At 33.4% G+C, this 72089-nt stretch overlaps 1 protein-coding gene across 1 annotated transcript; it reads right to left on the bottom strand.

The window, feature by feature from the left end:
* Positions 1-50545: 50545 nt before the first annotated feature.
* LOC105794271 (polyadenylate-binding protein RBP47B') lies at positions 50546-59537 on the bottom strand. Its single transcript, XM_012623371.2, has 8 exons — positions 59077-59537; positions 57989-58475; positions 56581-56654; positions 56379-56509; positions 52113-52209; positions 51628-51786; positions 51047-51147; positions 50546-50960 (listed from the first exon to the last, which is right to left on the bottom strand). Exons 1-8 carry the CDS (start codon positions 59209-59211, stop codon positions 50873-50875), a joined length of 1272 nt encoding a protein of 423 aa, XP_012478825.1. The 5' UTR covers positions 59212-59537; the 3' UTR covers positions 50546-50872.
* Positions 59538-72089: the final 12552 nt, after the last annotated feature.

Here is a 72089-nt window from a genome sequence, read left to right as displayed (position 1 = left end):
TCGAAGTTTAGTTTCCAGGGATCTTCTTCTTGATCACTTTCTTCAGCAGTTGCAACATACATCAGATCTTCATTTGGGAAATTGAAATTCAAAGGCTTGTAATCTTCTAGAGCTCTGCTGGCTAGAAAATATGCTATTGCACTCCCTTTTTCTACCTTTTGGTTTACATAGACTATATCAAATTCAGAAACCAGAATTTGCCATCGGGTCATCCTTCCATTCAAAACAGTTGACTCCTTCATGTGCTTTAGAGGTTCTATTTTTTAGATGAGCCAAATTGTGTGGTACAACATCTATTGTTTCAGTCTTCGGGTTGTCCAGATTAAAGCACAACACAACTTCTCAATTGGGAAGTATCTTGTCTCACATTCAATGAACTTCTTACTGAGGTAGTATATTGCTCTTTCTTTTCTCCCTAACTTATCATGTTGGCCAAGCACGCATCCCATGGAATTCCCAAATACTGCTAAGTACAGTATTAGCGGCTTATCTGGGTTAGGTGGCATCAATACTGGAGCATTAGACAAGTAATGTTTGACATTGTCAAATTTTTTCTGGCATTCTTCATCCCATACATCTAGATTATGTTTCTTAAGGAGACAGAATATGGGGTCACATTTCTTGGTTAATTGTGAAATGAACTAGGCGATGTAATTTAATCTCTCTAAGAAACCATGGACCTCCTTTTGAGTACACGGCGGAGGCAACTCCTGTATAGCCTTAACTTTGTTAATTCAATTAGTTTGACCATTGCTACGGTTTCAACTAAATAAATTATTTATTATAAAAAAATTATAAAATTCAGTTTAATCGTTGGTTTAACCTATTTCTTGTTTTGGTTTAAAGTGGATCACATTTCAACTTTTTTCAATCTTTTTATCCAGATCAATTCTTGATTCATTCGATCTAGTTCCAACAACTATCCTCTCTCTTTTTCTCTCTCTCGTTATCAAGTCAACTAAAAATCATTATTTGCAGTTTGAGTTTATTTATGATCTAATTAAAAGAAAAGAGTTGGGGCACTGAATTTTGTCTTCAAGAAAATGAGAGAAGCCTTCCATCAAAGCAATGGGCTTATTAGTTATTTTTTTTAATTATGCTTTAAGTTTATGACTAAATTTAAAATTTAGTTTCTCTACTTTTATTTTAAGAAATTAGTCCTTATATTTTTAAATTTTAAAATTCAAGTTCAATTGTTAATGTCACCTTAAAATTCTTACCGTAAATTTTTGGTATGATATTTTGAAATTAAAACATTCTCATTTAGTAGTCATGTAATAAAAATAACGTTTTTATTAACCTAAATTTAACAACAACAAAATTAACGATACTAATAATTGAACTTGCATTCTTAAATTTGAAAAGACTGAAAAATTCTTTAAAATAAAAGTAAGAAAGTTCTATTTCAAATTTAAGAAGAATACAATGATAGAGAGCATATTTTAACCTATTTTTTAGTATGTTAGATAATTGGGAATGAGATAAATAAGTCAAGGATTGAATCTTAATTATAACATTACACAATTATCTTAACTTAAACCCGTTTAGGCCCAATTTTGTATATTAGCCTGAACTCATTACTAATGTAATGTCTAAACTTTTAAAAATTAAGCATATGATGCAATGGTAAACACTCGTAATAGAAGAGAATTGAGGCTTGAATTTTAGAGATAATAATGTTAAAAGTGATAATTATAATGGATTATAAAATACATATGAATAATATCTTAATTATATCATTTTAAAAAAAATGTTGATATATATAAATAATTTAATAAAAAAATCTTAAATTAGAATCTAGGGTGTTCATATTTGGTAAGAATGATTTGGTCCGAATGCAAAAACAATAAATTGATTTGGTTCCCGGTTCAGAACTAAGCAATGATGTGACTGCCAAAATGAGGGAGAAAAAAAGGGGTAAAATCCGTGGTTTGCGGGTGATGAAGAGGTATGAGGGAACAATGTGGTAGAAATTGACAGTGCCTTTGTGAATTTTGTAATCATGATAAGACATGAGACTGGAAAAGACTTGGTTCAAACATGTTCATGAATCATTTAGCCATGAAACTGAATTTCATCAAAGGCAAGGCAATGATGCAACTTTTATTCAAACACTTGACCAAATGCTGACACAAATAAAGAATTATTCATAATGCCATAACTGAGGTCATGATATAATGATATGCTATTATTTTCTATGCTATGCCACTATGCATGGGGCTAAAAGCTTGAAGACGACAGAAAACAGCACCTGGACTGAGCTGTAATCCTCCCATGTCCAATACATTCAAACCTATTTGTTGAATAATGATTTACATAAGCCCCATTTCATTCATGTTTTCACATGCATATCACCTCTCTTTCTCATCTTCACAGGTAACTAAAATTTCTTCCTAGAGAGCTAGGTGCCAGGTACATAAAACTAGAGGTTGGAAACGGGTCCGTTTAGAATGACTGCTTTTATATAAGAATTATTCCGGGTTTGGGCTGGGAGAACTTTAGATTCAGGCTTTTGACTTTTAAAGTCAGCTCCAATGGACCATATTTAATATTGAAGTAACTAAGGTAGCCACATGTTCAGACTTGCTTTGCTAGCATAAGATATTATTCTATAAAAATTTGATTGGATCCTAAACCTATAAATTATTAGGACTGTGTTTTGAAGAAATATTTTTTAGGAATAACTTACTTTTTTCTGTTATGCAAAACATTTGCTTCAAGTCAACAATCTGTATTACAATTTGAATTGTTTTAAATTAAAATGAAATCCAGAGATACACAATAAAGAAAGAAAGATAGATAGATAGAAGATATTTTTATAACATAATTGGTCTCTTAGAATTGGATTATCCAACTCTATTATGAGACATTTATTGTAATGTCCTGAAAATTTTCGATATCGAAGAATTCGTAAAGTGTCAAAAAGTCTAAAACTTATGAAGTATCGAGAATTTATACCAAGAGATTTTCTTAGAATGGATATTGAGTTATTTTAAAATTAGAACTAAAGCATCTAAGCTAAATTCCCAATAGTTATATTTGAAAGCAGGCTCATTCTCACACAAACCTTAAAATTCTATCAAAAGAAATTCTGTTTTCAATTCTCTCTCAATCTTGATTAAATTTTATCAATTCAAGTTAAGTAAGTGTGATTTATAATTACTTTGTTCATCATTCAAGAGTTTTAATCATGAAAATCAAGATTTCATCACTTCTATTTTTCTTTTCTTAATTTTAACGTCAATCTTGATTTTTGGGGGGAGAGATGAGATTTTTGTTTTGTTTTCTTGTTGAATTCTGGTGAAATATTAGGTGTTTTTAGATGGTAGATTAACAAGGAATCATTAGATTTCATATTTAGTAAGATTAGATTGAGTTCTTGAGAGGCTTTTAGTAGAGTTCCAGAAAAGAGAAGTTAGTCTCGCTTCATCAAATACTTCATATTTAGTTTATTTAGGATTAATGTTAGTTTTATCGTTAATCTGACTTGATTTAATGTTTTAATTATGTTTGTGAAGCAAAAGAAGTGATCGAAAGTTCAAAGTCCAACGGGTAAGCGAAGGCGTTAGAGTAGTTGATACTCAATATATGCTCTGTTATGGTTTTAACAACGGTCACATTCCCTTTTATGTTTTGGTTAAGACTGTTAAAAACTGTTAGTTAAACGTTGCGTTTTATACTTGTCTGAGTTAATGATACGGTGAGTTTCACTTAGTGGAAACGGGTGCGTTTGGTTCGTTAGAATAATTAAGGTTACTGGGTTATTATATTGCCTGTAACTAATTGAAGGATGATACGAAAATTGATAACCGTTTATCTCAGACTCTCTCTCTCTCGTTCTTCTTCTCTAGATTTCTTCTCTGTTTTCTGTTTCTTCCTCTCTTTTAGATCCAATCCACAACAAAGGTATCAGAGCTTTTCGATCCTCATGACCGGTGACGCATATCCACTAGAATGCAGAAGGAAATTGGACAGATTCAAGGCGAGCTTTCTCACATGCACTTGGAGTTCTCTCAGTGGGATGCACGAATTAGCACTAGGCTGAAAGACCTTCAAGCAGAGATCAAGTCGGAGGTACGTTCAGAACTTCGTTCTGAGCTTCATTCCTTGTTTGAGCAGTATTTTGGATAGGGACCTCCAGTGACCGTAGGGAATGCAGTGAACAGCAAGGGCAAAGGGGTTTTGGGGTCACCACCTGGGTTCCCAACTCATGAGCACGTAATGGTGTCCCCAATGGCAGATCTCAACCATTCGAGCATGTCTTTACGAGGAGTTATGATGGAGACTGAGCGTTCCTCTTTTCAGGTGGACTGTCCGCATTTTGATGGTGAGCATTTTCGGGGATGGTGGTCCAAGCTAGAACAGTATTTTGAGGCAGAAGGAATTGATGACCATGCAAAGGTTCGGATAGTCATGCTACACCTCGAAAGTAAGGCACTTACTGGCACCATTTTTTGTGGGAAGGCATGAGGGGTTACATCAACTGTCTTGGAAGGTTTATTCGAGGGGCCATAGAGAACGTTTTGGGTCGGACTCTTTCCATGACCCTATGGCAGAGTTAGTGTCTCTCAAACAACTTGGTTCTGTCAACAATTTCCATGATGACTTTTTGAGTTTGTTGAATCAACTCAACCTACCTGAAACTTATGCGTTGAGCATATTTCTTAGCAACCTCAAACCTGAAATAGGCCAATATCTTAGGTTGTTTAAACCCCAAACATTGGTCGAGGGTACTGTAATAGGCCAATTTTGGCCTGGGCCCAAATCACAATCACAAAACTAAACCAAAAACCAAAATAAAAATAATAAAAACACCAAAATAGTCCAGGCCCAATTACAATAAACCCAAAACTAATTTTCCCTAGCCCACAACGTTTTCAAAAAAAAAGAAAAATAAGGAAACCCTAACCCTAACCCTTCTCAGCCGTCGCCCTCCATGTCAACACCCCGTACCTCCATCGCCCAGCTGGCGTATGGCTTCCGTACCTCCAAGGACAAACCACACAGAGGCAGCAAGTAGGGAAATAGAAAAAATATTAACACTTGTATTCGGCTAAAAAAAGCCACAAAAGAAAGGTGTATTTTTTTATGGAGAAATCAAATACAAAAAAGAAAAAATATATTAAAAAAAAGGTAGTGATTTCATATTCAAAAAAATATATATAAAATAAATAAGAAGAGCAAAGTTTTTTTTTACCTGTTGTTTCGTCGGAGTGTCGTCGCTGGGACCACCGTCGGTTCGCAAGGCCGTCGAATCCTCAGGGATTCGGCCAAGGGTCGCGACGGCGAATGGTGGAAGTCGAAAGGCTTTCTTCCTTTTAGAGTTTTTTTATTTAATTTTATCTTGAAGATCTTGGGCTCTAAATCGGTTTTTATGCGAAAAAGGGGGTCAAAAATGGGTTCGGGGCGATTCCCAGCCATCGTGGACGGTGGCGCCGTCGCCGATGATCGGTGGCCGGCGCGGCGGCCGATGGCCGGATCCTTGACCGGAGACTAGGGGGAAGAGAAAGGTTGAGAGCTTTTTTGTTGGTCTTTTTTTTAGAAGGTAAAAATGAAAATTTTTGTCAAAAATTTGAGTTTTATAGGCCTCCCAAAACGACATCGTTTTGGGACTAGCCTCAAATGCCCAAAACGACGACGTTTCACCCTTGACCCGCGCGTTGATCCGACCCGCTCCGGAGGATCCGTGTGATTTCAACAAAGGGTATATTTGCGCGATCAATCCTTCCACTTTTACAGCGCATTTCAATTTAGTCCTATTTTCAATTTTTTATTTTTTGAAGTTGACCGCGTAATTTTGTTTTCATTTCATTTCGGTCCATATCTGAACGACGCCGTTTTGGTGGAAAAGGAAGAATTTCCTATTTAGTCCCTCCTTATTATTCGCGTGTTCAAATTGGTCCTTCCCTTTTTTCTTATTTCTGATTTGCCCCCGAATTTTGTTTTAAAGTTCAATTTAATCCTTTTTGTTATTTTTACTATGTTATTATTAAATTAATTAATTAATTAATTAATTAATTATTATCATTATCCTTATTATTATTAATATTATTCTTAAATTGTTTTATACAATATTTATTTATTTATTTCTATAATATTAAGCCCTTTTTATTTTAATTCTTTATTTATTCATTTATTCATTTACTTGTTTATTTATTCATTATTCCTTTTATTTTATTCATTTTCTTGCTCATTTAGTTATCTATTTATATATTTTTCATTTATTTTTATTTTAATCCTTCTATTCATTTGTTTATTGTTCTTTCATTTTTTAAACTTTTATTTTCTTTCATCGACTATTTATTTTGTTTATGCTTTCATTATATTTACTATTTTATTATCTATTATTATTACTTTATTATCATCTATTCATCTATTTATTTATTACCCTTTTTATACTTTTAAAAATTAGATTATTTATGTTTTTTACTTGTACACATATTGTTCTTCTTCTTCTTCTTCTTATTATTATTATTATTATTATTATTATTATTATTATTATTATTATTATTATTATTATTTATGTTAGTATTAAGATAGTTACTAGTATAATTATTATTAAATTATTTTTTCTATCATAATTGTTATCCATTATCATCATTGACTAGCATAATATTTTCGTTTTATTGACTTGTTATGTCATCCTTTTTATCCATTATTTTATATTGTGTTAATACTTGTGCTAAGTGTTACATTCGAACATATTTATCTATTTTACACATACCTAATAAACTAAAATATTAATTTAAGTGTTACGTTAACTTTTGCGCGACGCATAAAAGAAAATTTTAAAATTAAGGCAATGTTCCGTATTTGGGATTTTGACAAGTCATACCCTAACTTATGGGGTTTCTATTTTCTCATTAAACCTAGATGTCCGAATATTCTTTTAAAATTAAAACACATGAGGTTTCAAATAAAAAATAAAGGCAAACTCATTCTCAAGAATTCGAAGTGTCGTGTCCTAACTTATGGGATATGGCATTTTGTCCCTTTGAGATGAGAAAGTCTTTAACATACTTTTCGATTTATTTGAGAAATTCTTTTAGTTTAATAACATAATAAAAAAAAGGGATCGTATTTTAAATTCTTTTCGAGTTTTCAAATTTCGACATTAAGACACTAATTAATCAACTAGGTACCAATTTTTGGGCGTTACGAGGGTGCTAATCCTTCCTCGTACATAATTGACTCCCGAACCCATCTTTTTGAATTTCGTGGACCAAAATTGTTGTTTTAATAAATTAAATCGTTTATAAAAATAACTATTTTTCGAGGTGACACGATCACACCTTATTAAAAAAAATTAGTGGCGACTCCCATACCCATTTTCATTTTCAAAATAAAAAGTCGACCCCTTTTATCAAAAAAATGGTTTCGATAGGTACCATTTGGTGAGGCAAGTGGAGAATATCGTGGCTAGACCGATTAAAAAAGAAGGCATTCATAATAGTGGAGCTAGGTTACTGAAGCCCCTATTTCCCATACCTAGAGGTCAACGAGGGGGTGGGAGTGTTGGTTCAGCGAGTGAGTCAGTGAATAGGAAATCGAGTTCCTGAATTCCTTCCAAGTCATTGTCTCAGACGGAGTTAGAAGATAGGAGAAGAAAAGGCCTTTTTTTGTGCGGTCTAAAGTATTCACTAGGCCATAAATGCTCGAAATCCCAAATGTATCAGTTGGTTGTTGAACCCTCATGGGACCATGAAACTGAGGCAAGAAGCCCTTATCATGATGAATACCAAGATTATGCTGAGCGGTTGGATTTGACAGAAGTAATACCAAGAAGTTCGACACCTATGTTGTCATTACAGGCGTTGTAAGGATTACAGGGTCATTCCACTATGAGGTTTGTAACAGTTATTGACCAATCTCAAGTGGTGGTCCTATTTGACTCAGGTAGCACGCATAATTTTATTGACTTCAAGGTGGCGAGACGACTGAAATTGACCATAGAACCAGGTCCAAGCTTCCAGGTGTTGGTGGCTAATGGGGTCAAACTGTGCACTCAAGGATTATGTGGAGCTGTAATATGGGAGGCACAAGGGTATAAATGCACTATAGATTTTTTAGTGTTATTAGTCAAAGGGTTCGACTTGGTACTTGGCATTCAATGGTTGCTATCTTTGGGGCCAATTGTGTTTGATTTCTCCAATTTAACCATGCAATTCAAATATGGAAACCAGACTTGCATGTTGAGAGGTACAATGCCTGGATCAGTGCATATTGTTCCTAGTGGAGAATTTTCTAAGTGCATCAGTTTGGTGGGCAATGGACCATGCCCGATGCTACTGGCTTCCTGTGATCAAACAGTTCTCACAATGCAATCAACTGAGTTACCACCAGACTTGCAAATACTTCTGACTGACTTTGATGATATATTTCTGGTACCTACACACTTACCCCCTCATCGATTAGACAACCATAGAATACCTTTGGTGGATGAATCTAAGGTGGTTAAAGTGAGACCTTATAGATACCCTGCGATTCAGAAGACTGAGATTGAGAAGCTAGTCCAGGAGATGTTGCAAGCTGGAAATATCCGTGACAGTAACAGTCCTTTTGCTTCCCCAGTGGTCATTGTCAAGAAGAAGGATGGAAGTTAGAGACTTTGCATAGATTATAGGCAACTCAACTAGTTAACAGTCAAGGACAGGTTTCCTATTCCCATTATTGAAGAGCTATTGGATGAATTAGGGCAAGCTCAGTATTTTTCTAAGCTGGATTTACGTTCTGGATATCAATAGATTCGTATGTGTAAGCAAGATGTTTTTAAAACGGCTTTCAAAACCCATGAGGGACATTATGAATTCTTGGTCATGCCATTTGGCCTGACGGATGCCCTTTCAAGCTTCTAGTCTTTGGTGAACTCGATTTTTCGATCCATGTTGAGAAGGTCAATTCTTGTGTTCTTTGATGATATCCTTGTGTACTCTTGAGGGTGGTCTGATTGTAACGCCGTAAAATTTAAGTCTCTAATTTTTGCATGATTTGTCACAAATTGCTTGTTTGCTTTAATGGCTAAGTTATTTGGGTGTGTATAAGAGTGTTTGAGAAGCCTGGGTTCAAGTCTTGGCTTTTGCAGAATTTTTAATTTTTGCTCTTAAGTGAATCTGGACATAGGCAGGTAGGTCTTATAATTATTAGTGTTGGTTTTATAACACAAAAAGAGCCTTTGGTCTGGTGGCAAGGTGGCGTGTTGTGTAACTGTGAGGTCTTAGGTTCAAGTCCTGGGTTGCGTAATAGGTATTTATTTTGCTACTTGAGCTGGGTAGGTGGTGGAGTTGGATTAGAATACTGCTTATGGGAGTTTGAACTGGTCATGGAAGGAGTTCGGGATGATTAGATGGAGAAAATCAAGGAGGGATAAAGGGAGGGATTTTAGGAGAAAATCAAGGTGTTTGTGGGAGAGGAGGAGTTGTGCGCCGTATGGAGTATGCTTGAGCCGAATTTGGTGTATGACACTGAGGTAATCGGCTTGGTTGAAGTTGTTTTTCCTCCGCTAGTATGGTTTCGGTCAGTTTCGTGTATTTGTTTCTCTGCTTCTAGGTGCCATTTTTTGTTAGTTTTGGGGTACCTCTCGGGTTGTTTTTACCTAATTTCTTTTTGGCCGAACACACTCTCCTCCCTCATCTTTTCTTTTTTTCTTTCTTTTCATTTTTCTTCTCTTGTTGCCGATTTTTCTCCTTCCCTTTTCCCTCTTCTTTACTTTGTTTGCCGAATCTTTTTCTCTTCTCCTTTTTTCTCCATTAACTGAATAACCTTCTTTTACTGTCTGTGATTTCAACCTTCTTTTATTCTTTTTAACCAAGACATATCTCTTTTTTGTTTAAGTGTGGTGTAGCCGAACATTATCATTCGTAGTATCGTTCTCTACATTGATCTTTCTCCGCTGCTTCTTGCGGTTCTTGTGCTGCAGGGTTTTGATTATCGGTAAGTGGTTACACTCCTCTCTTGTGTAAGTCTGTTCTCTTCTTTTCCTTATCTTAAAACCAAATACCCTCCTTTGTAATATTTGATTACCAACTACTGATGCTTTCTCTCGATGTGCTGCTTATTGCGGTATTAAGGTTTTCCTCGAAGAGTGGTGCAGTGTAAGCATTGTGAAGTCATCAAAATCACTCTCTCATTCCTCAATCAAGGTAGGTAGGCTAGTCTTCTTTTATGTGAAGGTCAAATGTTCTATGGTTTTGCATATGATCATGTGTGGATTTCAACCACATGATTAAACAATACTGTTTAATGAGATTGTTGTATTGTAGATATCTGTCAACAAGTTTGAAGTCACTCTTCATCGGTTGTAAAAGTGGGCTAAGCAATTTTTGTTAGTCGAGGCAAGTATTAGTTTAGTTTTGATCATGGATGTAAGAGAAGGAGATTAGTCCTATTGTTTAGCGATTAATGGAAAACGTGTTTGAATGTAGATTTTGGGTGTTCGTGGATATAGGTGCGCCTTCGCAATCAGGTGTGTAATCACCCCCATTGTAACTATAGATCGGTGAAAAGTCGTAAAACGCGACGTTTGAGACCACACAGGCGTGCGAACACTCAAGTGATAAGCCCAACTTGCGATTCGTGGTAAAATTACCGAAATACCCCTGAAGGGTAAAATTATCAAAATACCCAAAGGGTAAAATTACGAAAATACCCTCAAAGGGTAAAATTATCAAAATATCCTCGAAGGGTAAAATTACTAAAATACCTCTGAAGGGTAAAATTACCAAAATACCCCTGAAGGGTAAAATTACTGAAATGCCCTCAAAAGGTAAAATTACCGAAATGCTCTCGAAGGGTAAAACTACCCAAATACCTCCGAAAGGTAAAATTATCGAAATACCCCCAAAGGGTAAAATTAACGAAATACCCTCGAAGAGTAAAATGACTATTATACCCTCGGAAGGTAAAATTATCGAAATCCCCTCGAAGGGTAAAATTAGCGAAATACCTCCGAAGGGTAAAATTATCAAAATACCCCCAAAGGGTAAAATGATTGTTATACCCCTAAGAGTTGAAATGAGTGTATAACTGATTTGCTCTACGTTATATATATGACTGTTACTGAGTATGACATACTGCATACACGTATGATTTATGACATGACATACTGCACGGGGTTGGGATTCTGATATAGGGGAAGTATACTGTACTAGTGGCTTTGCCACATATCTTTTCTTGGTAGCCTTCTTTGCGTTCTTTATTCTTGGCGACTTTCTTTGCGTCATTATTATTGGCAACTCTGCTATGATATTGATGTGTTGGCTGGGTGGGTCGATTTTATCCCCATATAATGTGTTTGTGGTACAGAGTGGTGTGTTGACTGGATTAGGATGGGTTGCATAACTGCATTGTATTGATTACTGTATTGGGCTAGGGCCTACTCACTGTTACTGTACTAGTTTTGGCCCACACCATACTATTACTTAATAGGGCTTAGGCCCAAACTGTTACTGCATATTGTATGTGGACTGTTTAGTAGGGGATTACACACTGAGTTTCGAAAACTCACTCTTTCCTTTTAACTGTGCAGGTATCCTCAGCCATAGGCGATTCGGGGCTGTGAGGGACTCGGAGGTGGCCACACAACTACTGCTAATGTTTACATTTGCCTTTTTTTAAATTTTATTAATTTCTTGGGTTTTGTTTTTGTAATAAGGCCTTTAATTTGGTTTTTTAACTTTAATTGGGCTTTGCTTACATATTTTATACTGCTAGTTATGTGAAAACAAAATTTTAAAATAATTATGGTTTTCAAAAACACGGACTTTGAATGTTAGAGTTTTTAAATGCTTTCGCGTTTTAAAACAACTTAATATAATAATAGCAGTTAATAAGGAAAGCATTTGGTTAAGTGTTCCGTTAAACATTACTAAAGAGGTTTTTAAAATTAAGAAACAAATTTTATCAACAAGTCTAAGTATTGAGAGACACTTCAATGTGACACACCAGATACGACCATAATGTCTAGGTCGGGTTTGGGGTGTTACACTGATCATCTGAACCATTTGCATGAGGTTCTATAGGTGTTAAGGGCAAACCAACTGTATGTTAAGAAATCCAAGTGTGCTTTTAGAGCCACACATGTGGAGTACTTGGCACATGTGATCTCTCAAAGTACTGTTTGTTTGGATCGAGCTAAGGTCGATAGTGCTTTGGATTGGCCTCCTCATCATTCAGTCAAAGAGCTACGAGGGTTCCTTGGGTTATCAGGGTATTACAGGCGTTTATACGTAGATATGAGATGTTAGCTAAACCTCTCACTATATTATTACAGAAGGAAGTCTCATGGCATTGGGCAGAACAAAAACAAACAGCTTTTGAGTAGCTTACAACATCTATCTGCCAAGCTCTAGTGTTGACCTTACCAAACTTCCAATAGTTGTTTTGTGCGAAAACAGACGCAAGTGGTCAAGGGGTTGGAGCAGTTCTTCAACAGAATCAGAAACCAGTGGCCTTTTTCAGCAAGACATTGGGAGTTAAATACCAAGCCTTGTCTATCTACGATAAAGAAATGATGGCAGTGCTATTAGCAGTCAAGAAGTGGCACTCCTACCTTGTGGGCAGACATTTTACCATCAAAACAGACCATCAAAGTTTGAAGTTCTTGTCTGAACAACAAGCCATCACCCCCTACCAGCAGAAATGGGTGGCGAAAATGCTTGGTTATGACTATTCGATTGTTTACCGCAAAGGGACTCAAAATGCTGTTACGGATGCATTGTCTAGGAAACCTATTGAACCTATGGACCAATTGCTTCAATGTGAGGGCAGTATGGATTTGGATTGGTCTAAATTTTGGGAGGAGATTATAGCCTTATATGGGACAGATGAGAAGCTCTCTCGGTTGAGTGATCAGGTGAGTATTCAGCCACATTTACATCCAAAACATTCATGGCATGGTAACTTTTTGTACAGGAGGGGCAAAGTGGTAATTGGTAATGATATTCCACTTTTAAAACATATCTTCAGGCTTTTTCATGATACTCCTATGGGCGGCCATTCAGGGGTTCATGCCAGTCATCATCAAATATCTGCCTTGTTGTATTAGAAGGGGTTCTCTAACGACATCAAACATTGGGTACGAGAATGTGTCACTTGTCAGCGTTGCAAATCTGATAATGCGGCCTCACCTAGACTTTTGCAACCATTACCGATTCCTGAACGAGCCTGGACAGATATTAGTATGAATTTTATCGAATGACTGCCACTATCGCAAGGGAAATCAACTATTTTTGTAGTGGTTGACTGTTTGACCAAGTATGGCCACTTTTTGGCATTGACTCACCCTTTCACTGCCCTTACTGTGGCTCAGGAGTACCTAACCCACATATACAAACTCCATAAAATTCCTAAGTCTATTGTTTCTGATCGGGACAAAATTTTCTTGAGCCAATTTTGGCAAGAATTGTTTAAGCAAATGGGTACTAAGTTGAAGAAGTCAACAGCTTACCACCCTCAAACCGATGGCCAGACTGAGATTTTGAACAAGTGTTTGGAGGGTTACCTGAGGTGTATGGTTGGTAAGAAGCCATCAGCATGGGCATCTTGGCTACCATTGGCTGAATGGTGATATAATACCACCTATCATTCAGTGATTAGAACAACTCCATATGAGGCCTTGTACGGACAAACACCTCCCTTGCATTTACCTTATGTAGCAGGAGCATCTTCGGTCGCTTCTGTGGACCGCACCTTGCAACAGAGAGAAGCTATGCGCAAGGCTCTGAAGTTTCACTTGACTAGAGCTCAGGACCGAGTAAAGCAAATGGCTGACAAACGGAGGTCTGAAAGGGAATTCCAAGTTGGTGACTTGGTATATTTAAAATTGCAACCATATCTCCAACATTCCTTGCGTAAGTTCAGAAATCAAAAGCTGTCACCTCGATATTTTGGATCGTTCCCTGTGGAAGCTCGGGTAGGGAAGGTGGCATACAGACTGTTCTTTGCCCCATCAGCTCGAATTCACCCTACCTTTCTTGTTTCCCAGTTGAAGAAACACATTGGCTCAGTAGTGAGTGCTTCCACGTTTCAACCAATTGGGTCTGATAGAGCTCTTCTCAAGTCAACGGTTCGAGTATTGGATAGGCGTTTTGTCAAACAAGGTAACCAAGTTGCAGTAGAGGTATTGGTTGAATGGGTAGATACCTTTCCAGAGGATGCTTCTTGGGAAAAATTATTGGATCTTCAGCGCCGATATCCAACATTTAATCCTTGAGGACAAGGATTCTTTTCCAGGGCGGGCAAATGTTATGGTTTTAACAATGGTCACATTCCCTTTTATATTTTAGTTAAGACTATTAAAAACTATTAGTTAAACGCTACGTTTTATACTTGTATGAGTTAATGATACGATGAGTTTTACTTAGTGGAAATGGGTGCGTTTTGGTTCGTTAGAAGAATTGAGGTTACTGGGCTATTATATTGCCTGTAACTAACTAAAGGATGTTATGAAAATTGATAATTGTTTATCTCAGACTCTCTCTTTTTGTTCTTCTTCTCTAGATTTCTTCTTTGTTTTTTGTTTCTTCCTCTCTTTCAGATCCAATCCATAACATACTCTATGATTTTTGAAATAATCTATACTTTTCTCTAAATGGAATTTTTAAAAATATAAAATTGTTTAATAGTGATAGAGTTGGTCAAATGTGACTTTGATATATGTGTGATTGGAGTATATGTTAGCTAAATGCTTTAAAATGCTCGATATAATTGGTAAATATGTTAAATGAGGGAATATGGTTATTGTTTTAAGGATTAATGATATGTTAAATTGCTTACAATTTTGAAGTTTATTTGTTAAGGTTAAAACATCCCTATTAAGGGGAAATGGAAATTTTTTTTAGGTATAGTTAGTATGCCATAATATATAAAGCTCTTTAACTATATGTGTATATGTGGGTTTGTTTAATGCACCCGAGAGATTCGTATATGGTGTTATGTGCACTCTTAGAGTATAGGATGGCTAAGTTTTGTTAAACACATATTGGAGATTCATTATTGTGTATTTGTATTCATTACGCTTTACGCATCACTTTTTAAGGAATAGGATGGGTATTCGTGTATTCGAATTACATTTTCATATACAATTAATTGAGCAAAGTTTAAAATGAATTTGTTAAGTGAATCGAATTAGAAATTCATTAATGCAATTTGTATGAACATTTGTACTCTATGATGCAAATGAATTTGTATGTGCTTGGATATATGGTATAATGAGGAACATGTATTCTAATTGAATGCATAATGTTATGATTTAGTACATTATATTCTTTATTATGTTAATTGATATTCAATTGTTGTATATTAATGTGTGTTAACATGCTTTTAGTTTAGCAAAATGCAGATGGTATTATTGGAAAATCATTGAGCACCATTGAGATTTGAGGAAAGCTTAGCGTTTGGATTGTTGTTCCATACAAAGGTTTCAAGAGGTTCAAAAGTGATTCTCAAAGCTGAGAAGCATTATTTTTTCAGAATTCTCAACAAATCATTCACTTTGTAAATATCATTTTAGCTTTTTAGTGGTTTTCGACATGTACCTAGATCTTTAGATTGCATTTATGGATGTTTGTTTCGAAACCTTATTTTGTGTTTGTTATGATACATATTGGTACATGATATTGACACTATTAGTTACTTTTGAAGCATTTACTTTGTGTTTACGTCGAGGATTTATCAATATGCATGAAGTAGGAAGTACTTTCATTTTAGTGGGATGATTAAATTTAAATTTAGATTGTGAATGATCTATGATTTGCATGATTTGAGCGTTTATTTAAATGATAAATGTGTTGGGATAAGTTTGGTCATATGTTAGCATGTTTTTATGCAATTAAGGAATGATTTCATGGTTTAAAGTCTTATTTTTCTACAATTCAAGGCTTAAGTCTCGAGGAAGGACGAACATGTCTCAAGACATGGCACGCAAGTCTTGAGACATGGCAAGTAAGGTTAAGGTCTCAAGAAATGAATCTTGTGTCTCAAGACATACGAAGTTAGTAGCCAATTTAGTTAAAAATGAAGCAAGTCTCGAGACATGATCTCTGTGTCCTGAGACATAAGTCCAAAATTTGTTAATTAGGCTTCCAAGTTACAGTTTAAACCCAATTTGAGCTCAATTTTTGTTGGATATAACCTATGGATGTTGGAAACAAATATTTTGTTAATTGGGATTCCAAGTTATAATTTAAACCCAGTTTGAGCTCTGGTGACTAATGTGACATTCTTTATCGAGCTAGGCTTCTGGACTGGTAAGGAGTGTTTCATTTAGTGTTATCAAAGCCAAGTTAAGTTGCTTTTTGCTTCAATTCAATGTAATTAGATAGTGAGTCTATTGGAAAAAATATAGTTCGAAAATAATTTTCTTGCACAATAGAAAATAAATTTTTAAAAATCGAGCCAGTTTGTGATATTTATAGCCATAAACCCTTTACCGAAATCACACATGTGTTTTTGACTAGATGAATCTTTGTTGACCTTCTCCACTATTCTTGTACCATGAATGGCTTCGATTGTGGGCTCGAACGAATTCGAATCAAATATAGAACAAAAAATAATTTAGTTTACTTTCAGTGGGAAAACAAAATTATCTCATTAGTAGAAACGATATAGTTTTTATTCCGAAAAATAGAATTTATACTTTAGAAAATAAAATTTCACTATTTTCGGGCAGAATAACAATATCTCAAAGCTGTGCATTTATCTCTACCGATGTCATCTATTTATAGGGAGAAGAAGTGAAACCCTTGTTGAATTAGTAAAAGTCTATTTCAATTGAAAAACAAAATCCTAGTCTAACTAGGAGAGAGAAGGGTGGCAACCCTAGTTAAATATACTAAGGTTTGCCATTCCATGTATTAGCATGAAGGGCTTTTGAGTCTCTTCCATATTGGGTCCAATTATAAGTACATCCTGGACTTTTAACCCAATATTTTATATTTCAATACAACTCAATACATGTTTTTATATTTTCCAAAATAAACAATATAAATAAATTTAGATAAATTAATTTATCAATTAAATAATTTTCTCACTGATTCTAATTCATTAAAATTATTGTAACTTTCTTGTAAAAAATCTATGAGAAAATATATTTAATATTTTCTACACTCAACGATTCACTATGACCAATTAATTTAATTCCATTATCGAAATTCAATTAATTAGTTAGTTAATTAATAATTTGAAAATCCATAAATTAATTTTTTAGGCCATTTTCATTTAGTGAGAAAACCACATTCATTTTCAAATGTTTCTCATTTCTCCAACTTTACCATTTCTATTCATTTTTGTTCATTTGATTCAACATGCAATTCATTTCTGGTTTCAATGAGCTAGCAAAGGGACCGATTGGACATATGTGATTAGAGCTCAAATGATTTATAATTATGTTCTAAGTTTTCACCTATTAATTATAAACTCATTTAGTTACAAAGTCACTTCATTATAGTATTGTGATTGAGCTCTTCCTAATAACATATCATTACGAAAAAAACTCAATTAATGCTCATCCAATGACCTTGTAATAAGTGTGTTACTCTCCTAGGATATCCTTAATCTTTTTGGGATAAATTCGCTCTCATAATATGATCATATTTTATCTCATGGTAACCATTACATCTTCCTTCATGAAAAGTTAATTACTATCAAATAGTAATCACGTCATTCATCACAAAGAAAATCGACCTATGGCCACATTTACTTTTCGTCTATCATGTAATGCCAATGAGAGGATATCATTTACCCATGTCTTAGGTTATGAATTCCATTATTGTGAATGACGCTACATACTATTGAAGTCGTACACTCATTTGTGATAGTACATCGAACATGACCTAAGAAGAATAGATCCTAGATCTGTTTATGGATTTATTCATTTGTGAGGTTCATAGTGTGGCATACCTTAAGCCTAAGTGGATGATGGACTATGTTTGTGTGACTCATAAGTTGAAATAGATAAGGAATCAAAAGTTGGTGCGTTAGATATATAACTTTTTCAGTATGTAGCATCATTCCACAATAGTGGAATTCATAACCCCAAAAAAATGGTAAATGATATCCTCTAATCACATTACATGATAAATGAAAAGTAAAAGTGACCATGGGTCATTTGTCTTTGTGAAAAATGACTTGATTACTATTTGATAGTAATAGACTTTGCATGAAGGAAGATGTAATGATTACCATGAGATAAAATAGGGTCACATTGGGAGAATGAGTTTATTCCAAAGAGATTAAGGATATCTTATAAGGTTAACACACTTATGACAAGGACATTAGATGATCACTTATTAAGCAATTTTTGTAATGGTATGTAATTAGGCCAAGCTTAGTCACGATACTATAGTAGAATGACTTCGTGACTAAATAAGTTTATAATTAATAGGCAAAAAACTCAAACTTAATTATAAATTATTTGAGTCATAATTATATATGTTAATCGGTCCCTCCGCTAGCTCATTGAAACTAGAAATGAATTACATATAAAACCAAATGGATAGAAATGAATGGAAATAATGAAGTAAGAGAAATGGGTCGCATTCACAAATGAATGTGTTTTCTCACTAAGTATAGAATTGACTTGAAAATTAATTTAAGGTTTTTTGACTTATTATTTAATTATAAATAATTGAATTTTAAAATTTAATTTAATTAGTTAATCATTATGAATATGTTGAATAAGGAAATTAAATATATTTCCTTGTATATTTTTATAGTAAAGTTGTCATGACTTTAACATAATTAAAATTAGATTAAGAAAATTATTTAATTAGGAAATTTATTTAGTTAATTAAATAAATTGAATAAAAAATATTTATTTTAGAAATAGAAAACAAATATTGGGTTGGATTAAATTATAAAGTACTGGGTCAAAAGTGTAGAAAGTATATATAATTGAACTCAATATATGAGAGGCTTAAATTCCCCTCATTAACAAGAGAGGGGCAACAACCCTAGTATTTTTAACTAGGGTGTGTCGCCCAACCCTACTCTAATTAGAGTAGTAGTGTGCTTTCTATTTAAATAATATTATTTTACAAAAGCTTATTCAATCAAGATTCTTCTATCTCTCCCCATAAATAGATGACACTGGTTGACCTAAAATACACACTTCTTGATTATTCAATTATCTTTATTCTACCAGAAAATAGTGGGAATTTATTAACGAAGTATAAATTCTATTTTCTAGGAATTGAGATCTTTACCGATTTTTATTAAGATAATTACTTTCCTACTGAAAGTAATAATATCGTTTCTTATTATGTGTTTAGTTTGTGTTGTTCGAGCCCACAATTGACACAATTCAGGGTATGAGGATAAAGATAAGCTTGTTCGGTTGAAAGATATGATCGACTTCGGTTAAAAGATAGGATCGACTTGATTCTGTCTCGCACAAAGTACAAGTACTTGTCGATAAAGGTTTATTGCTATAACTATTACAAATTGACTCGATTTTGAAAAAAAATTTAAACTTCTGTAGTAACTATAAAATTGTTTTCTTGATCGGATTTCTCCAACACCTTATTAGGATTATCAGTCTTCTTTTACTTTTGGAAACCACTAATGGTCAACCCTGCCTTCTCTACTAGTGTTGTATAGAGCATGACACTCATAAATTTCTTCTCATTAGTCCATTGGACATAGGAATATGCTTCTTTAAGAGATGGAAAAGGAGTTTTTCCAAGGACTTGGACTCTAATATTATCAAACTCATGGTTCAACCTAGCTAAAAAATCATAGACTCGCTCTTTGTCAATAAATTTTTGAAATTTGATTGCATCTCCTACATTAGTTTCTTGAAAATCTTGATACAACTCATTAAGTCAACATAATATTGGGAAATTGACATCTCACCTTGCTTTGTGTTATGGAATTTTTTTTGTATCTCAAATATTTGAGCATCATTTCCCACTTGTGAGTAGATGAGAGCAGTTTCACTCCATATTTCTGTCGTACTATCGAGCAATAAATATGTTTTAGAGATTTGATGTTGCATCAAGTTGATAAGACATAACATGTCAATTAGGTTTTCTACGTCTCATAAATTGAATATGGGATCATAAATAGGATGCTTATTCTTTTCACCTGTAATATAACTTTGTAATCCTCTAGCTTTGATGAATAATAGACATGACCCAAAGCAAGAAAGGTAGTTATTACCATCAAACTTTACAAGACTAATTTGTAGTGAATGACTGTCAAAATTGGTAACTTCTTTTATCATCTTCCATCTTATATAGAAAAGAGAAAAAGAGAACAAAATGTTCCCTAAAAGAAAATCTTGTTACTAGAAAAATTTTTTTTACCTAAATATAACCCAAGGATTCTAACAACCACTAATGATGTTAAACATAAAGAGAGTATTCTAAAAATAGTGACCCATGAGCAACAATAGCATCAAGAAGGAAAAATTTTGACAAGATGGATGTCCACAAAATTTTTGAGTTGCAAGTTGAATTCAAAATTTGGAGTCAAATTTATTGATAAATTTGAAAGAAAAGTTACAATCTCTAGAAATTTCTTGAATACAAAGAAAAATATCTTTTGATTCTTCTCTCTGGTTTGACTTCGAACCAAGGGTTGTCTGACTTGGTCTTAAATTGATGTAGATTGGTTCAAGTGTGGTGTTGACTTACTCTTGAAATGGGTTTGGACCTTCTTTCTTTAGTTGAAATGGATTGAAAGGCGACTTTCTTCAGAAATGGCTTTTGACCTCTTCTACATGGTTGAAGTATATCAGAAGGCGATCTTTCTTCAAAATTGGTAAGGCATTCTTCAGAATTTCTTCAAGTTCTTCGACTTCTTCAGAAAATTCTACAGAGATTTTATGGGTTTCATGAACTTGTGTATATGTAGAATGGCTTGAGGTGACCCCTTTTTATAATGTCAATTACTTGAATAAAAAAGAGTTCTTATAGAATTTAACTGCTTCATTTAATTGTTCTACAAGGATTTAAACTTTTTTATTTATTATTTTTTCTTATTAATTTAATTAATTAAATATAAAACAAACATTTGATATTATCACTTAATTATTTTATTTTAATTAGTAATAATATAAAATTTTAATATTTATCCCTTAATTAATTTAAATTAATTAGATAAAAATAACTATGACATAGATATGATGTCATTATTTTCACCATGGTAATTTTTATTTTGACCCATAATAATTTTTGCTTGACCCCCGGAGCTTTGTAATTAGTCTAAAAAACTATTTGTCTACAATGGGCTACACGTGCCGACAAATGAAAAAGAAACAGGAGGCTGACGAAGGCACATGAGGGTTTTTGGATACTAGATTCTAGGGTTTCACTGATAGTGAGGTTCCGATCTTTTTAGTATAGGTGATGAGAAAGAAAAATGAGCCTAAGTGGTAAGTAGCAAATATGAGGTTTTAGGGTCTTGAAATTTTGGAACAAATTCTTTCTTAAATCTAAAATTTTAACTCTAATGCATTGTAGAAATCAGAGAAAAAGAGAAGAAAATAGAGGAATTTGGAAGAATTACTTATTCACTCATACTTTAAAATGAATATTACATAGCTATTTATACACAAAAGAATAAACTTATTTAAAGAAAGATAATTTGTGATTTAATGTTATAATCCTTAAATTTAAGTCAATCTAATCCCTAAATATTAGTAATGAGATTAGTTGAAGATTTGTAGGTTTTAACAGATTTGAGAGCAAGTTATCAACAAGTAGTAAAATGCCTAACTTGTAAATGAGTGCATGATGAAGTTTACATATGTTATACAAGTGACTTAATTATTTTACAACATGGAAAGAATGAACAATGTGTTTATTACATGTTATGTATAATATTGTTTTGCTTATATTAAGCATCTCTAAGCATAAGTGTATGCATAGCATGTTGGGTTGTTACGTAGGTTGGAGATCAAATACAAGAAGACAATAGCCAAATTTTACATTGATTACAGGTCACTTTGAAGTAAACTTGTGCTTCAAAATATTTTGGTTATGTACATATTATGGTTATAGTTTGGTATGCTCATAAGATGTTATAAGTACTTAGTGAACTAGTAAGTACAAATTGTAAAGTTATGTATCACATATGGTATTATACTAATAGTTTGGTATGCATAAATGGTTGGAAATTTATATCAGGTATGGTTTAAATATGTGATAGTTTTGTATGGCATTTTATGTAAGAAATTGGTTTGGGGAATATTTTTGAATAATTGTGATTGAAAAGAAGGAAATTTTAAGTGGTTTGGAAATTATTAGAAGTAGTTTTTTAGCTTCCCTACAACCAGGTATCGATACCTACAAAGTCAATATTTAACCAAAGTTTCTAGAGGTATCTTGTAACAATACCTTACAGTGTGGTATTGATATCTCTATTCAGGTATTGATGCAAGGCATGGTGGTATTGAAACCAACCTCCCTACTTCTCTAGGTTTGACGTTTAGAGTTGGAATTTGATGTTAGATCTACAGGTACATTTTTATAATAATTTATGAAGGGTGGATTGAACTTAATAAGAATTTTTTAAAAGACTAATGTTATAGTTGATGCCTTCAGGCATTGAACATGACACCACCTACTTGGAACTGTTGTTGATTCGAATAAGAGATGTTACAAAAATTTATCAAACCGTAATAGGGAGAGCGTTTATACTTAAGTGCGAGAAATACTAGGGTTCTTGGATACAAGAGACAATGAACGAAGTTAATGCCAAGAAAGTAAGAAAGGTAGGGATTACCATAGGATGTAACATGGTCCAAGGCCCTAAGGGGGCACAAAAAGGACTCCATAGGCTACTTACAAACTCCTAAGATTCATTTTACTCCTTAGGAGTGAAATTCCAGAGTTTGTTGGTGATAAGCCCATAAAGACTTTGTGAGTCATTATGTGAGGCACCAAAACGGGATATGGAATAACCCTAAAGAGGGCTACGAACTCCTCAAACTCATTGGGCTCCTCTTGGATAAGGAAACTTAGAGACATCCTCATAAGGTTACCTAATAAAGCAAACCTTTGGAGGATAAGAGAAGATCACAAAACCTAAGCCCGAGGTTAGGCATTAGAATTTCTTGGGGTTGGAGATGCCAAATCATGGGATTAAGGTGTGACTTATAGGATTTTGGACTCCTTGAACTCTTATTAGGGTGTGAGATTCGTGCAATTATGGTTCCAAGGTTACATAATGCGAAGCCTTAAGGCTTGAAGAACTTGAACTTGGGGCTTGAGCATGACTATAAGGACTTATGGACTCTTTAAATTCCTCCTTGAACTTGCGAGATAGGAAATGTGGTTAGTGAGGGTTAGAAGATTTTCTTTTGGCACACATTGTAATGTTCAAGTTAAATATATGGCATATTTTGAGAAAAAAGTTAAAGAGAAAGAGAGAGGGGGAGACATAAACCTCTTTTAGATACCTTGTGATTGTCTAATTTATAGATTTCTACAAATGATAAAGGAGTTACTATTTATAGCAATTTCTGAGATAACTTGAGTGCCAAGTGTAATGCTCATACTGTAGCTTGAGAGGTGATGTCAATGGACGCATAAAACATTTTTTGAGCCTAGGGCTAGAGGATACCCAGCTCTGGCTGGGGTCATCTGATTGGCTTCGGGCTGATTCTTGGGCCTCTTTCATGGTCATTGGTGTTATTCCATAACAACAACATTTTGAGTTTTTTATTCTCAGCATACCAATTTTCAAATCCGTCTTCTAATTCTGCAAGTTGCTTCGTCTTGCCATGAATATTAGAGAGTTTCTCCTTCGGCAATATGCATCTCCATTAGTTGCGACCAACATCGTAATTTGATTCATTAAGAATGATTCCTACATTAAAGACACCTTGAGATTGAACAACAACAGGAATCGATTTCATTTTTATGATTCAACGCATTTTCACTCAATTTGGAATAAAAGTATTAAAGAACAAATGGATAGGCTCTGGATACCATCTTAAAAGTAGAATGAATCATTTTTAATAATATTTTTTTCTCTCATAAAAAACCAGTGTGCTGTGTTTACCACCAATATTTATAGAACAGTGAAACAGATTAACTAAGAAATTTAAAAAGAATAATTATTCTTAAGATTTAAAAGCCAAAAGAAAGAATACAGTTGTGCTATCTCTCAATCGAATGAAGTTACGTAGAAGATAAAATCTCAACAGCTTCCAACTGTGCAAACTATTAAGGTGCTGCTGCAACATTCTCAACTTTCGGAACGTACCCTAAAAGCTTACAAGCGTACTCGAGTAAGACAGGAACGTAAGGTTGATCGGGAAAAAGAATGGGCCAACAGTTGTCGCCGAGCAGAGTGATTGCTTTGCAGCATTTAGGTTCGAGTTCATCGAACTTCTTGTGCGAAACAGCCTCGTTGATTGCCTCAACGCAACCTTCTACACTTATGAACGACATGAGGCATCCCCCAAGACTTTGGGTTTCCTCTACTGATCCCAAGGAAACTGCAGCAATGGAGGTGACGACTAAGCAGAAAATGATGAGGGTTTTTGATGTTGTTGCTTCCATGGAATTTGGTCAAATGAAAACCTAGACCGAAATTTACCATTGGCTCTGAGTGGGAATTTATAGAGAAACTTTTCCGATTAATGTTTGTCTTAATTGAAAAATTGATAGTTGGCAAAATTGCACGTGAAAGGAAAAAGTGTATTGGTTTCTGACACTTGTTTTGTTTTAGTACATATGATAAGGAAATTGAAGTGTTTGAAGAATGTAGAGGACGGAAAAGGGAAGAATTTTTTTATTAAAAGCATCCCGTGATGGTAGTTCAAAGAAAATCTCGTGAATGTTTGTTTATTTATTTATTTTGGAAGCATCGTTTGTTTAGTTTTTTTTTTTAAATTATTAATAGATGGGGAGTCAATTGTTTTGAAAAATGGTTGAAGTTCATAATTTTATCAAAATTTGAAGATAAATTCTTTAAAAAATTAATAAAATCAATTTCATATTTACAATTTTGGCTTTTGGTATTGTATTAAAACTAGCAAAAAATACAATTAAAAGTAAATAAAATTGTCTATTAAATACTAGCTTAATTGGTATGATTATTACCGTCAATATAAGAAGATATGAGTTTAAATGCGTTGAAAAACATTATCCTTATAGGCACTTTTGGGTATTGTATAATAAAAAATATATTTTTTCCATTTTTCATTTGAGTATAAAAAAATATAGGAAGTCCACACTCAAAGGTTTCGACTTTCAAGTTGAGTCCTCCAAGCTTCAATTCCAACCATTTTGCTAAATAATTACCTCTCCCATCTATTTTGCTAAATATTTTTCTTATTATTTCATATATATGAAAAAAAAAAGTCGTTTGTTTATGTATTTACTAGCCTCTAATATCACATATGTTATATGTAATTTTACGCATTTAATATATAATTATAATTATAAATACCATAATTATATATAATGTCACATCCCAAAAACCAAGTTAGTGAAATTAAGAGTAGTCACATCCTATTTTGGATTAAGGTTATGCAAATTAGTCAAAGAATTTAATTTAGTTCAATGGATATAATATGTTTTGTACGTGTGTGAGAGGTCCTAAGTTCAAATTCTATCTTTTGAAATTTTGTTAATTTTTAACTCAATTCTTATATCAGGTCTTTTGACTTAAATCTTATTTCTATGCAAGTTATAATAGAATGAGTTTGTTAGTTTAATGGTAAGGTGTTAGTATACCCTTTGGTTTTGTATTTTAATCTCTACGCATGTAAAGTGGAGAATTATTTTTAGTTCCTTTTTGTTGTGCCGTCCAAAACAGGGGAGTCTGAATGAAATTCTATTTCTACCTATCTAATAAGATTCGATTAGGATTTTATTTAGTTATTATTATTATTATTTTGTTAAGTTTTATTTAACAAAAGACATTCCCTAAAATCTCTCACTCAAATTGTTGTCCCTCTTTCCCCCGTATTTCCATATTTTGTTGTTTTAAACCATTTTTGTAAACTTCCTCTCAAAGCTCCTCTTCTCTGTGGATTTTTCCTGTGAGTTTTGTTTCCATATTTTTTCAAAAACAATCTTAATCCTTTATTTTCCATTATCCTTCTGTTTTTATTATTATTATTCTACAGTTCTTCATCTTTTTGTGCTATTAATTTTTCCATCAATTCGATGTTCTCTTTTGGGTAAGTATTTGTACTTCTTCTGTAAGATTTTGGTGTTGATTTTCTTTTCGTTTGGAGGTAAGTGGATGAGTCGAATGGCTTGGATTGAGGTTGGTTTTAATTGATGTTTGTGGTCTTCAATAGGTGCCGATTGTTGAACTGTTAATATTCCAACGAGATAGGTGTTGTGAAATAGCCAAATTTTTGGGTAACTGGTCTACGTCGGGTTTAGGGGATTGTTTTCTTTTGGAAATAGGAATGGTTTTTAAAGTGGAATTTTGGGTTAATTTGTGTTTGTTAATCGATACATTTTGGTGTCGTATGTAGGATTTGGAGTGCACCACTGTGTGGTTTATCAGAAGTGTTGTCAGGTGTGTGAAACTAACCCGAAATATCGTTCTAAAATCGAGAAAATCTCAAAACAGGGGCTATTTTCAAAACTACCTAGTGCTACATGGTCGTGTGGTAGACAATATGGCGCCACACGGTCGTATAAGAGTGTGTGATTAAATAGCTTGTGTGGGTAGACCGTGTGGAGTATATGGCCGTATGAAATTACAGGGACCGTATGGTAGGTTATGTGGACCACATGGGCTAGGTTTTTGGGCCGTGTAGGCCTTTTAGGCTAATTTTAAGACCCGATTAGGGGTTGATTAAGGGACTCAAAAATTGGGTCCGTGGGCGTTATGTAGGCCCAGAAAAGCGTAAGTTTCAGTAAACAAACACAGGTAAATGTAGGAGGCATATTAACTAAGTTCTGATAAGTATAATAATGTGTTCTAATTTGCTATAAGTAGGTACGTGAGTTAAGCATGACTATTTTGTAAACCATGTGTGTTATTCATATTATGTTATATGTTTTGATAAGTTATTCAATTCGATTATTTTATATAAACATATGATATTATGATTCTACATGTGCATTGGGGTGAATTTTGATGTTGGAGGAAGTATTTTTTAACAATAATACTATAATTTTTGGCGGTTAAACCGCAATATATGTTTGGCAGCTTAGCTGCACCATTATGAGTGGCATACCACCACGATCCAGTGTGATTGGATGGATATGGACTCTTGTAATCCTAACTGGTGTGATTAGTTGGATAGAGTTGGTGTTTATGTGGTAAATGCTAGGTATTCAAATACAAAAGGTTTTTGGTTGCACCATATCGTAGGAGTGTAATACCATTTAAGAGAATAGAGTCGGGCATAAACACTAGAAATAGCTCGCGAACTTTTTAATTTGAGATATTAAAAGCTTTGAAATGTGGTTGAGAGGACATTCATTATTCTATAAATAATTTCTCATATTAACAACATCAACTCAATATAGCATAAAAAACAAGGTTGTATTGTACTAGTACATTGCATATTTCATAACTTTACTTGTAGGTGAAATTGGGATGATCCATTACTTTGAATAGTACATGGAAGGAGATCTTGATAATCCTAATGATACAAATTCAGTTAAGGAGCAATAGATGATGATAAGGAGTATATGTTAAATGTTAAAGAGGAATAGCCTAACAATATGAAATGTTAGAGCAATTAGATAAAATTGAATGTGGCGTATTGTATTATCGACTACCTTTCTTGAATTAATATATTGTACATAATGATATGATTTTAATTTTTATTACTTGTTTAAATTTTTTTAGCGTATTGATAATTTATTATAATAATTAATATCTTTAAAATATATAAATTACATAACGAGTAATTACAATTTATATTATCAAACATGACATTAGAAATTAAGATATAATTACACTCGATCGACTAAACACATTTAGAGAATCATAATTCATTATAATTACTTTCGTGTTGATTCATGGTAAACAAACAACTATACAATTAACGGTTCAACAAATATTCCAACTTCACATACCCATTAATCAACCATCTAAGTGATAGAAATATTTCAATACATCAAAATTACAAAAGGAACAAACTAGAGAAATGAAAGATTAAAGAAACAATCAAGCAACAATCTGAATTTTATTGAAAAGAAGACTAACGTTTCTGTTTATGAGGTTCAACTATTAACAACCTATTAGTTATCTTAACCAGAGTATTAGCATTTTTGCATGTGCTTCATATGCTAATATTTCATTACTAACAATCTATTAATTATCTTTATTCTTTTTTTGCTTCTTTTTTCTTCTAGCTCAAACGAGCTTTGTAGGTAGCCTAACGGCTTACCTTTAAAAACAATAATGAGAAAAGAAAAAAAAAAAGAAGAAGCAAAAAACAATCAAGATAACTTGCTTTCAATTAATGCATATACTAAGCTCGCTAGAGCTACTTGAATATTTACATTTTGAAAAGCAAATCTGGTACAATAAGCTAGGCTGTTAGACTCTACCTTACTTCCAATTGGGTCTCAATCCACTATCTCTGTAGAAAAATATCAATTTGATAATTTCTTCCTCAGATTTCATGACTGCTGGATGAGAAGGCAAAACTATATTCAGCATCACATGGTACTTTGAAAAGAATAGAAGCAGCCACAATAGCTCTACCCTAGAAAGCAAAGTTACATAAGAGTGGGGCCATTGTTGTTTCAACAACTATAGAAAACCATTGCAGGAAAACACCATTATACAATCGTAAATCAAGGCTCACATAAAGAATTGGACCACTAGGTGGAGTGTCCAAGTCATGGGACCCACCAAAAGATAAAGAATGAAATGCATGAGAACCACTTGCTAATTTGCCAAGAGATAAAGCTGAAGATGCACTTGAATCATGTAAAATGGAATATTCAAACGATGAACCACGTGAAGATGAGACTTTCACCATTAGCAGGAGATAAAGATGGCATTATAACAAGATCACCATGTTGGAACCGTTATTGGTTTGTAGGAATAACTCCGCTGTTTTCCATTCCCACTTTTGTTATGCTAAACTTTTATATTTTTGTATGTGAGATAGTGGGATGTGTTGACGCCATTTTTTGTGAAAATGGGATCGACTTCGATTTTAAAATAAAAACGAATAAGGGAGTTGTCACCAATCTTTTTTGATGAGGTGTGATCGGGCTACCTCGAAAAATGGTTGTTTTTAATAAACGATTTAATTTTATCAAACAACGATTTTGGTCCACGAAATTCAGAAACCGGGTTCGGGAGTCGGTTACGTACGAGGAAGGATTAGCACCCTCGTAACGCCTAAAATTGGTACTTAGTTGATTAACTAGTGTCTTAGCATCGAAGATTATAAATTTTGAAAAGTTTTAAAAATACAATCCTTTTTCAAAATGTTAAAAATTTTTGAGACAGAGACATATTTTTACGTTAATCGAGAAAGATAATTACGTCCTGTAAGTTAGGACACAATGTCTAAAATTCCCTATACGAGAATGAATGCCGAAAAATTTACTTATTTGAGAGATATTCGATTAGCTCGGGTTTAGAAAGGAAATCACGTCCCGTAAGTTAGAACATGATCTTTAGTTAAATTTCGAGATCGTAAAAAAATTGTTTGAAAAGATCCTTATATTTAGATTTATCGGGAAAATTGAAACCTCGTAAGTTAGGATACGACTTTTCTGAATCTCAAAATACGAAATGCTATTTATTTAAAACAAATTTTGACATGTCGAGTAAAAATGAAACACGATGTCGTAGTAAAATGCAAAAATAAATTACATTATTGGTATGCATAACAAAACAATGATGAATACGATGATACAAGCATAAATAGCACAAGCGACAGTAAATAGAAGATAAATAAAGAGACAAATCAACTATGTAAGATACTAAGTAAATAAACGAGTTGAATCAAAATGTTTGTGAAATAAAATGGGCATAAAAAAAAAACATCGCGCGCAACAACGAAACAATAAAGGAAATAAATAAAAATTATAAAAATATAATATATATGTATGTATATATACATAAAAATATGAAGAATGTATGTAGGTATATATACGTATATATGTATGTAAAAATATGAAATATAAAAATATATATTTATAATAAATAAAGAATATGTACGGATATATATATTATAAAAATGTATGCATGTATATATATATTTTGAAGTCATAAAATATGTAAAAACATATGTATATATAAATATATAAAACATAAAATATACATACGTATGTATATTATAAAAAATTGTGTGTACGTGTCTATATACATTATAAAAGATGTGCATGTATATATATAATAAAACTTGGAATCAAAAGATATACATGAATACATGGCGATAATAATAATAATAATAATAATAATAATAATAATAATAATAATAATAATAATAATAATAATAATAATACAATATTAATGATGTTATGTAACAGTAATAACAATATTAAAATAATTAATTTAGAAATAGAATAACTAAAATAACAAATGAATGATTAAATTGAAACTTAAACAAAATTTGAAGGCCGAAATCAAAGTAAAAAATGAAAGAAACACAGGAAAGGGTTAAATCAGGACGCGCGCGAAATGAGGGGGGCTAAACAGGAAATTACCCCTGTCGATCAAACGACGTCATTCTAGCGAGGCCTATGTGCATGGTTTATAGACCAAATTGAAACAGGAGAGAAATTCTGTGGCAAAAATTAAATATATAAATAAAACTATATTGAAAGCGCCACGAAAGCGGGGGGTCCGATTGCACAAATATCCCCACCGACAAAAATACTCGAATCCTCAGGCGAGTTGGGTCAGGCACGCGGGTATGGCATTATACGGCACCGTTTTGGGGCCACTGAAATAGGCCCTAAACGATGTCGTTTCATGCCTGTTATAAAAATAAAAAAAATTTCTAAAAAATTCATTTTCTGCCCTCTTTTACAAAAAGTAGATGAACCCTCTGCTAGGGTTTTCATTTTTCTCTGCCGCCGTCGCCAACAAGGCCGTCCTACAGCTTCCGTCGTCGCCCTTGTCTCCAATTACGACGGAAAGGGGAAAAAGCCCGACCACGTCAGGTAAACTCTTCTCTTCCTCCCTCTGTCCCTTTTTATTTTCTTTTGTTAACATTTTTTTTAAATTGTAAAAAAAATGATAGATAAAATGAGCAAATCGCAAAAACGAAAGGAAGCCCCAACCTCTTAATCTTTGATATTGCTTTTTTTGGTATTCTAATGTTCGTCCCCTCCATTTTACAGATGTAAAGATCGGTTTTTAAATTGATTCCCCCCTCAAAATACAAAAAGTATTCATTTTTTTTCTTTCTACTCTTTCTGTCACTACTTTGCTTGCTTTGCAGGTACTTGATGGTGGCAAGTAGGCATGGTAGTGGGTGATGGGACGTGCGGCACTAGGCAGTCAGAAGACCCTAGGTGCGGCGCACCTAGGGCTAGGGTTTCCAGACCCTTTTATTATTTTGGGCCGGGGGAAATTGGGTTGGTGTTTTGGTTTGCCTGGGCTCGGGTTTAGTCTAGGCTAGGTTTGGATTTGGGCTCTGGCCATAAATTGGGCGTTACAGCTGCCCCTCTTTGCTCTTGTCATGTAACGAGAATGGAGCAAAGACATCAAAAGGGACTAATTTTGCCCGGTGCCACTGAATCTTGACTTCTTGATGCTTCTCTTCTTCAAGTAGCCTCCTTCCGGTCCACTGTGTCTTGTTGCTTCGATTTACTCCATTGCACTTGTTGCTTCGATCCACTCCACTGCACTTTAGAGAGATACGGCTTATAGCTTCAATCCACTCTACTATAACTTCAGGGGGACGAGATACGTGGTTTTAGTCTGCTCCACTACTACAACTTCAGAGATATAAGATTCATTGTTTTAATCCGTTCCACTGCAACTTCAGGGAGATAAGATTGGTATCTTCAACCTGCTCCACTGCAACTTCAAGGAGATAAGGTTGGTTATCTTCAGTCTGCTCCACTGCAACTTCAGGGAGATAAGACTTGTTATGGTAGATTTAATCCAACCTATTGTAACTTCAGAGGTATAGGATTCATCGTTTTAATCTGCTCCATTGCAACTTCAGGGAGATATGATTAATAGCTTCAATCTGCTCCACTGAAACTTCAGGGAGATAAGATTGGTATCTTCAACTTGTTCCACTCTAACTTCAGGGAGATAAGGTTGGTTATCTTTAGTCTGTTCCACTATAACTTCAGGGAGATAAGACTTATTATGGTGTGATCTGCTCTACTGCAACTTCAGAGAGATAAGATCTACTATCTTTAGTCTACTCTACTGCAACCTCAGTGACACAAGACTTGTAGCTTCAACTTGCTTTACTGCATAAAGTCTGATACGATCTGCTCTACTACAACTTCAGAGAGATAAGATCCATCATTTTAATTCGCTCCACTACAACTTCAGGGAATAGGACTAGTAACTTCAATCTGCTCCACTGCAACTTCAGGGAGATAAGATTGGTTTTAGTCAGTCTGCTTCTCTGTAACTTCAAGGAGATGAGGCTTGTTGGCTTTAATCTGCTCCACTACAACTTCAGGGAATAAGATTTGCCATCTTCAGTCTGTCCCACTGCCTTTAGGGGAATAAGACTTACTTTCTTCAACTTTAACGCCAGGGAGATAAGATTCACTGCCTTCAGCTTTAATCTGTTCTGCTGCAATGTCAGGAAAACAAGATTCGCTACCTTTAGCTTTAATCTATTCCACTGTAACGCTAAGGAGATAGGATTCGCTGCCTTCTGCTTTAATCCGCTTCACTTCAGCTTTAATCTATTCCATTACAATGCCAGGGAAATAAGATTCGCTACCTTTAGCTTTAAACTGTTCCACTGTAAAGTCAGGGAAATAAGATTCGATGTCTTCGATCTGCTCTACTACTGCTTAGGGAGGCAGGATCTACAATTTTTAACCTACTCCACTGCTGCTCAAGGAGATAGGACTGGTGGCTTAAATATGCTTCCCTACTACCTTGGGAAGATAAGATTCACCATCTTTGATCTGCTCCACTACTGCTTAGGAAGACAGGATCTACAATCTTCGACCTACTCTACTGCTACTTAGGGAGATAGGGCTGGTGTTTTCGATCTGCTTTACTGCCAGTATAGGAAGACAAGATCTACAATCTTCAACCTACTCCACTGTTACTTAGGGAGATAATGCTGGTGTTTTCGATTTACTTCACTGCCAGTATAGGAAGATAAGATCTACAATCTTCAACCTATTCCACTGTTGCTCAAGGAGATAAGGCTGGTGTTATTGATCTACTTCACTACCAATACAAGAAGACAAGATCTACAATCTTCAACCTACTCCACTACTACTTAGGGAGATAAGGCTAGTGTTTTCGATCTACTTCACTGCCAGTACAGGAAGGCAAGATCTACAATCTTCAACCTACTCCACTGCTGCTCAGGGAGATAAGGCTGGTGTTTTCGATCTACTTCATTGCCAGTACAGGAAAACAAGATCTACAATCTTCTTCAATCCATTCCACTACAACTTCAGTGGTATAGGATTTGTGGTTTCACCGATCTGTTCTCTAGTGAACATGACCTGTAGAATTCATTTCATAGGGCTATTTATGCCTAATGATTAGGACATTATGATCTGAATGAATCAAAATATCCTAACTAAATATGCATGCATGAATGGAAAATGTTATGAAAATGATCCCTCAATGTTTGAGTTGTTATTGCTCATTGTTCAATAAGGCTTTATTGCCAACACGTCAGAATGCTATCTTGTTCGGTTGGTAATGCTCATATCTTACTTAACCGGATTGCCCCCACTGTAATCTTCAAGGTCCAATCCACTGTAATTTTCAAGGTTCAATCCACTGTAATTTTGGGACATAAATTTGAACCATCTTCCTCCCACTGAGTATAAGATCTGGCTCTTTCTCAATCCTCTCCTACTGCAATTCAAGGATACAGGATCTGAATCTTTTTGGCTTTACACCATTCCCAAGGTGTCGTACCAAATGTTTATGCACAATTGTAAAATTTTCTTTTTCAAGAAAACATCTTCTTATCCCTCGGTGATCATTGCTTGTTGTTCATTGAAGCTTTGTCACCAACACGATATCTTGTCATTTTGTTCAATCAATGCTTGGACAACAAAATCCGAAAGGATTGTCTTAACTTAGACTTTTCCTTCTTAGACATTTCAACCTTTAAACTTGGTGTGTTCTAAACAATAGTCTTATTTCAAGTTCCTATATTATTTAGAAACTTCTAGAGTAATATGCAAAACTTCCCTTGTGAAAGTATTATTAGCCCATTAATCATTATTCCAATGCAACATGCTTGCAAAAGATCATAACGATGGATAAAATAGGATTGATTTGGGAGCATGACTCGAAATGGACAAATTATCAAAGAGAGTAAGAATAACAAGGGAATTGATTGAGAACACATATCTTGAAAGAGAATGAAGTATTCCAAGAACGGAAAATTTAATATAAATAGTATGAAGACTAGGTGCCCTAGATATCGCAACTTGAACTTCTCTGTACAAACTTTCTGAAGACTATTCTGAGTTTGACATGTGTTTAGGAGATCTACAATACTTTGTCGATGCCGCAAGATGTCGTCTACCCTTTCCTGTTGATTCAGGTATAGCAAGATCACCACATGCCACAATCTGATCAAAATTTCAGATGCTCTAATCACCTCATGTCCCATTCTGATCAAAATTTGAGTAGCCCTTTTTGGGTTTTCAACTCAAATCCCCTTTGGTCTCAAGGCGCTCTTTGCGGGTTTTCACCTTGGTCTCTCCTTTTTTCTTTTTCTTCTTTTTCTTTTTCTTTTCTTTTCTTCTTCTTCTTTGTTAAAATATATTTTTTATTGAATCTAAACTCATAGGATTAGGCATGTCCTTGTTATCCCTTCCGATCAAAATCAACGATTTTCCAGATAAGGCCTTCTACATAAGGTCCTTCCCAGTTTGGCATCCACTTTCTTATGAAGTTCTTTTTTGTATAGGAAGGATCTTCTTCAATACTAGGTCCCTCTTATGGAATCCTCTAGGGCGAACTTTTTTTTGTGAGCTCGCATCATTTGCTTTTGGCACATTTGACAATGATGGATAACTTTGAACATTCCTATTTAATCAGGATTAGATTCAAAAAAAAACTTAGAGAGAAAGAATCTTGTCTTCAATGGATAAAATCGCGATAAGCCCAAGAGAAAGACATTGCCCCGGTAGAGGTTTTTTCACTGCATTGTTCACTTTGGGATGACATGGTGTTAATCTTGAACAGACTTCAAACTTTTGATATTGTGATGTTGTTCAAATTTAGTGTATTGTCAGATGTGAACCTTTTTTGGCATTCCATATCGACGTATGAATTTTTTCAAGAATTTGCTGACTGTCGACTTTGTGACATTGGCATATGAAGTGGCTTCTACCCATGAAGATAAATCGATGACCGCCAAAATCTTTTGGCGGGATCGACCCAATGACCTTCATGCCCCACATAGGAAGAAGTCATGGATTCCATTGATTCTTTGTAGGGTAGGATCTGTTTTCCATCTTATTCTACCATCCTCAATAAGTCCGAAGATAAGCTACAATCTATGTCATCTTCAAAGTCATGAGACCCCTCTAGACACATGTCTCGCTCAAAAGGAGATTCTGAGTCCATAGCAGCGTCATTCATGTCATTGATATTCAAGGACCTTTTGTAGGTGCAAAAGAATGTATGAATGTACAGTATGACTATGAATGAATAAAAGAATGATTTGGAAGAAAATCCAAAAGAATGAAAGAATAAAAAATGATTATTCATAAAAGATGAAAGAATATTAGCTTAAAAAATGATCACAAAGATGTATTAAAATAATGACGTTCAGACATGAGCCTATTTCACAAAGGAGTTCTTATTGCCTCTAGGCTAAAAGCAACAAGTGTGTTCTGAACATTACTCTAAGTAAGCTCTAAATGCTATAGAAATTTTTTCTGCAGTCCGATTATTTAGAACACTCCCAAGTTTATAAGGGTGGGTATCTAACAAGGTCCCCTTTCAGTTGTCTTCATGTATGGCATTGATGTGAAAGTTTTTTTTACCCCTTCACAGAACTCTATTTTGTTGGATCTTAGCTAACCGCTCTTGTATTTACAGCTGTAGTTGGTCTTGCCTCCCCTTTTAGAGTTGTTCAAAATTTTCCAATCTTTGGTCCATGTAATTTATTTTTGCTCGGGTACCGTAATTGTGTTTGGTTTTCTAGATTAACTGAAATAATTTTACTCAAATAGGGTCTTTTAATGGTCCTTAATGCATATGATGCCATGTAATGCAAATGCATGAAATGAATGCAAAAAAGATGTTGACTCTGATTCAATTCCATTTAGAAAACTTTACTAAAAAACAAATTTATTTACATAAAGCGGATACATGTACGGCCTCGCCCTCATACTCCAAGAAACAACATCAATCTTTCTCTTTATCCGGATGTTTAAGATAAATCTCGTAATTTTCCAATGGATGCCACTATTAGCTCTTTCTTGCTTGACCGTGGTTGCGATCCATCGTCTGCCCATCCTCGTAATGCTCATCAGCTTCTTTAAGGAAGTCAAAAGGTCGGCGACTCTCAAATAATTAGCTTGAATCCTCGGGTCGCGAAGTAAAGTCATGTACTCTTCTATAACCCTTCTTTTGTTGTGTTTCTTGGAATATATTCTGGCAGCCATATTATCTTCCACTTTATCAAGAAATTTATTTTCCATGACAAGCTCTCTAATTTAGTAATCAAACTTGAATCAACACTTTTTTTCTAAGATGAAAATGCAATGCAATCATAACGAAAACAAAACGAAACACGTTAGTACAAAGCAAAAGTAAGCAAGAAAGAAACAAATAGAGCACCTATTTGGGTGATTACTAGGGTTTGGCGTGGTTCTACCTAGGGTAGGCTCCTAAGGTATTCTACATGTGGTTTGATTCTAATGTTGAGGTAACCGAACCAGCAGATTCCTCGATCCTCGCCCATTATAGGCTCATACGGACCGAGTTCAGTTCAGGGGAATACATTTCCCTATGGCTACACGGAGATGAAAATCTCACGAAGACATAGGTACGAATGTATCCCGAAAATGATCCACTATCCTACACGGAGGTGAAAACCTTACGATGGAATAGTTTCTCACTCCCACTTAAAAAGGTATAACTGAGTGGTCATGCAGTGCAATGTGCAGAAATATATCAAAACTTAAACTAACACATCAATTATAAACCACAATGATAAAGACCAAAATAAAGACGAATGAAATGCAATGAAAGGATCGTAAATTTAAACCAAATTTTAGATTTTCGACAAAAATACAAAAAGTAATCAACACGTGGCTTGACTCTCTTTTTAAGTCCCCAGCGGAGTCGCCAAGCTGTTGACACCATTTTTTGTGAAAACGGGATCGACTTGGATTTTAAAATAAAAACGAGTAAAGGAATCCCCACCAATCCTTTTTTATGAGGTGTGATCGGGCCACCTCGAAAAATGTTTGTTTTTAATAAACGATTTGATTTTATCAAACAACGATTTTGGTCCACGAAATTCAGAAAACGGGTTCGGGAGTCGGTTACGTACGAGGAAGGATTAGCACCCTCGTAACGCCCGAAATTGGTACCTAGTTGATTAACTAGTGTCTTAGCATCGAAGATTATAAATTTCGAAAAGTTTTAAAAATAAGATCCTTTGTCAAAATGTTGAAAATTTTTGAGATAGAGGCATATTTTCACGTTAATCGAGAAAGAGAATTACGTCCTGTAAGTTAGGACATAATGTCTAAAATTCCCGATACGAGAATGAATGCCAAAAAAATTACTTATTTGAGAGATACTCGATTAGCTCGGGTTTAGAAAGGAAATCACGTCCCGTAAGTTAGAACATGATCTTTTGTTAAATTCTGAGATCGTAAAAAATTTGTTTGAAAAGATCCGTATATTTAGATTTATCGGGAAAATTGAAACCTCGAAAGTTAGGATACGACTTTTTCGAATCTCAAAATACAAAATGCTATTTATTTAAAACAAATTTTGATATGTCGAGTAAAATGCAAAAATGAAAGAAACACAGGAAATGGTTAAATTAGGACGCGCGCGAAAGGAGGGGGGCTAAACAGGAAAGTACCCCCTATCGATCAAGTGACGTCGTTCTAGTTAGGCCTATGCGCATGGTCTATGGACCAAATTGAAACAGGAGAAAAATTCTGTGGCAAAAATTAAATATATAAATAAAATTGTATTGAAAGCGCCACAAAAGCGGGGGGACCGATTGCGCAAATATCCCCACCGACGAAATCACGCAAATCCTCAAGCGGGTCAAGTCAGGCATGCGGGTCTAGCCTTATACGGTGCCGTTTTGGGGCCACTGAAACAGGCTCTAAACGATGTCGTTTCATGCCTGTTATAAAAATAAAATTTTTTTTCTAAAAAATTCATTTTTTGCCCTCTTTTACAAAAAGTAGATGAACCCTCTGCTAGGGTTTTCATTTTTCTCTGCCGCCGCCGCCAACAAGGTCGTCCCACAGCTTCTATCGTCGCCCTTATCTCCGATTTCGACGGAGAGGGGAAACAGCCCGACCACGTCAGGTAAACTCTTCTCTTCTTCCCTCTTTCCCTTTTTATTTTCTTTTGTTAACAGTTTTTTTTAAATGTAAAAAAATGATAGATAAAATGAGTAAATCGCAAAAACGAAAGGAAGCCCCAACCTCTTAATCTTTGCTGTTGCTTTTTTTGGTATTCTAATGTTCGTCCCCTCCATTTTACAGATGTAAAGATCGGTTTTTAAACGGATTCCCCCCAAAATACAAAAAGTATTCATTTTCATTTTTATTTCTTTCTACTCTTTCAGTCACTACTTTGGTTGCTTTGCAGGTACTTGATGGTGGCAAGTGGGCATGGAGGTGGGTGATGGGACGTGCGATGCTAGGTAGTCAGAAGACCCTAGGTGCGGCGCACCTAGGGCTAGGGTTTCCAGACCCTTTTTTTTATTTTGGGCCATTTGGGCCGTGGGAAATTGGGCTAGTGTTTTGGTTTGCCTGGGCCCGGGTTTAGTCTAGGCTAGGTTTGGTTTTGGGCCCCGGGCATAAATTGGGCCTTACAAGATATGTAGTTGGTTGTTTTTTTTATAAGGAATCACCACTATAAATACCAATTAGTATAAGGTCCCTAAGCACCGAAAAATTAAAAAACAAAAAATATTCTTTCTAGTAAAGTTTCCAAGTGCTTAGAATGTTTTTGTGGTTTTTATTTTTTCATACGATTAAATTCGATGATCTCGTCGGTGATTCGACATGCTTGACAATGGTGTTGTAACAATGGCTAGAGGTATTTATGTTCGATATTTTCTGCTGCTCTATATTGTAAACCGCTACTTATGCTAACATTTGGTATCTGAGTATGGTTAATCTCTGTCTTGTCCAGTTTTAAAAGTTTGTAAATTTCTCAAAATAATGATTTCATGTTTCTTTGAATTATTTGTTAAACATTTTTTAAGAATTTTTATTACAAACTTTTGTGCAAAATTATTAGATTTTATTAAAGTGAAATTTCTAAAAATAATTATATTATAAATAATTTATTTAAAAATTTTATAATTTGTTGTTTGAATTTTTTTAGGCTTAATAACAAATTTGGCCACTAACGTTTACACGTTTTGTCAAAATGGCCCTAATTGTATTTTTGAGCTTTTTTTGGCCATCAACCTTTGTTCTTTTTTTCAAATTGCTTTTTTTTTTAAACTAATATGTAGTTGAGGCTCAAATGATTTATAATTAAGTTCCAACATTTCGCTTAGTAATTATAAACTCATTTAGTCACGAACTCATTCCATTATAGTATCGTGACTGAGCTCTCTCCAACGACATACAATTACAAAAGCAACTACTCAGTGCTCGTCCAATGACCTTGTCATTAGTGTGTTACCCTCATAGGATATCATTGATCTCTTTGGGATCTATTCTGCTTGGGTTCTGTCCAATGTACTATTAGTCTAGTCAGTCACATTTATGTCTCTATCTTTTGGGAGTCATGTGCTCTAATGCCTAAGATAAGACATCTCCCCAATTGGACTTCATAGACGACATATTAGTCTTTCAATCGGTTTGCTCATTTCTAATTAGACCAAAGACATGTTTAGTTTTGTCTACTAATACAAGCTGTCTTTCTGTACGACGATCCGACCACATAATATTACTTAGTATTAGTTAAACATTAGACAACCAATGAGCAACATTTGCTTTTATTTATCTTTTTGTGAAAAAATCATGTGAATACAATTATACAAAGTATATTAATTAATTTGTTTTATTAACTAATTTGTTCAGAAAAATTACAAGTGTATATTGACGAAAATGCTACATTTAGAGAACTAGATCCAACATATGTTACATGAGGTGAAACAATTTCTTTGGAAATTTGTTTATATGAAAGATATAGGTGATGCGTCTTATGTCATTGGCATTAAGATTCATCGCGATAAACATCGTGGTATCTTAGGTCTATCTCAAGAAACCTATATCAACAAAGTCTTAAAAAGATTCCAGATGAAAGTTTGTTCACCGAGTGTTTCTCCTATCGTGAAAGATGATAAGTTCAATTTTAACTAGTGCCCGAAGAACGAATTTGAAAGGGAGAAAATGAAAAACATTCCATATGATTCTGTTGTTGGAAGCCTGATGTATGCTGTAACACCTTAAAACTCGACCTAGAAGTTTCGACCAGATTCTGGAGGTTACATTGGCCAACGAAATGGCCTAAATAAAACATCGATTAAATTTGTCAAAAACTTTTCCCAAAACCACATTTGCTCACATTTCATTGAAACCGTAATTAAGCTTTGTCTACAATCTTGCAAACTCATTTGCCTGAAACCGTAATTGAGCTTTGTCTATACTTTTGCAAACTTATTTTTTTAAACCGAAATCAAGATTTATTTATTTTTCGCAAAAGTTAAATCTATTAATCGCTTACAATTGGTTTGGAACTAAATTCCAAACTTTATGTACTAATTCTGTAACAAAAACAAATTAGCAATTTTGTAATCTGAACTTCAACCCAAGTTATGCAATGTAAAAACAAAACCTTTTATCTTGCCGGAAAATCATAAACAGTTACTTAAAACTCATGCAAAACTTAATGAAAGTCCAAAGTCAAAACTCATACCACTATCCATAAAATTTACTTACAGTCTGAATGAAATCAATTTATCAAAATTTATGAAAAACTTTATTAAATCAAACCAAAACGGGTAATTTTCGAGACCTCCGACTTGCTGAGTTCAACAACTAATCTCAAGGATTACCTGGAAGAGGAGAACTAAGGGAGTGAGCTACGAAAGCTTAGTGTGAATCGAAAACCAATCAAATTAAGTAGAGTTAAACAAACTCTCATTTATACATACAAAATTCTTAAGTAATTCATGGTAGGTAACACATCGTAGAAATATATAATTCCACAAATTCTATAAACAATCTCATACATGGTACCTTCCCTTATACATACAAAAGCAAATATCACAATAAAAATGTCATATGTGAAATACTTACTCGAAAACAAAACAAATGTAATTCATGCACAAATGCACCAGTCCTAATTCCAACCTATCCAACTGCTACACACCATCTTCAACCACTCGACACATACCAAATAGGGTAAGTTAGACCCTTCCATCCTCTACACACCAAGTTTTGGGTTTTGGTGAACCCATCCAACCATTCACACCTTGTAGTGGTCATTTACCACATGATTATTATGCAGTCGAGTTGCTAATGTTATTGCAGATTTACCGCTGAATTTATAGTAATGCAGTTAAACTACCACATCAAACTTCCTTCACTTCATATCTCAAACCCAACCACAAATGCAAATGCAAATAATAAAATGCATATGGATATTCAAAATCAGACATACCCATGCCTGGTTTCCATACTCAGTAAACATTTTTGCAACCAGTTCAATTGTGCAGTATCAGAATTAGACACGTTCATGTTCAATTATAATTATCCATATCATACTCTTAATCGACATTAATTAACGGAATCCACAACATACGTAGGTATTAATTTACACATCCAACCAAACTTATCATACTATGGTCACATTAGCGACTTATACGAATAGCAAATTAACACAGGAATCCATTTATGACTATAATGTCCTAAAAAACACACTTTACAGTCATTCAACAATCAACAATCGTGTCTCAATTACCCTTGTAGAGACTTACACGTGCAAAGGAACACTCAAGGATTAAAACAAATCATTTAACAAATAAGGTGCAAAAACAAAACCACACGACCGTGTGGCCAGGCCGTGTTTGAAGGTCCAGACCGTGTGATAAGGGTACACAATCGTGTGGTTGAAGGACATGCCTGTGTGACTGAGTTACATGATCGTGTGGCCAGACCGTGTAACTTTCTGTGCTTGTGTGACAAAATTACACATTTATAAAGCAGAGAAGACAGCCGTGTGACTAAGGGACACGCCCGTGTGTGATCGATAATTTTTTTGCCCAACAGGAGCCACACAACCATGGGGCCAGCCCATGCGACTTACCCCAGGCCATGTGACTCGAAATTTTACCTAATTTCTACAGCGGCACACGGCCGTGTGGACCGCCCATGTGCGACACACCCCTGTGTTGTTCATAAACCACCCCAAAATCTACTGTAAAACACGAAACTCAACAATAAATCAATCCCTAATTATATGTGATTAAGAAACACTCCTGAAAGACAATTCCCACACACTAACAACCAATCAGTGCACCTGAATTTAACGGATCCGATTCCACACTTGATTAAACAAAAATCATCAATAGGACAAATGAAACCCTACTGAGTGTAAAATACGATGAAGTAATCAATACTTGTGGAACAAATGAGGGTAATTGGGAACAAGGAAAAGAAATTGATGAAAAAGGGAACACAAAAGCAAAAGAGTTCAAACACGAAAATCTGGAATTGAACTAGAGGAAACTAACCTGAGGGAGAAAGTAAGGGAAACGTGAGAGAAATTTTGGGATTTCCTATTTTTTGAAAAAAATAAAATAGATAAAACAAATTTAATAAAACTCCAACCTATCAGAATTTTCAAAGTTGAAGCCAAAAATACTTTCTTTTAAATACGCATGAGGATTCGAACATAAGAAGTAAAGGCAAGCTAACAAACACCTTACCACTAAACCAACAAGCTCATTCTATCTTTAAAATGCAAAAATTATCTTAACAGCCCATTTGAACTACTGACCCAACCAATAGACCTTAATACTTCTATCCCCAAATTTCTGGGTGTTACATATGCTCAAGTCTGCACAAAAGCTAACATTGCATTTGCAATTGGAATGTTTGGAAGATATCAAAGTAATCCAAGTACTGGCCATTGGAGAGCTGCAAAGAAAGTTTCGAGATATCTTAATAGGACAAAAGACTACATGCTTACGTACAAACGATCAGACAATTTGGAGGTGATTGGACTCCGATTCAGACTTTGTCGGTTATGTTGATTCATGTAAATCAATATCAGGTTAAATATTTATGTTTGTTGATGAAATTATATCTTGGAGGAGTGTCAAGCCAACCTTAATTGCTACTTCCACTATGGAGGCTAAGTTCGTTTCATGTTTTGAGGCTACCTCACATAGAGTATGGTTGAAGAGTTTTGTTTCTAGACTTAAAATTGTGGATTCGATTTCTAGGTTGATGGTGATATATTGTGACAATTCAGCTGCTATATTTATGGCTAAGAACAATAAAAGTGGAAGTCGAAGTAAACATATCGACATTAAATATTTAGCCATAAGGGAACGTGTTAAAGAAAAGAAAATGGTCATTGAGCACATTAACACTGAACAGATGTTAGTTGATCCTTTGACTAAAGGCATGCTACCACATAAATTGAAAGTTCATGTTATCACTATGGGACTTGTTCCCTCCTTGTAAATTTTGGTTATATGAATGATTATAGAGAAACTCTGTTAAGTTTGATGTTTCTCATATTTTGTGCGCACATTAATTTGATTATTTCGAGAAATGTCACTAAAGTTTGGACCTAGAATAAAAATTGGGTTTATTCTTTAAGAAATTTGGGCTAAAGTGTTGAGACATGATATATTGTGATACATGGAAGATACTATTCAAATTCTAAGAGAAAATATCTCTATGATTTGTGCATTATGTTTCGACGTTAACTATTTATGGGCAATACGAACCAAGTGGGAGAATGTTGGAATTGTTATTGGTTCGTGGGAATAACCCCCACGTTTGCTGCCCATTCCCACTCTAGCTACCCTCAACTTCCACATCTTTGCATGTGATATAGTGGGATGTGTAGTTGGTGGTTTTTTTATGGGGAACCACAACTATGAATACCAACTAGCACAAAGTCTCTAAGCACTGAAAAATCAAAAAAACAAAAAAATATTCCATCTTGTGAGGTTTCTGAGTGCTTAAAAGGCTTTTGTGGTTTTCAGTTTTTTGCACGACTAAATTCGACGACCTCGTCGGTTGTGCAACATGTTTGATAGTGGTGTTATAACATTTAGATTTTGACATTTATTTCAAACAATGGCTGGAAGTGTTTATGTTTGATTTTTTCCATTACTCTATATTGTAAATTGCTACTTACACTAACACACCAAAGACAACCTCATTGCAAATACATCAAGAATATGAGAAGATTCAATGACAAAAAAGGCACCTGAAAATAGTAACAGAGAAATGCAGATCAACCAAGAACACCGACAACCAATATCTCCGGTAAACTGAACTATCTGAATTTTATTTAATAGAAGACTAATTTTTCTGTTTACATCAGTTGCTATTTATATAGCTTGAGTAATAAGTCTTAGCATGGCTAAACTAACTGCTACTAACAACCTATTAATTATCTTAACCAGAAATTACCAAATTATTAGCATTTTAGCTGGTGACTCATATGCTAATATCCAGGCATGAATAGATTACTTAAAACAAAATCATAAGCACATAACATGATTGCAGAAATAAAAAAAATAAAAAGAAAAGCAGGGGAAAAGGAAAGATTAGCAAATGGATGAACAGACCCATCCACAAACTTCCAATTCAACAAGAACAAGCAATCTCCACTCAAATCCTTGAAGATTCTAGCCTTCTTGAGGGTTTACAAACCAATTACAAAAGAAAACAACTAAAAAACCAGAAATTACAAACTGAAAGGCTTAGAATATTCTCCAAGGAACTCTATAAAAATGTCTAACCTCCTTAACTTTATATATACTAATGTATTGGGATAATAGAAAAATGGCGATGTGGCAAACTAGTAAAAAGAATACTTGTTCTTTAAGATTTGAAAGACTAAAAGAACGAATAGAGCTGTGTTATCTCTTAATCCAAGGAAGTTAAAATCTCAACAGCGCAAACTATCAAGGTGCTGCTGCAACATTCTCAACTTTCACAACCATCCCTAAAACCTTACAAACGGTCTTGAGTAAGACAGGAAGGCAAGGTTGATTGGGAAAAACAATTGGCCAACAATTGTCGCCCAGCTTGATGATTGCTTTGCAGCATTTAGGTTGGAGTGCATCGAACTTCTCGTGCGAAACAACCTCGTGGATTGCCTCAACGCAACCTTTTACACTTGCGAACGACATGAGGCATCCCCCAAAACCTTGGGTTTCCACTGCTGATCCCAATGAAACTGCAGCAATGCAGGTGACGAGTAGCCAAAACATGAGGAGGGTTTTCGATGTTGTTGCTTCCATGGAATGAAAATGGGTTGGGAATTTTAGCATTGTGCAACTGGGAATATATAGCGAAACTTTCGCAATCCATGTTTGTTTTAATTGAAAAAACTGGTAGTTGGCATAATGATTTGTCAACGTGCTCGTGAAGGGAAAATATATATATATATATATATATATCAGCATCTGATATTTGTTTTGTTTTAATCCATATATATTGCAAGGAAATTGAAGTGTTTGAAGAAGGCGGAGGACTGAAAAAAGAAAGAATATAAATTATTAAAAGTACCCCGTGACCGAAAATGAAAAGTATCCCGTGACTGACGGCACGCTGCCACACCTGTCTTTTTCATTTCTTTATTTGTAGATAATTTAATTTTTATATTTTTATTTTTAAAAATTTAATTTTCAGTTAAATTTAAGTTCATTATCACAATTATTTTTAATTAGTAAGTTTTATTCTTATTACAAAATGTAACACTAATAGTAAAAATATTTAATAATGTTAGCAATTGAATTTAAATTTTAAAATTGAAAAATAGAAAAACTAAATTTTTAAAAATAAAAATCTAAAATCTAATTTTATTATTTGTAAATTATGAAATGTATAAAAGAAATAGATTTAATTTCTAGATTACATATTTGAATAAGTAACATATTTAAAACAATTTAATGTGACATAGTTAAATTTTTACCATTTGTCACCATAAGTTATCAACACATGGCAGATTATCATGTCACAGAATACACAATTTTATTTTTAAATTATTATTTAAAATAATATGAAGAGAACCATAAATCGTTCCCTTCTAATTTTAATCTACAAATATTCAACATAACTAATAATGGAATTTTAAAATATAGGAAATAAATCTTTAAAATTATATAATGATATTTAAGAGGATTTGGAAATGAAATATGTTACTATTTTATTTTTGTATTACATGATACCAAAAATAGATTCTTTTAAATTTACAAACACATATTTTATAATTTGATACGAAGTATAATTTTTTTTATGGTTTTAGATGCAATAAATTAGTTTAAGGTAATTTTTACATTTAGAAGAATAATGGACTTTCAAAATAAAACATTTGGAATTAAAAATATATTTTTATTCATCTGTAATATTAAAATATTATGAATATAATTAATTATAAAAATATAAAACATGATAATAATAATTTTAATACTAATTAATTGATTATATTATAACTATTTTACTTTCCAATAATTATTTTTAATTCATTTAATATCTGTTTTAAAATTAAAATTATATATTATTATGTTTTAATTTCATAATTATATTATTAGTGAAGCATTATAAAATTTTTTAAAAATTAAATGTAACTCAACCAATACATACAATCAACAGATGTATTGCATGGGGTAAGAAAACTAAGTAAAGTAATAAGAGTTAATTGAATTCATTTATTATAGATTTTTTTAAAAAGACACATATTAATACCCTTTTATCAAATAAATTTATATTTTTAAATTATAATAAGAGTTAATTGAATTCATTTATTAAAGTAAAGTAAAGAAAAGATAAATATGAAATTACAAAAAAATCAAATATTAATATTAACATTAAAAGAAATTAATTTAACAAAATATATATAAATAAAATGATATGTAAGAAATTATTAATAATGTTATTTACATTATAAAATATTAATATTAATATTCAAACCATTATGAATTATGGTATTATTTTATTATTAAATATTTATAATATAAAATAACATTAATATAATTGATTTTAAATTAGTTAAATATTTTTAAAATATTTTGAAATTAATAATTTTTGGAATAAATTCATTAAAAATTTAAACAAAAACTAATATTATAAAAATATTATAAATTTAATATATACTACTGATCCATTTGAATTATTAGTTTCATATACGCATATTCAACATTTATTTATATATTTAATTATATTTTAATTTTATATATTTATACTTTAAAAACTAATTTAATAAATTCTCAAAAATTTCAAACTAAATCTTTGCTTCGGCGGTGGCGGTGGCATCGGCCTTCGGGTTAGTTGTTGGTCGCAATTTCTCCAATATTTTTTTGTACTTTTATTTTGTTTTTAATTCTAGTCCACATTTTCGTGGTTTTGTCTATAGTTTCATACTTTTATTTTGTCCACAATGTGTAACACCCCACACTCGGCAGACAAATTTTCAAAACCTTAACCCTTTGTTCTCATAACATATTTATTTAATTTGGAAAACAAAGATTCAAAAAAATGAATAGGCAGAAAACAATAGTTTTTAGCTAAACTTTTTGTGCAATCTTTAAAAATCTCATACTTGAAATCACTTATTTTGTAATAAAATCATTTGATTACTTTCTTAGTTTAGCAGTGGAAAATTTTCAGAGTTTTAGTTATGAAATTCAATTTGTTAACTCGTGTGACTTCAAAATTTTATGTTAAAAATACCAAAAATCAATGAACAAAACAAAGTCTAAAATAGATTTACAACCCAAAAAGTCTAGAAAGTCCAGAATAATTTTAATAAAACATGAACCACCATGCTTAAATTACTGAGAAAACACAAATAGCATAATAAACAAATCAAAATGTCACAGAGAATTTCATCAAACTCGAATTACAAAATTTGTGCATGCATAATTATGTTGATGTAATATTTCTAGAAAATAAAATGCGGATTTTTCAGAAAATTTTCTACCCAATTCCGCTACACACCAAATTAGAGTTTCTGAGAACTCGTTCATCCAAAAACACACCAACAGATAATTGTGGATAATGCCACCAGAGTTGCCGTTAAAACTGCTAGATCATATATATGTGGTCAAGCCACTATATTGCAGCCAAGCTGCCAAAACAGAAATGTGTGGTCGAGCCACTATAACTGCAGTCAAGCTGCCATAACAGAAATGTGGTTAAATCACCAGATCATGCAGATCATTAAACTTCAGAACTTTCTCCTTACCATATTATCCCAACCCATGCAATGTGACATGGCATGCATAAACAGAATCTAAATGAAAAATATGTAAGACATGCAATTGTACAATAACAAAAATCAGAGGCATGAAATTTCACACTTTGCAGAACAAATGTGTCACAAATTTCAACAAAAGTAAATTTGTTTTGCCATTGAAGTCACATGCATGGTCATATAGCAGATTCAAATATATACAAATTAACATAATCAGACATCATATACTCATATAGAGCATAGCAAAAAAAAAAAATGCCATCAAAATTATCAGTTTATAGATTATACATATATATTTCACATACCTTTCCACATTACTTACAAATCATACTATCAGATATTATGTTTTCAAGTCCTATTTATACAGTAGGGACCTTACAGAGTAGCTAAACTCACATAATATATAAATTCGACTCAGGGGAAATTTTCAAAAATGGGCCCACACATGTGTGGGCCCATTTTTCTAAAAATTTTCACCTAAGGTTGTATTGATCTATAGTTTGTAAATAGCCTCTCCATAGGGTTCATACTGCTTAAATTAGACTTGAAAACATGATATCTCATAGTATACTTCTGTATATGATGTGAATATGGTATGTGAAATATATATGTATGGTCTGCATTTTGGCAATTCTAATAGCATGATTAAATGTGAAAAGCATGCATCACATCTGTATATTAAATATCTGTTAGTATTATATGTGCATTGGGGTGGGATATGATGTGACAGAGGAAGTGCAATAGTTTAATTATCTACCTTTTCTGGTGGTTTTAAACCACATATTTCTAATTTGGTGGCTCAGTCACATATATCTGTTCTGGCGGTTTACCACATATTATTATCTAGCAGTTTGATTGCACTACTTTTGAAAAGTGACATATGTTCACTTATTGGTGTGTAGGGTTTGATGGGTACTTGATACCATGTTTGATGTGTAGGGATGGACGGAGATGGTGTGTAACAGATGGGAGTAGGACTTGATTATACATCTGAATATGTATCTGCATCTGATTCTGAAAATCCATGTGATTTTGTATTTGATTAAGAAAACATATGTGATTCTATATCTGGTCGTGCATTTGATAATGTATTTGTTAATTTATATATCTAAATAGTTGCTTGGAATGTTATACGCACTGAGCTCGTAAGCTCACTTTTTGTATGTTTTTCTCTCAGGTAATCAATAAACTTAGGACGGATCGGCGTAGCAGGAGCTCGATTAAAATTTGTTGTTTTTATGTTTTGTTAAGTTCAAGCATTATATTCAACTAGACTGTTTGGACTTTTTGAGGAATGCTATTTATTTCGAATTTTTATTCTTTGTTTTGAACTACCTTATCTTATTTAGAATATTTTATTTCAAATTGAAATACATTGAATTTTAAAATCAAACTACAATTTTCAAAACTATGCTTAACTTGAAAATTTCCGCTACAAAACTAAGTGATTTTATAAGCATTTTCAGCAAATAAAATGAGTTAACTTTAAAAGTATTTTTCACTGAAAACTAAAAATATCATATCAAGTTTTGTTTTATGTTGCATTTTCAAAGTTTAAATTTCTAAATTTCGAATAAACTATATAATTTCTCAGGATTCGACCATAACATCTAAGCTAAGTATGTGGTATTACATTCGGCTATCACATATTTTGTGGATTAAACTGAGGCAGTCTATTTTGGAACCTTTATAGAATCGACTGAATATTTTGCCCATAAAAACAGGCTTTGCCGAGGGTATAAAGAGAGCTTCTTACCATTTCGTAAGGTATTTCTGTTCTTGTTTTTCATTCACTCACAAGTTGCAGTAAGAACAATTTGAAAACCATCAAGAAAAGCTTAAAATCTCCACCCCGAATTGATGTTATTATTCTTTCCTATTCATTTAAGATTATCTAATCTGCACATGAATACATATCGAGACCAATTCTGGAAAAATGTCAAACAAATAGTAAAAGCTACAATATAGAAATATGTCGATATTCATCCTAGGGGAATTCCATGGAATTACAGTTGTGCCGAATGTGAACAGAAAACATCAGGCTTTAGAAACCCAATCATTTTTGTTTATCTCATGTCAGAAGAATTATAGCCAACTAAAGGCGAGAATGATGCATGTGACCACATGAGGTGCTGATGATCAGCCATGTATAAGAGACGGGGAAAGAAGAGATTCAAGCTTGTGGCAAAAAGGAGGTTCTCAGCCATAAGGGCCGACCTACCATGGCACTTCCATGAACAGAGAGGTAGGTCGCATTTAACCTAGCAATAACAATTAGAGTTGAATTAGTTTTCCAAGAAACAATTAACCCAGAGTTAATCATAGAGCCAGAGAAGAGAAACTCTACTTATCAACATCAGGTGTGGCCAATGGATCGTATGACTCCTCCCTTTGTTCTACACCTGGGACAGCAGCTGTCATAGCTGCCATTTCTTGAGAACCTTCAATCTGCAAATCAAAATCATAAATCTCGTAGTAAATATTAAGCAGATTTAGGTTTCATTCAAATTTTTGCAACTATCCTAATGACATTCAGAAATATCAAGTTACTTGATGAAATTTTAAGTTAGTTTTTTACTTGAGGGCATTCAGATTCAGCAACTGGAACAAAATTTACACTTCAAACCTTCTCGGTGGATTGCATGTGGTTTTCACAGAGTAAGAAATGTAAATGTGGAGAAGATTCTCTCGATTGTATAAAAACACATTAAATGAACCTATATCATTAATAAAGCTTGGAAAGTGCCGAACTAGCAGTGGCACAAATGTTTGGCTTCATTAAGTGATACCCTGGTCCTGCATTATTCATTTTTTAAGATAACTACCAACATGTTCAAATTACTTGTAATATTGATATTTAACATTTTATGAGACAACATTAATGGAAAATTCTTAGATACAATGCACTAATGCATCAAAATATCTTGCCTGTTGAGAATATTGGGCATATCCAGCATATGCACCATATGCATACAGAGACGGATCCTGGGTAGCTCCATAAGCATAAGCATCATATCCTTGTCCATAGCCATAGTAGGCACTCCACTGATTTGGATCAACTTGCGTACCCCAGGCACCAGGTAAGTCCTAAAAAAGATAGTGCCAATTATTTTCAAGTAAAGCAAGCATAACAAGCATAACTTCAAAAAGAATATCGACCATAGACACCATATTCATCTAAACCTTACGTGTAATAGCAGTTTAAATAATATATATGACAAATTAATGAGCTATTATTACTATATATTCATCCATCGTCCATTTTATCCAATTTTTCCATAAAATAACAGCTTTTCTCTTTTTATTTTTGCAGAGGATGGGGAGGATGTTTTTAGAGGAAACAAAGAAAACCAATATCAATTTTTTTCATATAACTAAATCAAATAGTGAATTTGATATCTATGAAATATCACCTGTTTTGCTGTTGGGCTCCTACCCCAGGAAATGCGAACAACTTGTTGACCAATCATTTGCCCCTGCATTCTCTGTATAGCGTCTTCTGCAGATGTCCTGCGGATGACAAATAGTGAAAGTCAAGTTATTAAGCATTATATCTGACAAAGGGAAAGGGAAGAAAATTGAAAATTTTGACTAATATACAGCACCAAGATAAAAGCACTCTATCAATCCAATTTACTATTTCTACAGCTAAATCTTTCATCTTTATTCAACTGATGTCTGATGGGAAAGAAAACTGTAGCTGTCCATACACAATTCTTGTGTCAAAATCATGGATTCTTTTCTTCAACTAAATCTTCTTATTCAAGACCTTCTCCACATATATGCATCTCATCAATTTTTAATCTCAATGGAGAAAATCCAAGTCTTTCCCTAAAAGTTCCAACATGATTAGTCTTCTTTCACTAGACTTGACAGGTCTTGTTTGAACTTTATTGCTTTGCTTGGCTTTTCTGTCTTTCAAAACAATTTGCAACATTCTCTTGTTTATATCTAGCTTCGACAAGTAGTCCATAGTGATTAGGACCAAGAAGGTAATCCTAATGTTTGATAGGATGTTCCTCTAATGGCCAAATCATTTCAATTGAGTCTTAAGAACTTTTGATTCTTTCAATTTAGTGAGGGAAGAATTATTTCTTTTTAACTTCGATTAATTTCATCATCTTCACTAGTGAAGAAAACCAAATTCCTCTTCTCTTTCTTTGATTTCTTCAACTCATGCTTTCACAGATTGAGCAATTTTCTTTCTTTTAACACTTTCTGCATAAAACTTAGCATCAGCTAAATGTGCTTCGCTTGTGTGCACAAGAATAGGACTGACTCATAGAACGATCAGCTGAAAGATCCTCCTCTGAAAGATCCTCCTCTAAGGGGATGGATTTACCCTTGTTGACGGCCTTTATATTACATCATTTAAAAAGGAAAAAATTAATAAAATTGCAGAAATATAGGAGATAAATTGCTAGCAAAATAAATTCAGATTTGCATAGGTTAGGTTTGGTCAAATCCTTCTTAATCCCTTGATTCTTGCTGCCAATTCCTTTGGTTTGGGAAATTTTTTTGCTATTTGTCTTCAATTGTGGACTTGATCAACAAATGCATGCTTAACATTATTCCCTAGAGAAAAAGCTTGCCTCAAGCTCAAATTGAGGGTAGGCATTCTAGAATTCTGGAACAATTTCCCATGTAACATCATTAGTGGTCATGCTTTGCTTAGAATTTCTCACTTACGGTTGATGTGTGACCACAAAACATGCTAAGGTTGGGGACTTTTTTTGCCATCCAATAGTGGGGGCATGCTAGGACTGGAAGCTGGGGTTTTCTTTAAAAACTTTGAAAGAGACATGAAACACATTATGTATCTTGCTAGTAGGTGGAGGTCCAACTCATAGGCCACAAGGCCAACTCGCTATATGATTTGGAAAGGTCCACAGAACTTAGGTGAGAGTGTGGAGTGTGCCCTACCTTTCAATGAAGTCTGTCATAGGGTTGTAGGCACAAACAAACCCATTCTCCTAGAAAAAATTCAAGATCATGGTGGCCTTGGTCATAAGTAGTCTTCATGTGATTCTACGATTGCAATTAGTGATGTCAGATTACAGTCAACATCTCATCCCTTTTGATTAAGGACTCATGAAGACCCAGGAATGTAAGAAAGTAAGCGAGGAGGATCACGACCATAGACTACTTGAAAAGGTGAAATTTTGAGGGTTGTGTGAAAAGCAGTGTTGTAGCAATATTCAGCCCAAGGAATCCACCTAATACAACTTCATGGATTGTCTCTTACAAAACAATGAAGAGACTTGCAATTGTGCAGTTGACAACTTTCATCCAACCATATTTTGTTGATGGTAAAATTAAGTACTGCCTGATTTGAATAATTCCTTCCAAAAATTGTTGGTGAACGAAAAATCTGCTAAAAAATGTGAGAATAGTAATAGCGGTGGATGGATATGCCATAGAAATACAGATTTGGCAAATCCATCAACCACAACAAATAATAAAAACTTCCCTCTTGATTTTGGCAAACCGACAATGAAATCTGTTGAAATGTCACTCCAAATGTAGGTAGGAATTTTTGGTGGCTCTAAAAGACGGATGTAAGTTCTCTACTTCGTTCCTTTAACAGGTGGCTAAGGATTCTACAAAAGTTTGACTATCTATCTTCATGCTTTTGCAATAAAAGTCAACAAATTCATTACAAAGTTCTTTGCACCCCTTAATTTGTGCTGCCATGCAAAGTTGATACTATAGTACAAGAGGGGAAGCGTGATGCCTGCTCAAGTGTCTTATCTAGTCAAGTCCAAGACAAAGAGCAAATTTTTCCTAAAGGTCTCAGTACTAGATCAAGGTCCAAGCAACTGAAAGTGGAACTCTTTTGTACAAGATAAAGGCATGCTCTAGTGTGATGCATGCTTAAGTTCCTCAATTTGCCAAGATAGCTATTACTTGAGTTTGTTGGAATCTTTATTCCAGTTTCAAGTGGACATCGATTATGCATCCATCTTCCATAATTCATACTCTATTACAATTTCATCTTTCCATTATTTTTCACCTTCTTTATTTCATTAATTATAGAGTTTTAATTACTTTATATTCTAATATTTCTTTAATTTTCCAGAAATTTCAAGTGTTTATCTTCATGAATCGGCAGCACCATACTTGGATTTCAAGAAACCCCTCAAAATCGCAACTACTTGAAGATTTCTTTCTTTCAATTCCAATTCAATCTTTGTTTTCTTTTCGTTAATTCTGAAAATTTGCTAACTTTAGATCATATTTTTATTATTCTTTTCCAGAATATTTCAAAGCTAATTGATCAAGGAAAACCGAGAGTTAGTTACCATTCTAGCAACCTTGCTTAAACCAATTTCTACAAGTTTTCCTCTCCAAATTTTCTCTTTTATTTATTTAAATTATTGATTTCTTTATAGATTACCACATTTGAAATTTTCCAGATTTAGTTATTGTTTTCTACAACTACTTCCTTAAGGTGCAACCTTTTTGGTTTTTTAATTTAGTTCATCCTTTCAATCTCAAATTCGGGTACCAGGTTCCACATCAAAGTCAGTAAGAAATATGCCTTACCTTTGTACATAATGAGGCCCTCTCTAATGGTCCCACGAGTATAGAGAGCCTCTTGCTCAACTTTGGTCCACATTTCTTGAGAATGTTCAAGGCATTTATCTCCTTTCGAACTGTAGCAAATAATGGAATTAAAGGACTAGATACTGCATAAATATGCCTTCTTCATCTCTACGAGATAAGGTATCTGCCACATTAGTTTTCCTACCTTGTATTCAACTTTGAAATCAAATCCCATCAACTTGCTATGACAATGCTGTTGTGGGGAAGTAGTTAACCGTTGCTCTAGCAAATATTTGAAGATGCAGTGATCAGTGCCCCACAAGTAAGGTGCCTAGTTCTGGATTGACTTGGCGATCCTATTAATTCTCATAAGCATGTTACTTGAAATGGCAATCTAACAATTTTCAACTAAAAAGAGCAATGGGGTGTCATAGGAAAGCTTTAATTCCTCTCCCTAAAGCATCACATTCTACCATAAAGGTGTGTATAAAATCCAGCAACCTAAGGATAGGGGCAATGAAGAGAGTAGCCTTGAGTTGATTGAATGATCCAACAGCTTTGAAACTCCAATGGAAAGAATTCTTCTTTGGTAAATTAGTCAAGGGTGCAACTAACTATCCATAATCTTGGATGAATTTTTCGTAATATCCGACCAATCCGAGAAATCTCTAAGAGCTTTGGTTGAATGTGCTGGAGACCAAAATATTACTACCTTGATTTTGCTAGGATCGCTATAACTCCACTAGCTAAATAGTGCCCCAAGTATACCATCTATTTAGCACCAAATGTGCACTTCATCTTTTTAAAGAAAAACTGATGAGCACATAAGAGTTCCAAGACTTTACTGAAGTGATGAAGGTGTTCCTCCCAAGACTCTCTATCTATTAGACTGTTGTCAAATAAAGGTTGAAGAGCATTCATAAATCCAAATGACATGACCAAGAACTCAAAATGACCATGGTGCATGTGAAAGGCAATCTTTTCAATATCTGTTTGGTTCATTCTGATAAAAAGGTCATGAAGTAAAATATATAGCTCATAATTGATTACCTCACATCCCGTTACCCCCTAAAAGAAACAAGTAGAAAACAACTTCTAGAAATCAGAGTAATCATGGTTTGACTTGATTTTACCTGGTGGCAAACTGTACAAAACCACATCCTTTGGCTGCAGGAATCTTGACATAAACAATCTCTCCTAATGGTGAAAAGAATTGCTTCAACTCCTCTTCTGTAACATTTGGATCCAAGTTGCCAACAAAAATCTTCATAAAATAGGATAGTAAGTCAAAGAGAAGAGATAATTTCTAAAATAACTTGAGTATACCTCACTTACTGTGGTATTAGTATTATCGTTATCTGGTGGGAGCACCTCCACGGGAGTTGTATAAGCTGGAACTGGATATACAGCTGCATAAAAACCATGGTTAAGTGTATTTTACATCATGTGCCTAATATCCAATACAGCTAAAGTATCAAAGACCAATGTACATAAAGTTATTGGCACAAATACTCAATTCCTTAGCCCACCCACCCCAAACAAGCATACATGGTGATATTCATCATGTTCACATCTCAACTAAACTAACAAAAAAGGTAAAATAATTCAATAAATCTAAATTGCCATGAAAAGAAAAGAATTGTAGCATGACTTGTTTTATTCATAAACATATTTGGGATATATATTACATATATAGTTGGATAGTAATATTTTGAAAGTAGCAAAAAAAGGACATAATCTTCAAAGCATATAAAATATATTTATTTCATTGATTATTAAGGGCATACCAAAAACATCTAGATCAAAATATGGCATTCAAATTCAGTTCTATGTTAGTGGAAGCTACCAAAAGGAGTGGCAATGCCGTACACAACATGGAAAAGACTCATAGGACAGCAAACACAGATGGGGAGAATTAATAAGATCTATATAGATATAGCTTCATGGATCCATACATCTCAATTAGTAAAGAGTCAGTTGAAAAGAATTGGAATTGAATATTTTTCGAAACAAAAAAAAAAAAAAAGAGAAAGAAAGATGAAACATACATCACGGATCAACTAAGCCAGCTTGGGAACTTGCTTAAGAACAAAAAAGTGGAATCTCATGTAAATATCGTGGAATAAGATTTGATTCATGGATTCATACATCTCAATCAGAAAAAAAGCAATTGATCGATATATTTTTCAAAACAAACAAGTAGGCAATGAAAGATGAAACATAAATCATGGATCAACTAGCCCCGCTTGAGGACATGCTTAAGAATAAAAAAGTGGAATTGCATGTAAATACCATGGAATAAGGTTCAATCTTGTTCACAAGGATTATATAAATATTATGTTTCAAAAATGGAAAGTTTGAAATAATTGGAACTTTTTGGAGATTGGATGCAATTAAAATTCATGATTTGACTTGTACGATATGATACCTTCATTATTGATTCTACAAGAACTTTCATGAAAGCCTTTCATTTGTCACTCTTTAATGGAAGGTTCACCAAACCACCAAAAAAAGTAAAAATAAAATAAAAATCAGTAGTAAATTTATCAAGTGGTGCCTCTTTTTCACCATGCATGATGCACCTTTCTATTCAAAATGGCACTAATGCTAGCACCATAAATTTGAGGACAACCCTGTGATGTAAATGGACAACACAGAAGGATAACATGATTTTGGAAGCAAGTAAGAAAGTAAATAAATCTGGAAATGGTTTTTCTCAAACAAAGTTAAGGAAAAGACTGACCTTTTGCAACCGCATATTGCTGCTGAAAACCAGCAGTGGTCTTCTTTGGTGTTGCTGCACTAATTCGCATAGCTCTAGTTGAGCAATAGACACCGTTCATCTCAGTCATAGCACGATTTCTCTCCATCTCATCAGCAAATTTAACAAACCCATAACCCTTTGAGCGTCCAGTATTTGGATCAGTCACAACCTTGGCACCTCTAACAGATTGATAGTGAGCTCGAAAGGTTTCTTGCAATAGATAATCTGTAACATCGGGTGCCAAATCCCCAACAAAAATAGAATGCTCCAGCCCTGGATCAGTACGTCTTTCTCCAATGCCAAATGATGCCCAATTTAACCTAAACATTTGATCAGTTCCAGGCATTGTTGTACCATTGTAAGTCTGCAGTATCCTTTCAGCTGCTTGATGAGAAACAAACTCCACAAACCCATATCCCTCAGGCTGGCCAGTGATCTTGTTGCGAATAATTTTTATGGAGACTAGCTGCAGAGAATGGAAATAATAGTTCATCTCAAATCCAGCATCTACTAATCAATATCAATTCAACAAGCCTGATCCACCGAGTACTCCTTAGATTCTTAACCAAACACTTTCTTTGTGCTCATCCAAAATACTGGTGCAGAAAGCAAGTCAGGTTGATTAAGCTATAGGTTATTACAAACCTCTATTGGCCCCTAGCTTTTGCAGTAGCAGCCAAATTGCTTTCACACACTAAAATCATTATTCAGTTATCACATTGCTTTGAAAAAAAAAAAAGGAAAAAAACCCCTGTCGTCGAGTGCGATGTGCAATTAAAATAATTTCAAGTTATAATTTGAGGCATAAACGGTAACTTTTAGCTTCTTGATTTGACGAGTAACTTTACAATAATTTGATAGAATTGTTATCGAACTCGATTCTTGATCCAATAATATATCAATTTATGGTTTTCCTCTAAAACAAAAGAATGTTAAGAAGATAAGAAAACTTCATATAAGATTCAAAATTGTAGAAAAAGATTCAAAAAAACCAACAGAGCAAAACCCAGACTGATCTAGACATAGAGAAAGATTACGAGTATATAAGAAGGGAGAGAATGGGGAACCTCGCCGGTGTGAGCAAAGCAAGAGTTGAGGTAAGACTCGTCGACCCAAAACTGGAGGTCTCCTATCCAAAGCGTACGGACTTCCTCTAGCGATGCCGGATGGTGGTGTTGTTGTGTAGCTGTTATCGTCGCCATACTTCTGCTTCAATATTTTTTCATTTTATTTTTATAAGACTAACAAAAATTCTAGGGTGAAAGTAGCATGGAGGTACAAGGAGGAGGAGGATTGCACTTCAAAAATTAAAAATATTGGTAAACTGGTATTCCTCATAAAATTCGGTTAAATACTTCTATTAGAATGTTAATGTGGATAAAAGTGCTTTATTATTACTATAAGTAAGAATGCAAATTAATGTTGGACATGGACGAGAAACAGAGGACATAATTGGTGCTTGAGACAATCAAATATTTGTTTATTTAGGCTTACTGGTATAATTTGGTAAATCAAAATCTGCTACATTTAGTTTCAGTAAGGATGGAATTTGGAGGAAGATCCAAGGGTAGAAGGGTTCTAGTGGGATGACACAGGATGAAACCGATTGTGCATTCCAAAGGGAAGGGGAGTGATCTCCCAACTTTTAATCACTTTTTACTAGATAAGTAGGTATATCGTTTTTTGGTTGGTATTCAGATTGATGTTTCATGTTATTTTGGCAGTGATCTTATGTTTGTGGTGCCTTTGATTTTTTTTAACCAACTTAATTCCAGCTTCTTGTAGGGAGATTGTTGTGAATTTGCTTCACATGGCTATATGGAATCTTTTAGAAGATTTGATCCATCCGAAATTAATTTTACCATGCAAATGATATGGTGCAAGGATTTTCTTCTTCTGGTATTAATTTTGGTGTTGTTTCCACGGCAACAAGGTGGTACAAACCTTAGTCGAGTATGGTCAAATTAAATCGGTTAAATGAGAAAGCTGGGTTTGGGGCTGTCCTACATGGCGATGTAGGGGACTTTTTAGCAGTCAAGACTTGCTCAATTTTTAGCATTTCTGGAGGCTAAAGTCATTCTTCTAGATGTGCAATGGTTAAGAGAGTTACACAGGTTCTAAATTAAGGTTGATCATATAGTATGCTTGGAACTTTTGATTTCATATATTTCTCTTAGTTTAGAGTTTGAATTTGTTAAGTTTAATCATATTTTAATATTAAAAAATCAATTCGTTCATTATATTGTTTTGAGTGATGAGAATATTTCTACTTGGTGGCGTAATCCACTAATTTGTATACATTACTGGATTTGTAATGATAATTTATTTAATAAATGATGAACAAACTGCACTCTTCTCCGGTCATTGATTTAACGAGTGATTTTTACCAAGAAATTCTTTTTATATATAAAAGAAAAAAGAATTTGTATAGATCCATTTGAATATATTAATGTAATTGTAATTATTTTATATAATTTTAAATAAATTAATCAATTGAGATTAAATCCACCTCATATAAATTTGAATAAATAATTTTGAAAAAATTTAAATCATAACTCAGAGTTGACATTATAGTGAGCACATTAATAATGGGCTAAAATTAGAGATGATGGTTTGATTGAGTAAAAAAATTGAATCTAGTGAGAAAAGTTTGTTATTATTATATTTTATTTATTATGATATAGTATTAAAATGCAAAAAGAAAAGAAAAGTAAATAGTATTTGGACTTGAAATATTATATTAAAAATATTATAATAAATATATATATATATGTAAATGTTTTATTATAAAATTGTGTACTAACAAATAAATTAATTTATGAAAAAATTATAATTAATAGTAACAAAAAGAAATTTATTATAGAAAATAATAATAGGATTAATCTAAAAAGAGTCTAATAAATTGTAATATACGTATAATAATTAAGTTATGTTTAAAGTAAATTATCTAATATAATTTAAAAAGCAGCGAGTAAAAAAATAATTTACTCAAAGTGAAAATAAATGCTTAAAATGAGGAGTGCTATGTGTAAAAAAAAGCACTAATGTGAACACACTTGCTTATTTTGAATCTTGTAATATATGATAAATTTGTATATCCGTACCATGCACAGGCTAATAATGTTTGTTGATGTAATTGTTTTTAAAAGAAACGGAAAAAAGTAATATAAATTTAATCTTAACATAACAAATTGATAATACAAATTAATATTATATAAAATATAAGTTTTATTATGAAGTTTGGATTATTATACTAAAATGATTACAATAAATAGAGATGTCAATTGTTAAAATAAATCGAAAAAATTATTTTGAAATATAATAAATCGATATAATCAATTGTTAAAATGATTAAAATTATTTTGAAATATAATAAATCGATATTTTATTATTAAATTTTGTACTAACAAGAAAATTAATTTATGAAAATAATTATAAATAATAGTAAACAAAAGCATTTTATTATAAAAATAATAACATTAAGATTAATTTTAAAAGAGTCTTGTAAATTGTAATATACAAATAATAATTAAGTTATGTTTCAGTAAATTATCTAATATAATTTTAAAAGGAAAAAGTAAAAGAGTAATTTACTCAAAGTGAAAATAAATATTTAAGAGAAGGAATGCCCCATGTTAAAAAACTGTAATGTGAAAACAATTGTTTATTTAGAACCTTGTAATATATGTACTAGTTTTCTATCTCGTATGCGATGCATGAGTTGCTCTTATGTTTTATACAATTGTTATTATTTAAATGTCATATTAATTAAAACTACTGATAAAACAATATTTGAAACATATAAACAACTTTAAAATGCACTTAAGTTTTTGAAAGATAAAATTGTTATAATATGTGTATATATAATTTGTTGGATTGTCGGTATACCCCATGGCACAACGAAAAAAAATATTCCAACGATCATCAACCACGGATCCACATATGAGGAACAAGTCGAGTTGAAATAAGCTTAAAGATTTACCTTTTCAAACAGTAAAGAATGAAGATATTTTAATATTGACTAAGTCTGTAAATAACCAGATAGAAATTTCGTTAGGTAGTTCGGGTTAATTGTGATGCTTGGTACCCGGACCTGCTGATCGGGTCAGGTATAATATGTTACAATGGATGTTTAAGGTTATTTGGGATTGTTGAGGAATGAACTAATGCATTGTTTGTATTAGGAGAGCTAAATTGTACCTTGGATGTATGTATATCCTTAGCACCTTATATTGAGCCTTAAGACGTTTTCTTTGGTAGCCCTTCTTGTTTGAACATCCTAATCTTTCTTTGAAAATTTGAATGTCTATTTTGTTTAGTCCTGAATTTTGTGTTACAATTGGATTAGATGTCAAACTATAGATGTCAAGGTGCGTTCACCGGGGCTTAGAATAATATAATTAAATATATAAATAAAGTGTGGTGTCTACAAGTGTACAAGTCAAATTGCAATATAGATTGTACAACAAAATACCAAAAGTATTCCAAGGATCATACTCAAGGGATTGCTAAATTGGTCGATATACTAATTATCAATTATGTGAAAAGGGATAATAAATAATATGATCGGTCGTGGTAGACCAAGGGACTAGGTAGAACATTAAGGTGGATGTGAAAGAGGAAAAAAAAGATGAATAGTAGGGAGGAATTGCTAAGTATAAAACCTTTGCAAAATTGAATGCTTAGTTGAAAAAACTTGAGAGAACAAAAGCTTAATGAAGGTTAAAAGCATCGAGAGTGATAAAAAAGCACAAATTGGGTTAAAATCAAAGTGAGAGAAAGAGAAGAATGAAACTTTGAGCTTAAGAGTTGAGAATGTTGAATCAAGCTAAAATGTAATTTATTTTACTCACTTTGTACTCATTGATGCTTAAACCCATGCCTAGTAATTCCGAACTAAAATTTTGGGAGACAAAAAGTTGCTGGAGGGAAGGTGAAAGGTGGGTGAGTTGAACGCTTAAATTAGGGAAGAAGCTAGGGACTAACATCATATGTTTAACCAATTTAAGCGCTTGTAGCCGTTTTGTACCTTACCGTTCTTATTGCTTATCATACCATCCTAGCCCACTAAACGTTACAAGTTGATAAAACCTATGTGACCCCAATGAGTTTCTATACCTTAGGCTGAAGTTAGATGCATAAATAATCTTTGGAATAGAGATTTTGGCATAATAGTTTGACCATGACTCTCATTGCTGCATTTGGATGGAGTTTTATGAACATAGCATGTTTTTGTTTAAGTCTTCATTGTGCGGTCTCTAGTAACCATTCAAACTTTTTTTTGTTTCATGATTGAAATTTTAAGTCACTGTACCAGCCTGTTTTTCAGTGGTGACAGAACAGTGGTTTCGAGACCATAAATTTTTATCATGTCGGTCCATAAATATTATTTATAGAATATTTACGGAGTAATTAGAGTCAAATTAAATTTTGGTTAAGAAATTTTAACGTTTAGATAGCTAATTAAAGAAAAATGACTAGTTTGTAAAATGAGCAAAACTTAGTAAATATTGCATTTAGATGATTTAATAGCTTAACTAATAAATGTGGGAGGGCCAATAAGGCAATTATACCTTTTTTTTAGATAGTGGACGGTAATGGAGTAAAATTTAAAGAAAAATTAAGTTAATGGCAATTTTGTGATTAAATCAAAATTTAGGCAAAACAAATAAAAAGAAATAGACATTTTCTTCTTCATTTTTCTTAAACACTTGACGAAATAACCATTGAAGACTTAAGAAGCTTCAGTCAACTCCTTGGCTTTGTATGGTATGGAAATTGGCCAGTTTTCTTGTAATTTTTATGTTTTTGAGATCGTTACAACTAGGTCCAACTAACCCGTACCTTCGTTTTTTGAATTTGTTAAAAATTTTAGAAGTTTCTATTGATGAATCTTGGTTTTTTTTTATGATAATTATGTGTTTGAAGCTTTGATTGTGGTATTTAGTTGTTTGTGAAGTAATTTTTATTAGTTTTTAATTAAAGGATTAAATTGTTAAAATATTAAAATCACATGGTTAGTTGATGATTAAGAAGTGTCTTGTGAACTATTTAGAAGCCTTGAACATTTAGCTGGAATGCTGAGTTTTTAGAAATGGTTAATCTGGTGATTTTTAGGTTAAGGGACTAAATTGCAAAAGTTGTAAAAGTTAAGGGTAATTGTGTAAATTTTGAAAATAAAAGGGTATAAAATGTAGAATAATTTATAATATAAATTGTAAGCTAATAATTGAGAAATTTTACATTTTAGTTCAAGACCCTGTTGATTTATGTGGAAAAGGGAAAATTGCGTTTGCAACCATTACAATATAGTCCAAGTAAGTTCGTTCGGTTTGTAATTTACTATCTATATGAATTGTGTGATGATATGATATAAAATGGTGGATGTTAATTGATCTATTGATGATGGAAATTTGTTTGGGAAAATGTTATTGAATTTCGATACTTGGGCCAGATGAACGCGAGATAGAGTACAAGTAATTGATAGCGTGTTATGCGGGGATTGGAGTGGAGTTTTTTATGGGGTGCTTTATATATTTTTCCTGAGTATACCAAGGTTCAACATTTGCTGCGAACCCTCATGTTATACTATCCTGTTCTAACGTGTTATGGGGGCGGATGTATAGCCTACGGGCTAGGCACTTAGTGCTGAAGCGTGCTATTGGTTGGATTAGCTCTTATGATCGTTTGGCGTGTTATCAGTTGGATTAGCTCTCATGAGCATTTGGCGTGTTTCGGTTGGATTACTTAGTACTCATATTTATAAGTCGTTCATCAGGCCGTAAACTATTGTATTATAACTTGTTCAATGACTTTGAATGGCATGACATGTACTTGACATCTTAAATTGACTCCGCTGTGGACATGTATGTTTTCTAGAAATTATTATTGAGCTTTGAATTGAATGATGTAATTCACCAGTTTGAAATTGTGGATGACAGGAAACATTTGTTGAATTATATTTGATTAAATTGTTATATTTACTTTGGTAAGATTTATTATTTCTATTCGTCGAACTTACTAAACTTCAATAAGTTTACTTGTGTTAATTTTTGTTTATTGTTGTAACACCCCAAAATAGGACTTAGGAGTTTTAAGGGTATTTTAGGAATTTTGGCCTAGACGAGCTCGGAATTTTGCAAGGTTAGTACTCGATAATGTTTTCAACTTTGGCATTTTAACTGTTAAATCAATTTTTGGAAAAGTGTTCTAGAAACCCTTAATTTTGATAAATGACTAATTTGTAACAAAGTCAAAATAGTAGGCATTTATGTTGCAGTTTTAAGATTTAGTAAAATTGAACTTATTTCTTCCCTATCAACATGTTTTCACGTCAATTTCTTTATCCCCTTCATTGTGCTTTTCGTCCCTTGCCATTCCCTTGATCTTCAACTCGATTTTTGATTCCCAAACCACAATACATTGATTTCCTATCATTCCTAAGTCAATTACCATAAAAAAATCCCCAAGAAAAACACCCAAAACTCCATAGATTTCATCATCTTCTTCAAACGTGGGTTTTTCAGATTTTCGTCGAAACTCATTCATTTTTTCAATAAAGGTAATCATTCATGTATCTATTGATTTTTAATGTTATTTAGACTTTAAAACTAAATTATTAGCCCTCAAATTGCATGTTTTAAATAAAAGTAAAAAATCGAACCATTAATGGTGGATTTCAGGATTTTGAGTCAAAACTTGGTTTCAAGGTGTTTTTCAACTAGTTTTAGCATGATTAGAATGTTTTTAAACTTATCTTGAAGTTTCGTTAATGATTTCTCATGTTTTAATGAATTTTGTGAAAATTGCCTAAAATATGTCGAAAAATGTCGATACCATGAACTGAGTCGATTTGTCTAGTTTAAAGGTTGTGAATTAGGTATAGATGATTAATTAGATGAATGGACTGATTTTAGGCAAAAAGATTGACTATAGGCCGAGATATTAGAATTTAAAGTTGGTATTCTAATAGTTTAAGTTACATGGGAACTTAGCTTAAAGCTTGTGTATTAGTTGCTTTAAGTGAATTTTTGGTTCATATTTGACGGTGGTTATTGTATGATTTATGTTTGTAAAGCTTCGGATTCGTTAGAGCTTGCTACGAGCTAGGGAAGAATTAGTTGAGCTTTCAGCTTTTCGACAAAGGCGTAAAGTGTGAGTGTGTGGAATTGCTACTCGTAAACATGAGTCATGTGTTGATTGGAAATTTAGATGTAGCCTAAACCCTACTCTAAGTTTCGAGTGTAAGCTTTCCTGAATCTATAATTATCTTATGGTTATGTATTGAGCATGAAATGTGATAAGTGGGTATGTTGATTGTTGTGTAAAGTGCAATTATATACATGAAATAAATGGTAATTTATATGTTATATGACTATGCTAGTGTTTTGTAAAAGATGCTGATATGCAATGATAGTGCACGGATAATTGGTAGGTATTATATGTTGTTTTCGGATATTATGGCCTTGTGACCTTGGAACCATTGAATATAGTTGACATGCCATAGGATTGTGAGTACTCACTTATATGTTTAGTGGTTTTGGGCGTTGAGGCTTTGGGACACGTTTGGAGGGATAAGGGAATGAAAGCTAAGCTCTATTCAACAGGACATGTGAGGGGAAATAAGGATAGTGATAGCTATATGCTTCACTTTTGGGACTTGTTTGGCTTTATGAATCTATGTTGTGTAATAGAGATCCATATATCCGATGTGTGATGATAGGGCTCACTATATATTTCATAACGCAAGTGTCATCTTATCCCAGTTTATCATATTTTATGTAATTGTGTGGATTATGTTCTATGCTTTAATGAGTATGCATGTGTAATGAAAATGAACTTGTAACACCCCAAACCCGGCTTGAACGTTATTGCTGAATCTGGCAATGTCACATGGTAGTGTGTTTGAAAACCGAAGGTTACGTTGGAAAACCGTAACTTTGCTTAAAACAATTTCCACTTAGAAACTTTTAAGAATTTCTTATTAATTCTAAAGTCGTGTTAATTAATCAGTCGAAAATTTTCAAAACGTTTAATCTATACAGAAGCTTTTAAGACAGTTTGCGTATTTCTGTATATTTTGTTAAAACGTTTGATTCATTTTGAAAACTCGATTATTCCTATCACTAACAATTATAAACAAAAACAATATAAATCCCAAATTAAAAATAAAAATCCAAAGAGGTCATTATTACAGTAAAATACCCCCAAAATAAAATTATAATTATAATTAAGTACTAAGTCGAATTAAATAGGTCGTGTGGCCACCGCTAAGTCCTCTGTCGCACTGATCCGCCTATGTCTGGGAATTACCTGTACAGTCAAATCAGAAAGGTGAGTTTACGAAAACTCAGTGTGTAATCCCATATAAAGTAAAAAAACAGAAAGCAATCACAGTTTGGGCCTAAGCCCCTTTCAATGTCAGAGACAAAACCAGTTTGGGCTTTAGCCTATCTCAGCACACAAGCAATCATGTGTTTGGGCCTTGGCCCATTACAAGATATAATAATCAAGATCTGATATGATTATACAAGATATCTGTCCTACCCAGCCAGCCTCTACACTTCATCTTCATCCAACCCTACACTCCATGTGGGGATATAATCAACCCACCCATCCCTACACTCCAAAGTAGTACCAAATGCGGCACTAGACAATAGTTACAGCTGAACTGCCAGTACGTTAGGCTCGAAGCCTTTCAGTACACTTCCTCCAAGCAATATCAATCCCCAACCCAATGCAATGCACCATACAGTCATGTCATGGTATCATGTATACACAGTATAGAGTATATAGCATGCTCAAGGTACAAACATACATATCTATCTCATATAGGCATATAACAGTTTTTCAGTCATTTCTGTCAATTAGGGGTCTAGGTAAACTTACCAACCCTTTAGTAAGTTCACAGTCGACTTAGACGATCTGTGCAACCTTAGCAGTCAAACAATGAAAATGGGCCCACAATCCCATGTTATAAGCCCAGGTAGGCCCACACGTTCGTGAGGCCCACACGGCCCAAAATAGCATTGACTGTGTGGTTCACACGGTCTGGCCTAATATTCTCACAGGCTCATGTGGTTAACCTGTGTGGGGCCCACACGGCACAATTCGGCCTATCCCATGATTCGCACATGGCCAGCCTCATCGATTACATGTCCATGTTCGATCACATGACCTACCACACAGGCGGCCACACGCCCGTGTGGCGTCGACAATCACATTTTTTGGCTTTCGCCAATTTTTGTTTTTAGAGTTGTGTTTACACACCTGGTTTGTTTGTGATGTAAAAACACTTCTGAGATCCCCCAGCACCTATGGTCAACAACCAAACCCCACAATCAGTCCTAATTCCTAGTTAAGTTGAAACCAAAATATTGACAATGATTCGTTCAATCCATTCGTTACTTACTTTCAAAATCGAGCAACCCCCAACTACGGATCTGAATGAGATAGGTCACCACTCCCACAATTCGTTGCTGACAAATCTGAAAGACCCAATAAGACAACAATTCACATCTTCAAAGCTTAAAAGAATATAAAAGCTTCCCCTAATTCACCAAACACAATCACCTTACCTACTAAACGAGTAACGGCAGAACCACACCGCTCCAATGTTAACCGAATCGTTCTAGTCCTTAACCTTCATCAATGAAACATTCAACCTATCACCAAAAATCCATAAACCAAATAACACCACAGTTACAAAACTTACCACCAACACGCAAAGGCAAAACGGCGATGACAAATTACGACAACAAGGATTTGAGAAAGAAATGGACTACTAGAAAAACCAAAGCAATGAGAGAAGGAAATTTTTAGTAGTAGTCGACAATAAACAAAAAGAGGAGAAAAGAAAGGCCAAGATAATAGCCAGGAAAAAAATAGAGGGGAAAAAATAGTCGGCTGCAAGAAAGAGAAAAGAATCGGCAAAGAAAAAAATAAAGGGAAAGGATGAAAAGAGGGAGAAGATTCGACCAAGGGAGGAGGGGGACGTTTGCTCACCTTTTTCTCTGAAATGTAAAAATTTGGGAAGCACAGAATTTCACTCAATCACCACTACCCCCTAAATCCCTTAATTAACTCCCCCTATCCTGAATTTCACTCCCCAACCGTCCACCACAATCCCCTCAACCACTGAATTCAAACCCCACTCAAACTCTTCAGAATTTCGTTCAAACTACAACACCCTCACGACACAAGCAGTAAAAATAAATCCTATGTTTGCGCAAGGACTCAAACTCCAAACCTCTTGCTCAATTGCACTCCACTTAACCACCAGACCAGCAGGCCCATTCTGACATATTTTACCAATATTTATTTATAAGCCTATTGACTAGAGATAGAGGTTTATTCATTTAAAAACAAAAATTTGCCCAAGCTAAGGCTTGAACTTGAGACCTCCCAAACACTCTCAGAACACATAACCACTAAAGTAGACAGATATTTGTGTCACAAACATACGAAAATAAATATATAAGGGATTTTTGGAGCGTTACAGAACTACTAGATGATACATGATGTAACATTATAAGACGTTAGACTTAAAAATAAGGTAACTATGAGTAAATGGTTGATCGTATTGCGTGGTGAGATATTTTTGTATAGAAATTCTTTTCATTCATTGAGCTTGTTAAAGTTCACCCACTTATTTCAACATATGCAGATTAGTGATGACGCATTGTGGGCGGTGTGGTTTCTGAGGGAGTGATCTAAGGAAGTCTGGTTATTCTTTATAGGTGTTTTATTATTTTTATTTGTTTTGGGAAAATAGGCAATATGATAGACTTATTATAGTTACGTTGATTTCTAAACAATTGACTCGGTTTATAAGAACATCATGTTATTACTATTACTTAGGACTATAGACATTGATGTGACATGATGATATTTGTTCGGACTCATTTTTGGTATTTTATACTATTAATTAAGCCGTATGAAAGGTTATTTAACTTAGTATTTGATGCATGTTGTTTAGGAACTATTTGAGATGAATTATTTACTTTCCTATGCTATATTTTTAGCTCTAGTAGCAGAGGTATCGATATTGGTCTTTGAAAATTGATACCTTTGTGAATTAAAACGTACAAAAAATAGAAAAGAGATTTGGTATTGATACCTTTGCTCGAGTATCGATACTCGGGGAAGAAATATAAATACTTTGTTCGGTGGTACCGATATTTTCTGACAGTTGGGTTTTTAATCGAGAAACAATATGCTCTTTTGGTATCATTTTTCCAAGTGGTATCGATACCACTCAAGGAAAATATCAATACATGGATATCAGTATTGATACCTACAGACTTTTTATGAAATTTTGCTAACTAGCCCTTATGCATGTTTCTAACTGTATGTAAGACTAATTAATGAATGATTTGCATGTAACAATGTTAATTAGCTATTTGGACGACTTAAAACTTATTCAGTTTAACAAAAGAAGACCGGTTTGCTTGAATCTAGTTCCTATTTGATATATATATGAAATGAGATGGTGGTGTGGCATCCAGTATTTAGGCTTGGTGACTAGGCCGGGTATAGGGTGTTACAATTGTAGATACTTTTGAGGGTTGGACGATCAAGTCAGCACTCAAGTCACACTAACCATTCGTTTTCAGTAGTTTTTGAATGTTTATTTTGGACTATATGACATGTAATTGGATTGTTATGTCATTATTTTTGTTTTGGTATGTAAAGTGTTCCTCAATGCAAGTTGAAAACACAAGCATCATTACAGTGATCTTGGTGTTCATTTGATAAATGTTTACATGATAACTTATTATGAGTTATGAATGATGGAAGATGTCTTTAGTACAAACTTTTAGCATATGTATGACTAATAATGTAATGACCCAAAATTCACAAGCACCGAAAAAATGAGTTATAGGGCATCCGTCTTAGTAAACCGAGTTCGTAAATAATTATTAAGAGTAATCATGAGTCTAGTTAAGGGTTTAATTAGGTTCAAATTGGGTGAATTTAGCTTAGTTAATAGATATTAGGAAAAAGGACAGAATTGAATAAGGTGTGAAAGTCTAATTATAGATTAAAAGAAGATAAGGGGACTAAATAGTCAATTATGAAATAAATTAAGAAAAGACAAGTGTAAGGTAAAAATAAAATACAAGCATATTAATTTAAATGAGTACATTTGTATTATATATATAGTTAGTAAAAAGATATTTTATTATTTATTATTAATTATTAATTGGTAAAAGATTTTAATATGATAAATAAATTGAAATTATGACAAGTGGATGGTGATGATAAATAAAATGTAAAATATATATGTGTACTTTTGTAATATTTATATTTGTTATTAAATAGATATTTATTACTATAATGATAATTATTATTGTTATTATTATTTAATTGATATTATATTATTAGATTAATGAACAAATTAATAAATTGACAAATGTATGGTGATAGTAGAGTACAAGTGTAATAAATCATATAGATACAATTGTAAAATACATATTTATTTACTTAATATTTAAGAAATAATAATTGTTAAACTAAAGTAAAATAAAAGCATAAAAGAAACAAAAGAAATAGAAAGAAACAGAATAGAAACGAAACAGGGAGAAAAAGAAAGAAAAGAAAAGGGAAAGAAAGAAAGGAGAAATAGGGTTTTAAAGCTTGGGGTTTAATTTGGTAAGTCAATTTAGTCCATTTTCTTATAATTTTAATGTTTTTGGAGTCCTAGAGTTGAATATTATTGAATTTAAGTTGAAAATTTGAAAATTAGTAGATTTTTGAGTAGGGTTCATGTGGAATAAATGATTGAATTAGGGGTTTATTTGATAGAATTATTGATTAGAATTAATTAAAGGATTAAATTGTAAATTAGGCTATAAGTTTTGTGTTGTAGGGACTAAATTGAAAGAAATTCAAAATTATGAAATTATGATGAAAATTTGATAGTTAAATTTAAGTTTATATGGAATTTGGATAGAAATAAGATATAAATTGGATTGGGAAAATAGATGAATTTAGTTAGGACTAAAATTGGAATTTAAGTGAAAATTAAATAGAAATTTAGTATATATTGTAAATTAGTAATATATTAATGATTGTACAT

This window comes from Gossypium raimondii, chromosome 7 (genome assembly GCF_025698545.1).
Source record: "Gossypium raimondii isolate GPD5lz chromosome 7, ASM2569854v1, whole genome shotgun sequence".
Taxonomy (NCBI): domain Eukaryota; kingdom Viridiplantae; phylum Streptophyta; class Magnoliopsida; order Malvales; family Malvaceae; genus Gossypium; species Gossypium raimondii.
Note: the sequence above shows the minus strand (reverse complement) of the source record. Positions and strands in the feature narration are given on the sequence as shown.

Bases quoted from the DNA above. Each gene is read 5' to 3' on its own strand.
- LOC105794271 (XM_012623371.2), bottom strand. From the start codon at position 59,211: ATGGCGACGATAACAGCTACACAACAACACCACCATCCGGCATCGCTA. The intron at 52,210-56,378 runs GTAAAATCAAGT...TGTCATCCGCAG, and splicing joins TTTGTACAGTTTGCCACCAG to GACATCTGCAGAAGACGCTA. The intron at 51,148-51,627 runs GCAAGATATTTT...TTTGATTTGCAG, and splicing joins ATGCCCAATATTCTCAACAG to ATTGAAGGTTCTCAAGAAAT.